Source organism: Anopheles bellator, chromosome 1, assembly GCF_943735745.2.
Source record: "Anopheles bellator chromosome 1, idAnoBellAS_SP24_06.2, whole genome shotgun sequence".
Taxonomy (NCBI): Eukaryota; Metazoa; Arthropoda; class Insecta; order Diptera; family Culicidae; genus Anopheles; species Anopheles bellator.
Window position 1 is genome coordinate 35731805 of NC_071285.1, and position 66035 is coordinate 35797839.

The following is a 66035-nucleotide window of genomic DNA, read 5'->3' on the forward strand; positions in this document are numbered from 1 at the left end:
CTGGCCGATATAATTGAATTTTCCGCCATATTTAGCAGCGAAACCAATTAACTGTGCTACAATTTATTTCCATCCATCCACTTCATTCGTTTCGGTGGCCGGCCGACGCTTATCTTAATCTTCGTTTCCGTGCAGCAAGTGGCCGTATGTGAGCTCCTCCCTTGGATCAATCCATCATAGCCGGGGCAGATGCTACGACGACGGTGCGCACCCATAATGAGCTTTTCCGCTGGTGATTGTGTTTTGTATCATTTTCTTGTTCTGGGGAAACTTACTTGGGGAAAGTTGTGAGTAAGAAGAGTTTCCTTGTTGATGAGTAATCGAATCGAGTGATGAGAAAAAGCAACGAAGCACTACTTCAGCGGTTCCTCCGGGAGGCTGTTTCGGTTAGCTGTGTGTCATTGTCCTCTCACTTCTCTCTAAATATAGCATTATGCTTATAGAGAAATACTATTTATACCAAATCGAGAATGATTCATTCAGTGGTCCCCTTTTGACGCTGGAACCAGGGATTGAATCATGCTCCTAAGCCGTCCATTCACCGTTCTCGCTACGCCACGCTAGAAAACGGATCGTGCGCGCGGGCCAATGTAATAAAATGTGAAAATATTGCTCAAATTTCAATGCGACGTAAAACGGGGCACTCGTTGGCTGCTGGAGAGCATTTTAAGAAAAGGGTTGTTTTAGGGGAGGATTTATCATCGCTCATAGCATAGGCACGAGCCGCAGCAGCAGCCAGTTTTAGTAATTGCTTGAGAAGAGCACTTGAAGCTCTGCTCGAGACGTATGCCCTCTGAGGCACGCTGAGCGAGATGCTACTTACCTCCAGGCGGACGTCACTTTACGTGCGCGCTGCTCTGCCTGATTTGAGACGTGATTAATCGAGAGTGCATTTATAATAATCATTTGCTGTAAATTTAACGCGCCAAGAAACGCGGCCCCTTTGCAGCAGGAGACTGACGCTCGGGTCTTTTTACGCTTTAGTAGCGCTATCGTGTGCGAGCAGCGGTTTAATTTTAAGTGGATAAGTGCTCGATGCTAAGGGAGGGACTGGCGGCAGATGAGATTAGTATAATGTCGAGTGATTTCTTAAAGTCGATGCCGATGGCCTGGGTCTTTCGTAATTGCACCCAACCATCAATGGGTTCATTTTGGGTGAGTTTGATTAGAATTGAGGTCAGGAAGCCTGTTTATTTTGTGGTTTTATTTTCCCTTTCGTATCAACAATCTCTACGAATTTCGGGCTTTTTGGACTATTCGAAAAATAACTTTCGGAGATTTCTTGAGAGGGTTCATTCAAAACAAGTTCCGTAAAATAGAATTGAAGTGCCGTGGTGAAGTTTACCATCAGGTGTCGATTTCTATTTGGCTAGAATCTGATCGGTGCTCGCAAGTAAACCACACCGTAATATATGTTCGCTCTAACGATCGTTGTTTGTTAGTGTGTCGGTCGTAACGATTTAATTTCTGCGACACGAAAAATAACTCTAATTTTATGTGTTTGTCTAGCATATCGAGTCTAGCGCACGCGCCAGGCAAAACAAGACAGTGGAGTTTCTCACTTCGCTGCTGTTTAGAACGCGAAGGAAGCGGTTATTGAGTTGGGTGTTTTCTTTTTCGTTTTGGCCCCCGGCCATCTTCCGCCCATCCGCCCAAGTTCGTTTCGTATTCCGTGCGTGTACGCGATACTTATTCCCAGAATACGCATACATCAAGTCTCGCCTACCTTCGACGGTCGGGATCGACTTTTGCCCAGATTTTGGTTTTTGCGCGTACCGCAATGGCCCGGGGGGCACGCTCCGGAAGATAAATACCGCTTCGAATACGGCGATCGTCGGCGGCAAAGTCTCGAGCAGAGAGAATCCGAACCGAAAGGGTTTTTAGTATTCCGAATAAATTCATGCAACTTCCTTTCCCGGTCGGCGGGTGGCGACGGTCTTCGTCAATCGATTGCTTCTACGGGGCGGATGGCCCCGATCACCAGTAAGCGGGAAGGTGCACATGGTGGTGGACGGGACGGGACATCCGTCTCCGATTCCGGTAAGACGTTCCATGTGTCGGTTAAGATTCCTTGCTCTTTTGGTTCGGGGCCTATTACACATTCTTTGCTGGTGTGTCCCGGGCGTCGGCTGACGGGCGACATATCTGTTCATGGGTTTAAAACATCCTTGCTCTTGAGATTGTGACTGAGGAGATTGCTGTCACCAGCAGACAATAGAATGATGTGGGCACATCGGCAGAGCAGGGAAGACTATTACAATTACGTCTCGGTGCTCGTTTGTGCAATTTGAAACGTAATGGAACTCTCTCCACTCAACTGACGGGCATTGCTTCTAATGAAAATGTACGCAGTGTCTTACACTGTTCTGTCAATATGAAGCATCAATGTTCAAAATAAGGGCAATGCTTGGAAACATTATTCCCTTAAAGGATATTTTAAAATTACTGTTACTGTGAATTGTTTGTCCATGTTTTGCTACGTCATTTAAGCAGAAATCTTCTATTAAATAGGTTATTAGTCTCAACATAAACCTTGCACCTTTTCGCAACATAATTTCGCAATGGAAGTTGGCCGACAGTGCCTCACAATGTATTGAAGTAAAACAAGTAAACAGTATTTCTTTTCTCGGATAACAATCAGCGGGGAGGTCCTTCTTTTGTTTGTCGTGAATATTTCCTGCATTTTTATTGGACTCTCCAGAAGCTAGAAGCTATGCTGGTCGCCTACCGTCAGCATAGTAATTGGAACAAATGGCACTTTGCTGCCCGCGTTCTCTTACTTCATCCCTTACTGGTGCAACTTTGGCATTCTTCTCTACAGATTGCTTTTATGTTGTAGCGAATGGCGCACCGCCGGCCGAAAAGGTGTTACTTTTGCCCGACGGTGCCTCGAGCAGTGGTGCTTTTTTGGGTTGAAATGTAGAGCAATTTTTTTATGCTGTACTTTCGTGATGGGGAACCGATGGCGCATTATTTAACATTTGCTATTTTGTTCCGGTTGTCATTGTTTATTATCGCGCATGGCTTTATGCACCAGTCTAGCGACAATGCTGTCGAGAGCAATGACACTCGTAAGAGGAATATACTCTCTGGATTTATTATTATTAATGTGGTTGAATGTTAAGAAAGAGCCTAGATCTTTTATTAAGAATATTCATAATTCTAACTATTGACTGCTTGTATTGTATCTCATATCTTGGGGCTACATAGTTGCCACAAACGAACTCCCTCGCTTAAGAAACCGCCACTCTGTGGCTTATTATGTTTGTGACATGATTAGCATAATGTTGCTAAATGAGATGAAATGTGCTTCTGGAGAATCATATTTCCCAGATTCCTTTGTAATCACCAAGTTTACGTTTCTGAGGTTTACTTCGCGCCTCAACCCGTCGATCACCGCCGTCCCTGTCACTGTTTGAGTTTTGCGCAATTTACGCCCGCCCTTGGTATATCAGAAGTTTTCCGTCGAAATACTGGCTGTGTATTTTGTAGATGAACGTTGGTATTTCTTGGAACCCTGACGCGAGGCTATGAGTTAGGGAACATCGGTACTATTAGCTATGCTGCTGGGTGCTGTGTTGAGGGTTAGCTCGTTCGTACATTCCAGCGCCATTAATTAACAAAGGAAATTTAATTAAATTTCCATCACACATTTAGACAGCAGACGATGATGCATCTTTTGTCGAGTCTGATTACAATGTGCTGTGCTAAATATGGTGGCAGGGTGTTCGAAAAATCGGCTCTTTTAGTTTATTTTCGTTGTGTATCGTTTGTGAACTTGCATGGGAACATTCATTATCATATGACCAGTCAATCAAAAAACCACACTATAAAGCTGAGCGATATTATACATAATATAATACATCGCCATCAACATAAATGCAACACACACGACATCCATGAAAGCAACGCGGGTTTTCCGTGCATATTGTCGCGGCCACGACCACCACTCGCGAACGAGAAATGCAGTGCGAGGGCCCTTCATTTATGCTAACATGCTCTGGGGGGGCCAAAGGTAAAAGAACTTTGCCAGCTCTAATCTTCTTGGAACACGCGTGAAACACGCCAACTTTGAAGCCACTACGGGTCAACGGTGGTGAGACCGTGTCGGGAATGTGACACCAAAAGCGCGCACCGCCGTCAATCTCCAAGAAGACGGCGGCGGGGCCATTTGTATCAATCGCGACAAAGGGGGTAACAACCACACGCGGGGTGTGTGTTGCGTAAAATTGAACCTCAGCAAAATCCGTCAAGTAGTAAGCCAACTCAACCCACCCGACGAGAGAAGCCGTGTAAGGTGGTGGCCCTTTTCTGCCTACGACGGATAGGTAAACTGACGACGAGAAGTTAGATGTGTCTTGTCAAACGCAGAAGTGACATGACAACATCCGTCGGGGTTTGGGACGTCCAATCATTATTGCAGCGCTATTCAGGCGGATAAATTAGTATTTCTCCGAAAGTAGAATAGCTTGCATGTTTCTATTTTATGCGAATTTAGAATAGACAGTGCCATACGCGACATTGTCACGATTTATGTTTCTTAACTCTTAAATTTATTCGTTATAAGATTCTTGTTCGATTGAAACACACTTTTAAAAATAGTTATATATTTTTTTACACCCAACGAGTTTCAGTGAAAGCTACGCCTCGTTCGGCGTTCATGCTTGGGGATGTCCTTCACACGGGATTGATAATACGAATGTTGGGTATGACCTCCGATGTATTCCCGATACGCACTGTAATAAACAGATAGGTGAGAGCGTAGCCGACACCAGCCGTGCCGTTAAACATTAGCACCCAGTTTGTGGACCGCCATCGAAGTGCACGATGCATTATGTTGCAATTATGCGATTATGTACATGTCACACATACGCCCGGTCACTTCACCCCCGTTTCCCGGGCGCATTCTCGACGGAAGATTTGGAATTCAAATTGCATCATGGTGTTCATCAAGCAACAGACCTCATTGTTGGTGCGTGTTGGACTCACCATCAAAACTGAAGTTGCCGCGCCTGGCGGGAACATTGAATTTTACATGCCCATACATTGAATTTTGTTTAAAATTAAAAATTAATTTTGCGAAAAATTAAGCATCACCTCTTTAAACACCACATGACGCAACGCCTAAGTTGGAGGTGACTTTGTAACAATCTTCTAATTTGAGGCTTAACCTAGTTCCGAAGCATGCTTTACTGCAACGATCTCAAAGTTTCAAGAACTAATTTGCCAACTTTCGCTTGTAGTCCCTGTTGACCATTGACTGATTCTTACAGCTCCTTAACTGACAAGCATCTTACTACTTTGACAAGTCTTCCAATTTTGACATGATATTTTTATCTCATTCCAGGTAAGGAGCACCATCTTACGAACTCCAAAACTTATGAAACGAGTCGACGAGTTTTCACAAGTTTGTTGGCTGTAGTTTGGTTACCGGCACTCGCGCAGAGATGGATCCTGGGCACTGCCGAGACCAGGAAAGTTTCCCGAACCGGCTGAGTCGGATCGAGCTCATAGTGGGGCTTGTTTTTAGCGCACTGCCCCAGCAACGGTTCTCAGTGAGGTCCCGGTTGTGGCAACACGAAATCGTTCCCCGAGAAGCAGGTCGAGAAACGGAAGCAGAAGCAGAACCACCGCGTTCAAGGAGCGTGTGTGTTGTTTGCGTACTACGCAGAGCGAGATATGGGTCGTGATGTGTGTCCGTCTCGGGTAATGGAGATATTGCGAAGGTAGGACGGCGCATGTTGTGACTGCCACAGGAGAGCGCACACTGCTCCGATGGACGCGACTCGGAGGATGAAGTAATATTTAAATTGAAGCCAAATGGAGGCCAAGGGAACTCGAACAGAAGAAAGCAAGCGGAACCGCGGAGATCCGGTCAATCGGGCAAATTCGAACGTGCTCGGGCCGTTTGCGGGCCACAAATCGAAGGCTGAAAAACTGCGTGACACTTAGTTTTGCAACAGAAATGCACGTTCCCCGCCGGAGCGTTTGCGCGCACGGACCGTGTGCCTTTTCTATTTGCGCTACTTTCGTACAAAGATCTGGATGATCTCAAGCGGATCAGGTTGGGCAGCGCACTTCTCTTTCCGGTCCTAGGCTGCAACCGGTTCTCGATACGTCTAGCAGAAACTCCGCTGCTGCAGACCACTGGACTGCCAAGATGCTGCTTTGCCATGCTTTTCCCTTTGAGCAGCCGTCCAGTCTGGCCGGAGCAACGGGAACACCATAAGTAGGTCTCCTCCGACGTTGCCTCGATCTCGTCCGACGATCCGAAGCGGGGACTCCGCAACATTTTCTCCGATCGGTCATTTGTTTATTGATTCTGTGCTTTTCTGTTGTTTCAAATCGATCGTGTTGTTCGATCTTCTGTAGGAATCTGTTTCCAGATGATGATTTACGGTACTGCATTGCGACGGAGATATGGATTTTGATAACTTACAATCAAACAATTTCCACTTTGGGAAAGATTTCGTTTATATTTCCCAATTTTTCAAACAATGGAGTTTTCAGTTTCATCTATCGCCCACAGTCCGTTGCCTTTCCCAGCGAGCAAGGGCCGGAAACCGGTCTTGTTCGGAGATCCGGTTGCATCGTGATGTTGCGAGCTATTTCTGGTGTAATCGACAGCCGGCAACATGGGGTTTTTCCCGAGTAACACATACTCACGCGTAAGATAGCGTTTGACCTGATGAAGCGTCTTCTGAAGGCTGTCGGTCTGGGGAGAGATAAATAACAAACAACAAATCGTCTCACTTGGGCTCTCGACATCGGTGGCCATCGGGGGGGAAACTAGACATCACACAACACAGAGAACGCCGTGAAAACAACGCTTTCACAACGATCCATGTTGCACCGGAAGGGTTCGCAAGACGTTACACTTTGGTATATGAAAATATGGAACGCTGATCGGACACTGATCGATGGTTCCGTCGGTTTGTAGAAAGCAAAACAAACTGTTTCGAAACCGGATTGTTCATTGCAAGATGTTTCTCTTTAGTTCTAGCGATTTCAGCAACACTAAACACAAAACAATATTAAAAACTCTACTCTTAAAGGGCACGCGTTCGGGTCAACCTTCTCCCTTCAATGTAATATAAATGTTCATTCGTTCATTCAAGTAAGTTCGGTAAGAAAAGTACATAGTACCTTTTTTAAAGAGCCTAGAGGTGTTCGTATTTGCTGTTGAACTGTTGGTGGTCGCTACTTTCTAATAGCCGGACGGTGTGCGCAAAACAGAAACCGCATAAATCTTGGTGCGCTCCCTAATGGCTGGCCGTTGACTTATGAGCACGCACCCTTCATGAGCGTGTGGCGTAAGATCCGCGATGTTATTATTTCGTTCGCGCATTCCTGGCCGGCTCGCTGTGGGAGGTTCCGGGTTTTCGCCTTAGCGAACGGTACCGGCGAATGGAAGGTTGCGAGCGGCGGATACCGACACACTTTAACTAAATAACTAAATAACGCAACAACAAATAACGCAACTAAATAACTTAAACTAAACTGTTACTTTAAACGCAACAAAAATCATTCACCGGAAAGCGTGTGCGTGGCCCGATTGAGTCCACCGATCTGTTTTATGCGAATTTTGCGTGCGCAGAGGCGCACCCCCGCGCACACGCGCGCGGAGATTGCCCATCATGGTCCAGTGGTTTCGGGTGTATGGCCGCCCGATGTATCCAATTGATATTGATCCCGTGAAGTCGGGGAACCGAGGCTCGCTCACTAAACAAGGCGGTGAGCTGATGCACGCGATGGGCCGTTGTTTCTGCAGTCCGTTGGCGCCGTATCGTTAGAATAAGTCATCTGCGAGATTCGTGAGCCTCTCCTGCAACCCATCTTGCCCAAGAGCCGGAGGGAATGATCGCCGATAATCTGTTTTGTGATGTAGGCCACTCCGTTGGTTGAGTTTAGACCAATGCGCCAACCCTCTGAATGCTACACGCTGAGGGTAGAGAGTTTTTTTTATCTTTCGATAGCGCCCGCTCATGATGTACAGTGAAAGCCCGGTCAATGATGGTCACGAAGTCTCTGATAATCTGCCGAGTAGAGGCTTGGCTTCTATCGATCCTCTCACCAGCAGCGACTGCACAGCATTCGGCCACGAGTTTGCTGCAAGAGCCGCATGATGAAGAGTGTGTTCTTATCGGATTCCCATCAGAAGTTTAAGCTGCTAAACCGGAGGGGGCAACCGAATCGTGAGGTGACTCCTGGACGCACACTGGCTGGGTAGTCGCGCCGAAGTATCGATAGAAACGCGCCAAGAGCCCACTTCGAAAATTGTTCACTAGGATCGTTCAGCAGGAACTTTAATTATTGCTTTCAAGTTTGCTGCCTCGAAAAGCGCACTAGAAAACGGCCACTATCTTGCACTCCAAAAAGCAAATAACTGTAATCGTGGCGTACACGGCGGGTGGTCGCATGCTGCACCGGGGAGGTCTGGGCAGGAATCCTGAATGTAGCTCGTTGAGGCTGGGCCGGAGGGACTGCTGCGATGCAGATGCAAATCAAACACGTGCATTAAAAGCTGGTTTTCGGCGTGTTCTTGTTGCACTCGGGTGCAGCTGCGCTCCAGCTGTGCGGTTCAATTCATGCATCATGGGTTAAACATGTACCAACCAGCGAAATGCAAGGCCAAATGTTTCTTCATCAGCCAAATATGTATCATGAGCTGGCTTAAGTGAGCAAGAAATTAAATAAAATCATGCGCCCTTAGGTGGACGAGCTCTGTTATACTAGGCTGCTCATTAAATTCGGAGCCTCGATAAGAAAAACACATTTTTATGGTTTGAAATACACTTAATTATTCAGTATGGCCTTCCTGAACATCAATACACTTGTTTCTAGGAGGCTCCCATTTAAAAATTCCATCCCTGAAGTAAAAACTGGACAGGCTTCAAAATACGATTTCGCAGCTGTTATGATGTCATCATTGAATGAAAAACGCTATTCTCGCTTAATTTTTTTTGGGTTTGAAATCAGATGGAAGTCGCTAGGGGCCAAATCTGACGAATACGGCGGATATTCTAACAATTTGAACTCTAATTCAAGGATTTTTGTCATTTTCAAAATGCACTTGTGACACGGTGCAATTTTCTAATGAAAGGGGATGTTTTTCTTCTTTAAAGCTTATCGGATTTAAATCGGTTACAACTATAAACAAAATTTTTTGTTTGCAATTAGTTATGAAAATTTGCAAGTAATCCGCTGAAGAAAATTCCATTCACATCCAAAAATCTGATGTTAACACCTTTTTTGGGCAATTTCTGGAAAATATCGTTTCGGAACTAAAGAAAAATGTTCACACCACTCCTTAGGCTTCGTTTTTTGATTCAGGATCATGGTGATAGACCCAAGTCTCATCCACAGTGATGATTCAATGCACAAAATCCACTTTATTCTTTCGAAAAAGCTCAAAATGTTGCCAAGAAAGTTGAACTCGAATGCGTTTTTGTTCCAGTTTTAGCGAATGCATTATATATGAATGAATATAACTCAATGAGATAGGCCTTATGAGATTAATGAAATGGCTAGGCCTTATACTAAATCTCTGTAAGTGATTCAACGATTTTCCATTATGATATCCTGATTTTGTTTACGATTTCAGGCGTTATGTCTGGTTTTTGACGTTTTTGACATGGATCGTCTTGAAGGCTTGTACGACCACATTTAAACTCAGAAACCCCCCCTTCAACCCCTTATTTAAAGGCGAAGAGTCCTTGTACACTTTCAACATTCGTTTAAAAATCTCCTTTGTTCTTAAACCTTCCAAAAATAAAAACGCAATCGATGGACGATATTTGATTTTTTCCATTGTGAAAAATACTGTGACACGTCGATACTAAGTGGCTTGTAAAAAAAATAAAGTGACCGATTGAAATGTAACTTCTCATACGTTCATTTGAAGAGTTTACCAATATTAGACTAAATTAGACTCGTAGCAGCGCTCTTTGTTGTCGAGGCTCCGAATTTAGTGAGCAGCCTAGTAGTTCTAAACTAAAAGACAAGGCAGATCCACAATTTTCTATTTTATAAAAGAAATCTATACAGATTATATTGCGTATTTGGTGATGTTGGTGATTATGATCTTAACCATAGTGTGGTAAGAAAATCAACATAATGTCCAGCGACTTTTTATAATAAAATCGCATTCAATTCTTTAGCTTTGGTGAACACTTTTCAACAACGCTTGATCCCAAACGTTCTTTTGTGTACTGTGAAAAGGCTCATCACCCGGCGATCAAAAGGATCTCAGCCGCGATTAACGATGGATGGCAGAAATCCATCAATCAGTCAGTCGAACGGCGGCGGCTCAGCATGAGAAGCGAAATGGGCACGCACGCTCCCGCGAACCTGATGCCCGTCTCTCACAGACTCAAAATCATTTGAAAGTGCGCGCCCTGCTGTCTGGCCGTGGACGCGTCGACGAATTGCGTAAAAGATGCTGGCGCATGTCTCCGTTGACGCCGACGACATGACCATCGCACAAACCGGTCACCATCATGGGGCATCATCATCGGGTCACGACGCGAAGCGCGCTTTTAATGTTACTGCACTGCTCCTACGCGGTCGCGCGGTCAGAAGAAACTATGCTTGGGTCGGTCTTTTGCTGGGCGCCAGATCGTCTTTTCTGGCGCCGCGCCCACGGCGAACCTAGTTCGTGAGCGCATAAACCGCGCGACCGCAAAGGATTATGTAATTCATTTGCTTTTCGGTGGAATTTGTTACCTTCGCTTTGCTGCCATCTTCATCCCTTCGGTCTCGGATGATCCGGCTCCGAAATTCCAAATGTCCCGGCCCGCATAATCCAGGCGGGGGGCTACATAGAACGCAACCTCGGAGCAGCAGCGGGTGCTGCTGTAAGTGATTTCGTTTCGTTTTCGGCTTTGTAGCTGAAGAAAGGGCCACCAAAAGTAGGAGAAAATGGTGACGCGATGCGGATGTTGGATTAACGCGGAAATACATCGCCTTGAGACGGTCGCGGTTGTTGAGATTTTGGTTGCGCTATCGCCATTCATTAAGGTGATTAGCCGGGAGACGGGAGATTTCGGGGAACTGGCCGGTTCGGCCGGATCTACAAGAGGGATAAATTTGGGGCCCTCGGGAATGTTGATTGGGAAGCGTAAACGTTCGTCTCGTTGGTGTCAAGTTATTTTTTGTCGCATCGCTTGGGCCGAGGATTAATTTGGATAATTTTCGGTGCGGATTGAGATTTAGGAAAATGCTTTTCCGATCCCGCTTCTGGTTGCCTTAATCCAGTTTGTAAAATCTAGCCGCCGAAAATAAATGTCTTGTACGACGAAAACCATAGAATTATAATCAGCAACGGTAGAACGGTTGGCTTCTTTTTTTGTTCGGTTCACAACGCCGCGAATTCTGGGCCGCTGGGCACAGTTTCCGCTTCGGAAACATGTTCTGGAAAATGCTTTGCATAATTATTCCATTTTGCGTATCGTTCTATTTTTGAACGGGGCTAATTGGAACTTCCGGTCCCGAGAGAGACCGCGAAGAGGCAACCCAAGTAGCTAAGGTCTTAGATACGGTAGCCAGGACGTAGAGTTTAACGAAACGGTGGACAATCTCGAAGCATCTGGATGTGGGATGGGCAAACCGGAATTGCATAAAAATGCGAGCTCGAAACGCGGACCTGAAACCCAATTTTGTTCGACAACACGCAAGAAGGTAGCCGACTTTCTAGTTGCTGGAGGGATGCGTTTCCTGCTGCTGCTGTTCAAATTGGCCAAGGCGAGGGAGCGTGCAGCTGTTTATGCTATTGCGCCAACTAGCCACGCACGCCTGGCGCAACCATAAGAAGGTTGGTCTTGTTTTGTTTGATTTGGCGCCGCACTCGGGCCACTGATAGCTGGCTGGCTGGCTGGCAGGAGGGCGCCTTTTGACCATCTGCTGTGCGGCCATCCTCTCTGTTAGCTAACTGTAAGTCGTGTGTGGGGCCACACTGTGTAAGTACATTAAATGATAATGATAACACACGCCGCCGGTCACCGGCGTGTGCGTGCGTGTACTCAACGTGAAAGTGCAAAGTCTTGCTCATCTGGCTCTCGGAACCACTTCTGGTTTAATGCGCCTTGTTTTATGTAATTGCTCCTCTTCAGATTGCCGAGCGTCCGGGGTTCCCAGGTGCGGCCCAGGATTCTTTCCATATGCTCGCGCTGTCTCTCTTGTGGCTTCATCCATATTTTGCTACTATTTTTGGAATTGCTGTACCGGGCAGCCACCGCAGCAGCGTGCCGGGGCTTCTCGGTCAATCGGAACTATGTTCTGACAATGAAACCACAAGCCAACAACGCGTGCGGTGGCTATAAATAAATAAGATTAATTAGAAAAATGCCTCGTGCACGCAACAGCGGTGCAAAAATATCCGCAGAAGGAGAGAGTTAGCATAAATTGCCTTGAATCGGAGAGTGGTTCTATGAGCTCTCAGCCGAGAGCGCTGCGATACTATCGTCTAAACACCAATCAGTGAACCCATGTCCCATCTATACATTTAAAATTAGCAAACAAATTAGTCATTACCAGCATTAAATTAATATACTTTCTTCCCAAAGTGTCGTACCGAAAACTTCTTTGCCACTTCAAAGGACTTGTTGAGTGGAGGCCCCCTGGAAAGGGCAGAAAGTTCCCCTGAGGGTATGACTCGTTGGCGTACATTTCTCTCTCTCTCGTACGTTTAATGTAGCAATAGAGAGGATTGTCACACGCCATAAAGTCATCAGCGCAGCAATTCACCTTGAACTCTATTATTACTCTCTGGCCACCAACGCGGCGTGCGTGTGGCCGCTTATCACAAATAACATCAGCAGAGCCACCCACCAACACCAGAAGGGGAAAAATGAGTCAGGGTGGATGTTGGGCCGGGCGGTGGCGTAGGGCGCGTCAGTATGTCACGCACGACAAAAGGACTGTGGCAATAGAATCCTCACCACTAACCTTCAGGAGAAAGATAAAGGAATGCTCGCCGTGAGCCGCGCGGCATTTTCCGATCTGATTTATTTATTCATGCGCCACGTGTATGTGCCTATTCCGCAAAACAATAACTGTTGGACCAGTTACGATCACGGAAATTGTAATTTTTTTTACGACTGCACAGCGCGCCACAGCAAACGCTATAATACTCACAATCGGTCACGTTACCGATCCTATCGGTAAGTTTTTATTACGCTGCCATTGTGTCGCCTGAAGGAGGAGCCCTTTGCCCCGATTTTACACACCAAACATATGGTGTGTAACCCTCACCGCGTATTTGCATCATGTGCACAGCGATAATGATGACCCCCGGACAGTCTGGGTGCGGTCTGGGATGGAGCGACCCACTGGTGACATACAGTAATGGAAACTTTTCACCATCCGTGACCTCCGGAACATCCACCGACGAACGGGCGCCGCCGGCGGAAGTGAAAATGAAAAATGGTTACATGTCACCGAAAATGAGATGATCCGATGAGAAAATATGAATTCGTGCCGTGATCCGTCCGATCGATAACATCTCTGCAGTGACATGCTTTTAATGCTGTTTTTGTGCTTTAATGCTGTGCCTTATACTTCTTTACGTCACACACCGGTAACGATCGCGGTCTAGCCCCCGTAAGGCATCTGGCAGGCATCCAAGTTTCGGTAGACGACGACGCCGACGTATGATAAATTATCGTCACGTCGTGCAAATGGACCATTAAAAGGGACATTAGAAATGGAGCGAAAGTGACGAAGGCCCAAAGTCCAATTGTACGGTTGTCGTTCTAAACGGCCACTGGCCATTTTTCTTGCGGCTGTCACCAATTTCCGTCATCTCGGCACATATTCTCGAGTGAATATTTCATAAAAGTCGATTGTAAACGTCAGTTCAGTCACTTTGGAAGCACTAAAAATGAGGTTGAAATTGTTCAAGATAAGCTTTTACTCTGCCGGAACCAGGAGCGAACTTTACCGGTTGAGCTGACAGAACTAATCGAACAAGGTCCCCTGGGAGCGGCAAGCTTCTTCTCCATTGGGTTACGTACGTGTACATCAACAAAATGGAACGTATAAGTTTCGAACGATAAAAAGTTATCGACTCAGATAAGTTGAGAAGCTAAGATAAAAGAAATCAATCCATTGGCCGTCCAATAAGGAAAAAGATTGTTTGGGTCGTTCATTAGTAGTGTGATTTTGGAATGGAATGGAGTTGGAATTCGGGTTTAGATCTTCCCGAGAACCACTTGACTTTATCCTTTTATCCCCTTGCTTGATTACTTATCGATCGCCCTAGTAGATATCGTGCGGAGAATCGATAAGATCGATTATGAATTTTGCAGATGCGGCGTTACTTAAAGGATACAGCTTTTTTTGTACGGTCCATCGAGGAAAATGAAAGAGGTTGTAAGAAAACGCTTCTCTATCCCGGCCGCTGCTAATCCGCTTAAGATATTCAATCACCTATTCATCCGGGTTTCTTAACGAGCAGCGGATATCCGTTTCAATCCCTGGGCCCGTTATCAATCCCCTGTTCAATATCCTGCCGAAACCTCCCGTGACCTGGCCGCGGGTGGTAATTTCCGCCATCTGTTGCACATTTTGTCGTGGTCGCGTGCACGGGCGCCCCCTTTGCCATCTTGGCGACTTGGCGTCCCGCCCAACAACCGGCACGCCCGGCGCAACGAACACTTCACGAAGCGCGATAATTGTTGGCAGCCAGCTACGAATGATGTCAGCGGTTGTGGACTGGCCCCAAGGGGGGTTAGGGACGGCGGGAAGTTGGTGTTTGCTTTGGGGCGGAGGAGGACACCGCGAGACGGAACGTGGAATTGGTACGATGGGGTGTATCGGCGGGTCCTCCGGAGGTTTAGCGCTTCTTCCGGCAAACAAATGACATCGTCTCGCACCGTCGGTGGCGTTTCGTCCTTGGTGCGGCGTCAGTCTTAATGAGGAACCATATTTATGGTTTAGCTGTTATGGCCTTCGACCGCATACACCGCCACCGTCGCCACTCTTTGGAAGTCTCCAGGCGACCGAAGAAACGCCGGAATCGTCGTCGGGTTGTGATGGTGTCATTTGGTCGTTGGCTTTCTCAATTTCTGTGTTTGCATTTCGTTACCTGTTGCCCCAAGCAATATGTGGACTCTCTCCCGCGCTGTCAAGAGTGTCCACATTGGGCTGTGGACACGGGAGAGCGTTGTTCTATTTCTAAACGGAATTTTAATTTCTTTCTGGCCGATAGACAGGCCGTCATCATCATGTAGCTACAAACTCTAACAATCGCCATCGCCCCTTAACCGAGAGTATTTTCAAGAATTTTGAGTGTAATGAGAGATTTGAGATTTAATCAAGTTTATATTCATATTCCATACTTTTATTGGTTCTTTAAAGAATGCTTGCGATGTGGATTGATAGAACGGATTTATACTGGACAGGACCCGGTACAGATATTTTGTAATTGAATCTCGTGAAAATATTTGATTTAATTTTAGCTTTTAATCCAGGGGAAAAAACGTTGGCCCTCTCGCGTCATAATTTAACGCTCGTCGTCCCAAAATCCTAATAATATTCCTCGAGAAACGTTTTTTTACTCAGTTAATTACACAAACATTATATAAATTAGCTCGGTGGTGCAGAAATCGGTGACGTGCTCTCTCAAGAGCTGCAGAAGTGCCATTTCTAAATTTCATTTCAAACGCGCCTTTTTCGCGTGTAAGTGCAACGGAGCTTGAGGACAAATTATGTCGTCTTGGCCGATGCCAACATGTCGATGGTGTGGTGTGTGTACCCACGAGCGATGTGCGTGGAGCGTAATTTAATAATTCAATTGCCTGCTGGAGTGTAAAATATATTCCTTCCGCCGTGGAACGCGCCTCTCTCGGGCCGTGTATAAGAAAGATTGTCGCGTCCCCGTCAGAGGAGCCAACAGATGCCGGCTCGGGGACGAAATATTGCACCAGCACTTGAGTTTGTCTCATTCAATTACGACGAGTAATGGAGCATGTCATTCGCGAGTTTTTCGCTGTCCCGGTCCTGGAGGCAAGCTACCTCTAGGCAGAAGAAAGCAATGCTTTGGCGGACTAGCGCCGTACTTAACCGAAAAAGAGCAAGCCCCACCGCCGGGGGGCCTGTGGTCATTAAAATCAACGTTCGAGCGATGTTGATTCGAGTCGAAATAGAGAAAATTAAATCTTTATATTGCCGGAGTGTATTCGGAAAAGAAAAAGGAATAACGGCTCGTAATGAGAGAGGTGGAAATTAAATGAATCCATCTGCTCTAATTGCTTCTCAAACGTTTGAACCTGAACACGAGCTGTTAAAGAAACTGATGCTGAATCCGTGCTACGCATTTACGCGGGGGACTGATCACGTGCTTGCTTCGGGGTTTATCGATAATTAAAATGCATATGCCGTGTCTGTCTGGGGTCTCCCGCTGGGAAGCAAGCCTCAGAGAGCGTCGTCCTGCATACGGGTAGCAGTATGATTTTTTGGGATCAAATGACAAATGCGTAGCGCACCAGCAGAAGGCCGTATCCCGCGCTGTAGGGGAAATTCTGTCGTTCAAAACCATGTGGCTCACACATTGTTAAGGTACGATGCGCAGACGATGCTAGGGTTGTCTACCTATGGGTCTCTCGATGCTAATGGTAATAAAACTCGGTTGTCCTTCGGATTATGAGCTTAGTTAGTTAGCTAATTCGGATAGCTATATAAGCCACTAAAAACTTCTGTTCGTTATAATGTGAGGTACTATAGGAAACAAATCGCAGATCGATGTATTACGCCGCCAAATTTAGGGCTATGGAACTCAAGGATCAAACAATAACCATTTGTTTTATGGACTTATAAATAATTCTCCACCAATGTTGACGTGGTTTCGTAAGGATAAATAAAGGAAAATGGTCGATATAAATAATTTGCCGTTTGGAAAAGACTAATGCCATAGTTGACCGACGGGAAGGCTAATAAAATGCTAACGATGGTGAGAAAAATTCCAACCACAGCATCGTCGGCCACAAAGAAACGCAAATTGTGTGACTCCAAGGCGGGGCCCTACCCCGCTTTGCCACTAACTTCTCGGGAAGACGAGTTTTCCTTTAGGCCATTTGGTGTTTTCTGTGATTTTAACGAACATTTTCACGAGCGTTGGCTTTATCGCAGTATCGCTTTATTGCGTACTGCGCGCTTTCTTTTCGCGGTCGGTGGCTTCCGATGACTTCCCCGGGACGCAAAGCCACCAAAACGTCGCCAAATTGTAGCATTACGCGCTTCCCAAGATTGCTCGTCGATGGCGCACGATCTGGTTGATGGTTGCCTGTTTTACATCATTGTGGTTTGACTTTTTATTCCCGGCACCGAGCAGAACGCTGCAAGCTCGCCACAAGAATCCCCCCCAGGCGTGTTTCGTGTGTGCAAACCTCGGTTAGTCACACCAGCAACGACTGGAACATTACGACACTGGCCGCGCCCGCGGTATCTTCGCGGATCGCACGAACTGATCCCATTTCTATTGCGATTTGTTTTGTCGTTGGATTTTGTGCTCCAAACGCGCTCTGGCCGCTTGTGGACGTGACTTCATTTTTAAAGGGGGCGTTTTGATTGTCTCAACGGCGCTCTTCGGGTTGCCGTTGGCCAGAGGCCTGTGATGGAGTTGTGTGTTGGTGGTATTGGCACTGCGTCGTTAATGCAACATACGCCGGGTGTGGGCAAAATTGCGAGGACGTGAAATTAATCGACAAACATCGCCATCCATTTAAATGCAATAATTACTATTATTCTATTTAATGTTAAAAATAATGCCAAGTTGCACAACATTAACTACGATAGTATTCACGTAAATCGACAGTAATAATTCAACAGACTCGAGTCCTGGAATGTCCCGGGCATTGCGTTTGCCATCGGTTCAATCGCAGATGCTACTTCGGCCTTTTCAACAAGTGGGGCTTTTTTGGTTTCTTTTTGCGAAAAAAGTGTGACAAAACTCAGCGTGTGTCAATTTTAGGCTAATGGTAAAACATTAGATAAAAAAGAGGCAGAAAATTACAAATTCGTGCCAAAAACTTTCTACTTTCTGTTTCTAAATTTCACTCAAACGAACCCCGAAATGCTCGACACGATCGTGTACAAATATCTAATGCCTTTTCTTCTCCATTTATTTTCCCATTACAGGCCGCACATCCCTTCACGACCAAGGCCGCATTGCAGCCCGCCGTCGTCAACCCTGTCTCTCGCATAGTTGGACGAGCAAAAAGTTCCCGTCGGGTTCCCGCGCGCGCCCTTGCAACCAGCACTTCTCTCTACACACTATGATTGCGCTGGTCGGACGACCGGAGCGAACCGCAACAACGTCCAAGAATCGTTGCAATTTGTCTTTGGCAGCAGATTTGCATACTTGTAGCCCAAACTTTCCCTAGAACGTCGGCGAACACGTTGCGAAAACCCCCGCAAGCGGTACGCGCTGGAGGAGAGATGCAAACACAATAGCGCAAAGTTTACCGTAGAACGAAGTTTTTTCGCTGGTCCTTCAGATCCTTGTACGAAACAGCAGAAAAAAGCCAAAAATCTGCCATGACAGGGTCTCAAAATGGTGCCGGTTGTTGAATAAAAAGCAAAGCCGTAGAAACACTGAACACATCAAGTCCAGGAGAGTTTAATGAAAAAAGTTGCCAACCGTCGCCATTACGCACATGCTGACAGAGCGAGGGTGGATCATCGTGCGGGGTGGACACATCAGTCTTTTGATCGTAAATCACGGACCAACCGAATCGCTGAACGATGTGATGCCTATTAATCACCGTCCCTAGGAGAGCGCTGTGATTCGGGTTGAACTAAGACGTGAAGCGGAACCAGCTAGTTGAGGCGCCCGAAGAGAGGACAGATATCAATCAAGGGCACTTCGGAGGGACACCGTTTCGTGTATGCTTTCGTCTCATCTTATCATCGCACCGGAAGGCTTTTAGCTTCCCAATGAAGAGTTTCGCAACGTTCATCACTTCGCACTACTCACGGCTGTCATCATCGTTTTTAACCCGCGTGCCGCAATCGCCTTCGACAGCACCATCGTCCTCAGCGTCATTCTTCTGCTCATCTTCATCGATTCCGGGTAGCCGTAGAACGTGAGAGTCTGGATGCTGCTCCGTGAGAATGTGCTGGCGCGAGTAGCCTGTTTGAATCGTAACCTCATCCGTTTCGAAACGCACAACCCTAAACTGTAAAAGCCGCAAAGCTAAACCAACCCAGAATTTGCTACCCGGGAACTCCTCCGGGGGCCGCACCGACTAGGCGCTTGGGCAACATAAAGGAGCCACGAGAAGCATCAACATCGTCCAGAAGCGAGGGCGCAGTCTGTGTTGTGGTGTTGTTGAGTGCCCGCGCGCCTTAAGATGGGCAATAAATGTTGCAGCAAGCGACAGGATCAGGAACTAGCGCTCACCTATCCCGGCGGCTACAAGAAGGGCGAGAACAGCTTCAACTCGAACCTTTCCGGACCGAAGCACACTAATGGCGGTTCGATTGACTCACGTTACACACCAGACCCGAACCGGGGTCAGCTGATAAAGCACCCGAAGGGAGGCGTGGACATCATAAGACCCCGAACGACACCGCGTAAGTATCCGCCGCCGATCGTTGAAAAAACTTGCCAACCTTACAAAGTAAACTTTCTGGTAAATTGATTCCTAGAATCAATGTCAGCGGTAATCTTATCAAAATCCCACATCGTTTACTGGACGGTCGCGCAGCATATTCTTTGTTCGCTACCGGCTTGTAATTTCCTGAACCGATATTTTGTATCAGTTCAGTCAGAGAGTGACAGCACCACTAGTTGGGATCGAAGCTGTCTCAACAGCTTCTTATCTCCTATTTCAGCAATCAAAGCAATGCTTCTTGTCGTGTAGAACCGTTCTCAGAAAACACTTAGGGCCCAGATTAACAGCCGACTTTGCCCTTATCGCGGTTCGGACGTGTTGAGCTAGATAACGGAGCAGCATCATCAATCGATTCAACTCAACTAGAGGTCGACTAGAGCGAAATATTGAACATTGTAGAAGTAGCCCTAGTCTGTGGGTAACGAACACTAGAAAACAACATTTTTTTACGGTTCGCACAGACTACCGCGTCTTTCGGCTTTATCACTATTCGATCATTATCATTCGGTTTTTAACTCATTTTCTTCACGACACAGTCTTGCCTGGTCACAATACGCGTCGGATAGTGGTGGCACTATACAACTACAATGCTCGCGAGGAAACGGATGTCAGTTTCGTCAAGGGCGACCGGATGGAGGTGATGGACGACACCGAGTCCGACTGGTGGCGCGTAGTGCACCTGAAAACTCGCCAGGAAGGTCTCATCCCGTGGAACTTTGTCGCCGAAGATCGGAGCGTCAACAGCGAGGAGTAAGTTGTCGGGGCCACCCATGAACGCGCGGCATGCGAATCCTTTAATGTTGTAACTTTCTATCACTCGACCGTTCTAGTTGGTTCTTCGAAAATGTTTCCCGAAAGGAAGCAGACAAGTTGCTGCTGGCGAACGAAAACCCTCGTGGCACATTCCTGGTGCGCCCGTCCGAGCACAATCCGAACGGGTTCTCGCTGTCGGTCAAGGATTGGGAGGAAATCCGAGGCTATCACGTGAAGCATTATAAGATCAAACCGCTGGACAACGGTGGCTACTATATCGCAACAAACCAAACTTTCCCCTCGTTACCTGCGCTCGTGATGGCATATTCAAGTGAGTCTGCAGTTGAAGGCTTCTCTGTGCAGTGCTGTAAAGGTTGTATGATTTCTGTAACATTCTGACGAGATAATTTGTGTCCTTTTGTAGAGAATGCACTCGGCCTTTGCCACGTACTCTCGAGTCCCTGCCCGAAACCCCAGCCTCAGGTGTGGGATCTTGGGCCCGAGTTGCGCGACAAATGGGAAATTAATCGCAGCGAGATCCAGCTCATTCGCAAGCTTGGCCACGGTAACTTCGGCGAAGTGTACTACGGCAAGTGGCGCAACAACATTGAGGTGGCAGTGAAGACGCTACGCGAAGGTACGATGTCGACGCAAGCGTTCCTGCAGGAGGCGGCCATCATGAAGAAGTTCCGCCACAGCCGGCTGGTAGCACTGTACGCCGTGTGTTCGAAAGAGGAACCGATCTATATCGTACAGGAGTACATGTCAAAAGGAAGCCTGCTCGATTTCCTGCGCACGGGTGACGGCCAGTTCCTGCAGTTTGAGGATCTAATCTACATAGCGGCACAGGTTGCGTCCGGTATGGAGTATCTCGAGCTAAAGCAGCTCATCCACCGCGATCTAGCCGCTCGCAATGTGCTGATAGGGGAGAATAACGTGGCGAAGATCTGTGATTTCGGTTTGGCGCGGGTGATAGCCGACGATGAGTACTGCCCCAAGCAAGGCTCTCGCTTCCCGGTGAAGTGGACGGCCCCGGAAGCGATCGTGTACGGCAAGTTTTCGATCAAGTCAGACGTCTGGTCGTACGGTATTTTGCTCATGGAGCTGTTCACCTACGGCCAGGTGCCGTACCCCGGCATGCACAGCCGAGAGGTGATCGAGCAGATCGAGCGGGGGTACCGTATGCCAAAGCCGACCAACCACCACCTGCCGGATGACATCTACAGTCTGATGCTGAAATGTTGGGACGCGATACCGGACAAACGGCCAACGTTCGAGTTTCTGAATCACTACTTCCAGAACTTTACCATCACCTCGGAGGTCCCGTACCGAGAGGTGCAGGACTAAGCGCTCTAGACAGACCCCTGACAGGTCCGGGCGCGCCATGGTCTGCTCCTCCGGTAGAGGGGGCACAGGGTTAGATACGTAAGAGTCCTTTTCCCTCGCATTATAGATGGGAGACGTGGCGGAAAGGCACGCAAAGGTTACACCGGAAAACCTTGATCGTTTTCTCTCTACCTTCTTCCCTTTCTTGCTTCCTGTGTCGCGCCCGTCCAAGCACAACGGTTATTTGAGTTTTATTTTTTGCTCAATCCGTTCCACTTCAAAGGTCACTATTTGCTACTAACCGTGGAAACACCTGAGTATGAACCAATAGTTAGATGGCAAAGCAAGTGGATCTTCTCCTGTTGCCAATAGGTCGTGTGCGAGCTTCAGGTCAGGATAAGGTAAAAATTGACAGGCCACTCTTAGTGATCTTTTATGGTGTGTTTTAGAAACGCACACGCGTTAGCTCAAGACGATTGCGGATGTTATGGCTTATTGTCCCTAAAACGCCGAACGAAGTACATCATTCGAACATGCAGTCACATGTACGTGTTTGGGGGATGGATTTTGTTCCCGTGGGCAATTAATTTTAATCACCCTTAAGCGTGCAGGATCTAGGAAGAAACATAGGAATTTGGTGTCGCGCTTGCGGAGAAATGGGTATGAACAGAGAAGACACGGACTGACCTTTGTCAAATCCATCGTATTCATTAAGCATCAACCCGAGAGACTCCTCGTATATCCAACATAGTAACCGCGACGACAAACACAAAAAAAGTATAAGCGAAAAGGAAAGACAAGCTAAGAGAAAAGTATGTCGAACCGTCTACAGGAACTTTCGGTGCACCGATTAGTTCCTTTTGCTGGAGGATCGATTTTACATCCCAAGCAAATGCTAAGAAAATGATTGGCACAAAGGAAAGACGGAATGAAAAACCAAAGTTCAAATGTTATTCATCTAATTCTAATTCGTGTAGGTTTTTGACATTTAGTTTTAACGAATACGAATACGGTTTTGGGCAGAGATCGACAAAATTTAAGCCCCACTCTTTTGAAATCCTATTCTATGTAGCCACCGTCGCCAGGACAACGAGGAAGGCGCGTAACGCGCTCGTATCATTAGCAACCCACGAAGCCAATATCAGCGTTAAATTACTAGCAAAAGAGCGTTTACAGACAATGACTAAAGAACTCAAAACATGAAAATAACAAAATGGATAATCATCACACGGTGTTCGCGCCAAACTTTTGTTTGTCGTTCTATGGTTTTACTTTTCTATGGGAAGCGAAATGTTGCAGCACAAAATCAAGTAAAATCCAATCGTAATGGACATCACGCTGACAGTGATATTTTGATTTAAATAAAATAAAAGAGAAGAAGAAAAGAACTCACCACCATCATACAGATCTTGCACAATCCCGCAAAATTCTGCTGCAAAGGCAAAACCAACGTAGAAGGACGCGCTTCTGGACGCTGGAGCCAAATGTGTCTTCAAACTGCCATAGATATGCATTACACTATCCAATTTATTTGCAATTCTTAGTGCATTAGCTCTGTTTCGGGTGTTCATAATAGATATGCATTCTCTGATGGCTAGTAGTGTGATGCAAGAATATCATTTTTGACGCACTGCTCTTTTTCCTCTTCTCGTCATAAAAGGGCAAAAAATAGACACAAAAGTGTCACAAAAAGAGGGACAAGAACAGTTTGTGGGGCATCAATTCAAAGAAAACAATAAAATCAACGGTGAAAATAGCAAAACCAAACAAACAAACAAAAAAACAAACGAATATAACAACCCGATACTATAACAAACATGATGTGCATTTGGACCGGTTTCGGCTATCAGTGAAGATGCGTTTTGCGGTGATTTTCGAAATGCGGTTCTTCTGATACAATTTTACCAAGAATGGCAGTGGCAACTAGGATGGACACGAAAGGAGGTAAACTCACAGTGACACTCACTACTACACACGCATACATTCATTGACAAGTAGACAAATTTGTGGAACGCGTAAAATAAACGTAAGCATAAGCTCTAAATTAAATTAGCTATTTCAGCATAAGTTAATGGGATGAATGGAAAATACCTAGTGACAGGAGGACAGGAAGAAGAGTCTGGGGAAGCTAAACTATGTGAAGTGCAGTAGTAAAAAGAGAAGAAAATAAAGCAACGCATAAACGCAAATCATACCACGAAACAATACAAAAACAGTACACATTTTACGACTACATTATATTTATACCCCGATACCCCAACGCGGAAAGTGGATCGAATGGGAGCATTTACTGGCCGCCACTAGGATGTTTGGTCTCTTGTTTACACTACCCGCGTAGGTTGCCACTACTCCGGGAGTCATTTATAAAACAAAGAGAATAAACAGCCACCAACTTTCTTCTTTCACTCCGCCCAAATGAGAGAAGCCGATTTCATCTGCAGTTTGAAAGTTTTTGCGATATTTTAGGATGCCTCATGACAGGAAACGATGAAATTTTACAGCGGTACCTATTGTGTATATTCCCTGCGGGCACACTACCCGTTCTGAGGGCGTGTGTTTTTGACCCATGTTAGCTAAACGTACGCACCATGTCGCCTAACCCCGGACCGGACGTAACCAATCCTGAGACGCCGAAGTACGTCAACTTTTAAAACGAAACCAGGCGTAGAGGTTAGGGTTGCAGTTTTATATTAGGAAAAGCATGGCGAACGGCAAGCAGTACCGGTCCAACAGCAAAAGAACTTTGCAGGGTGCGTGATTTCTCTTCACGTAAAACAGGATAAAAAAATGAAACGAACAATTGTTGTTATATCTCTTTTAACTAATATAGTTATAGCCACTTCAGAAAACAAACAACATAACTTATCCGACCAACGGTGGCGGAGGACAACACACCAAAACGAAGGTATTTCATAATGAAAACGTTTCCAATCAATAAAACCAGCCAATTCCGCACGCGAAACCGGTATATTGTGGAGTTCTTCACGTGAATGTATAGGGAAAAGATGCAGAACCTACAAAACACAGAAAGTTTTTCCATTGCCTACCCAACCTAATCAATACTTTGTACTTCATTCATCAAACCACAAGCATGCGAAACTAATGAACCGAGATAATACCAAAAGTAAAGTAACTAATAAAAGAAAATCTGAACAAAACTACTATTACTACCAATACTACGATTAGAGGGAAACGATCGAGGTTCTAGGGGCGGATGCGAGAGTTCCTTGTTTTTTAAGCCACTGCAGCATTTAGTTATCCGATCAGACGTAACGTGGATATAAAACCCAACTGAATATAAACTGATGCCGCTAGAACAGCTGACGCAAACGAACCCAGTCGAAAGCTGCGTTACGGAACATATGCTAAGCAATTTTATACAAAACACCTGATTGATACTAAATCCATCGTTCGGAACCATTTTGAACAGCTAAACGATACCTACAACCGCGTGACGGACATGTGAATGGCTGCAAAACATAATGCCGGTGACGAATTCTCCTACACGACTTCTCATGCAGCAATTTAAGCTCGATGCGAAGATTTTATTTTAAAGAAAACACACTCTCATACTTCTGGTGCAGGAAACACGTGGCCAGGTTTACGATCTTGAAGAAAGCGTGCTGGTTAGCATGAGCCCGTCTATTGCCGAGAAATTGTAATTTGCGTGACCATTCGACGCCAGTAACGTGTAGTAGCTGTTAGCAGTAGTAACATTAGTAACAAACTTTCGCGTGCGTATATTTAAAGGTTTGTTCCACATCGCACAAGCCGAGACAAAGCTTAACTAACGGATACGGATATTTGTGCGCTGGTCATTGGGTTAAGGATATTGTGCACATACACACATCGAAGCAAAAGCCATTTCTTCATCGTCGTGAATGTGGCACTGGTCCCTGTGAGACGAGTTATCCTTGTAAGAATGTTTCCATCCCAATCCGAACGTCAGCGGTCGATGATCATTTAGAGATGAAGAAATTCAAAATCAATGTTTTAGTGGTGTGTTGTACGATATGCTAAGTACTTTCAAGAGAAACCCGAAATAAGCATTGGGTGAGACGGTGAAGGAAACATGGACGACGGAGGAGTCACTTTTAATCCGGAAGTCTCCGCCCGGAAGTCTTGGTAGAGACACGGGTACTAACTAACTGCTTAGCGCGTAAGGCCGGTCAATGGCAGGAGCTCTAATATGTGGGTGCGCGTGAGAAAAAGAGTGAGAGAAGGCAGACCAGAAGCTAAGCACAAGTGTGTGTCCACTGATCGACGCTAGAAAGGCAATAAAAGACGCATGGATCGACGGAACGATGAAAAACCGACAGTAAAGTGAAAAATCGATTAAGGCTTTGTCTATTTTATTATTTTGCCTTCAACTTCAAGCTACTCCGAAACCTTTGGTCACCGATTTTAAATTGTGAAAGTATTGCTTATTTTATTCCTTCTTTTACCCTTACGCACAGCGTGCCACTAAACGTGTCCTTGTTCACTACTTAAAGCATCTTTTTCGTTGAATTACTTTTTATGCGCAACTGCTTCGTAACGAAGCGAATAATCACACTTCCAACAGCGACTTTCTACTTTCGCTGCGGACCGGGAATCGGAGCACTCGCCGGTAGAGTGTGCTGGCCATCCGTCCCAGATCGGTAAACGTAAGCTTACTGCGTTTGCTGTACACATTCAGATAGATGCCGAACACGACTATCAGTCCGGACCATAGGTATCTGCAAGAAAGACGAATAGAATGCATGATTTGGCGTAATGGCCCAGTTCCTTAGTCTTTTCTTACTGCATCGTGAATGGTTTGCTGAAGAAGACAAATGATAACGCTATTGTGACTGCTTTCCGAGCAGTGGTGACTGTAGCAGCCAGTGGCGCTCCACACGTCCGTACTAACGTTAGTACGATCTGTATTCCCAGATAGCCGGTAAGACTGAACAGGAATCCGTATCCGTACGTCTCCATAGGGTGCTGGGCACAGAATACGACGCCCTTGTAGAGATGGCCCGATAGCAGCATGATAACTGCTAGGTACACGAATCCTATGCCGTACGAGAAGATGACCACCTCGTTGTTAGGAGCGCGGTATTCTCGCATTGCCTTCTCTTGAACGTTGCCGATAGCCGCGTCGCAAAGCAGGGCCATCGATATGAGAAATACGCCGAAAGTGTCGAAATCGGGTTGCATCTGAGAGTCGGCCAGCGTGAAAAGGATCAGCCCGAGGCACATGGCGAACGCGGCGAAGAAGTCCATCGGCCCGTGACGCTTGCCCTGTATCAACACGCTGCCGATCAGTACCGGAATCAGTTTGCAGCACTTGAAGATGACTTGCGTTGGATAATTAAGATAGCCAACACTCGAGTTGGATAGACCCATCGTTCCGAGCGTCAGAAAAGCCAGCAACGCATACGTTCGCATCGGAATGCACCGTTGAGCGGTCGTCCGTTCAATCGATCTTTCTATGTAACCGAAGGCGGTGTAATATGCGAACTGAATAAGCGTCAGGAACCACCCGTACGGGCGGAATCCATCCAGCGTGAATATCAGTTCCTGCATGTAGCCGTACACGAGGTACAAAGCGAATACACCAGCGCAGCATAGTAGAAACTGGGTTGTGCGATTGTAGTGTGTAAGATCGAAGAATAAAATCTTGATCTGCCGCTCCGGAGATTCATCTCCACCAGTGGTGCGTGATTTCTGATTCGAATCTTTGTCGCCGACATAAATCACTTCACTTTTTCCAGCCGCCATCGTGGCTAGAGGAATGTGTTTACGTACGCACTATTGAGTAAAGCTATCAACTAAACCCATCGTTAAAGAACGTTATGAGGAACCAACGGTGGGAATGGATTTTTTCTAAGAAATACTCATGATAAAATAATAATCTTCAAACACAGCGCTCGTTCGCCGCAAACTTTGACTGGCGGCCGATGTAAACAAATCCAAATCGACCGCAGCGCAACGGATGTCAAAAACTTAACTAATCGGTCAACTGAACGAACCGACTGGAAGTTTGAATAAATGTAGGCTCTTCAAAGCTCGGTTTTGAGTTAAATAGAAATAGTGTTTTATTTAGCTTTACTTAAATATGTTTCGAGAAATTAGTTGCGCAGAAAAATAAAAGAAAAAATAGTAAAATACGGTCTTGTTAATTGCATAGAATTTTTCGTTGAGTGTTGATCGCGAGAGCGCAACTGTCAAGCCGAACGAATGTCAAATGCACCAACAGTTTTGTTAGCTTTTCAGGCCTAGGAGAGAAGGGAGAGGGCAAACGAAATGCAAACGTTCTCCTTTTTCACGCCCAGCAAGCGTTAGTCGCCCGCGAAACGGATCGATCCGCGTGTGAAATAAACGCGAGAAGTGAACTCCGACCCGTGGCCCCTTCGTTCCACTGGCTAGCTGCTGGCTGGTGGAAAAACAACGTCGACAACTCACATGTGAAGAAGTAGGCTGTGCCAAAAGCGTCAGCATTTTGCAGGTGAAAGCGGAAAGTCACCAATTTCGGTCGTGTGTGACGCATTGTTTCGCAAGTGGCCCGGATTGGGGATTGGGGGTCCGCTTAGCAAGTTAGTGGGGAGCGTTCAGTGTGTGATTGTTGGAAATCAATCGGCGATATCCAGGTGTGCGTGGCCTGGTGCAGCGTTGAGGAGTGTGTTCGGATTGCTGCAAGAGCAACTTCTGGTCCGGATCTTCGTCGCGGCCGGTGAACGTACAATGGTCAACGTTAACAGGGGCTCGACGGCGCACGCTAACGACACGGTGAACGGTGGCACTTCGGTGGGATCCAACGGTCAGGACTTTCCACCCGTGCACTATCTGCACGAGCTGCCCCAGGCGGACGAGGAGCGGCTGGAGAAAATCTTCAACAAGCTCGATCGTGACGGCAATGGCCGGATCGATATTCACGATCTTTCCTCGGCTCTGAAGGAGTTCGGGCTTTCGCATCAGTACGCGGAGGTAAGCAAAGCAGGCCCACTGGCGACCACACACCACAGAACCTACTCATGCTCTTTTGCTTGCTTCGGGAGAGGAAATTAATCGACCAGCCTTCCACCAAGGGCAAAAGGAGAATGGCAACGGCAGTGAAAAGCCACTACGACGACGTATGCGCACTTTAGTCTGCGGGTTTTCCCTTTTCGTTCACCACGTGGCGTGGCCAGCGGCTGTGTGTACGCCACCGGAGAGAAAAGCTTTTCTCTGTCTCGGTCAACGACGACGAGCCCCCCAGGCGGCGCCCTATGAGAGGTTTGGAAAAGCCATTGTCGACGAGTCCGACGTCGACAGACTGTCTGCGACCCGAAAAGCGATTTTCATGCTCAAGTACGAGCATCGTTTTTGGTGCTCCAATGTTTGGAAGTAATGCTGAGACATTTTTGGCATGATAACTTATCATCCAGAGTTTGTTAGTGTTATTTATCTTTACATTTTCAATTATAATTCTCTGGCTTTGGCCTGTGGAAATCCGGTTAGTCTGAGTTTGTTTTGCGAATGGACACAAAAATATTTGTTTTAATTTCTGCTGCCTGAATTTTCCTTCCTTCCTTTTTAAGTAAGGGTTTGTGGAGTAACTCTCTAGTTTTGATGGCACAAACTCTTATCAGTTCGGAACACGTGAGGTGAAAGACACATTTCCAAAACACGCGTAAAATCGTCCCGCCTGTCCGGCAGATAACCGGTGTTAGTCTGCGTCTTAAGTAGGTTTTCTTTTTCGTTTAATGCGATTTGCAATGACGTCGGACGTTGCTTGCTCTCATTTGGTTTCACTACCACGGGGTTTCCAAAAGACTAAAGTCTTATCGCTTCCGGCTTGCGCGAATCCTGAGTCACGCCGCTGATAGTAAGGTTCGGCTCTGTTACTGGTTTCGCCGGGATTTTCGTGAATTGTATGTAAACAGCGCCCAGCTGATCAACGCACACCTGAGACGGTGGCACGTGGGGACCGGATCTTGACGATTTACGAACATTTGCCGATCACTGGCGAAACGGGATTTGGCACGCGAACGGTTGGCAAAGTAGTCGGCACGACATCATTGCGCCACTGTCCACGACGATCCGGTTTGAGCCGCTTTGACTACTTCTACACATCACCTATCCAAGCATCCATTCCCGCGGTCCGCGGCGCGACACGGATCATTACGAGTTGTCTGTTTCTTTGCTTTCCAATTGCACCGTCAACGATCAACGACCAGTGTGGATGATGTGGCGCGCGTGGGGCGCAAGATGATAAACTTTATTTTTAACCTTCCCCGGTGAGCTGCTGCTGCTGTTGCGGAATCGACATTGACCGAATGAAATCGCTGTGTGCCCCTTTTGGGGGTCGACAAATCCAATCCGGTCGCAAGCCGGCAAAGCGTCCACGGAAATCCCGTTGTTTATTCGTAAACGAGATCTTGCCTAATAATTTCTCTTTCATTTCGTCCTCAATTAACATTCACATTTGTTTCGCAAGAAAGGTTTGGTATTTGGGAAAACAATATATTCTTAATTTATTTTTTAGCTGCGAACGGGGATGCTGTTGCTAACAACATGCTAACGTTTATCTACAAAACTATTACTTAAAATTAGCTGATGGAAAATGACAAATGATTTCATAAACCATAACTCATACATCATCTTAATATTTGTTATAAATTACCATTCACAAACCTAACTTGTTTTTCCTCTTATAATTGATTTAGTTTTTCTCATCAGTACAATTCTACGTTTAAAAGAAACAAATCTAAATAGTTTTAATTACTTGGCCTAAAATTCTGATATTTTGTGTTAGCTCGTATTAGACTGTGTAGAAGGCACCCTTGCATTGCACACGGTATCGCGTACAACTTATCGGAGCATTATGTACGGAAACCGTTTGTAAAACAGGTTAAAGCTGAATCCCTGTTACGCTATTCTGAAAACCATGTTTGTTTTATTCATTGTCGCATTTTTGGGTTAAAAATCATCTCTCCAATAGTTTTGCAATAAAAATCATTTTGTGAACATTGGACGGACAATATTGCGTGCAGGGCTTGCGCGCAAGTTGTCGCTTGAATTTAAATTTCTTGTATCCGTTACAATCCCAGTTGGCTTTGGTTGTTCTGATGTTGACGTAGTCCTTAATGTTATCTTTCATTTTCTTTTCTTTACCTTTTATCACAACGCACACACATAACGCATCATCATCGCTATATGTTGCCCCGCCACAATGCTTTGCTAAAACCCAAACTGGCCATTAACACATGCCCACGTGCATCATGAATCCAACAACGAACCCTATGATCCTAAATCGACAGGAGTACGGCCATTCGTTGTTTTTTCAGCGCTTCCTGAAGCAGTCCGATCAGACGCAGAGCGGCGATGTCGGGCTGGCCGAGTTCATACATTACGTGCGGGAGCACGAAAAAAATCTACGCTTACAGTTTACCCACCTGGACAAGAACCGGGACGGAATGGTCGACCTGGAGGAGCTGATAACGGCCTTCAAGGAGCTCGGCATCGACATGGATCGGCACGAGGCGGCCAAGCTACTTAAACGGTAAGGCTCTCATGAAGGGCTCGCGCTGAACAAACCCATTTCTTAACACATGTTTCGGCGTTCTTTAAATTTGCAGAATGGATAAGGACGGTAGTTTGAACATCAGCTTTGACGAATGGAGAGATTTTCTGCTGCTGGCTCCGTCGTCCGACATCCACGAACTGGTGAAATATTGGCGACATTCGACTGTAAGTATTGCTCCATCCCTACACCGGGGTTAATCCATGTTCTCTCAACGCGCGTGCGGTCCGTAAAAGGATAATCTAAGCTCTGTACTGTGTGGTAGTAACTGGGAGTTGAAACATAAACTTCCGGTTTTTGATATTCTACTTTTCCAATTCTCCTCTACACTTCTTCTGGTGTTGCGGTTCGCACGTTTAAAATACGAAACGGAAACCTCAACCGTCAACAACCATAATCGAAAATTGAAAACCGAACTCGAAATTGTCCTCTGTGCAAACGAAACGGAACGGCAATGTGTTAAAAAGAACCTCAGGCACAACGAAGCCTACCTGATGACTGTTGGTCGCCTTGCCAGGAGCAACGATCAGCATCCCGCGCTGATCGGTCTGATCGATGTTGAGCAGGCGATCGAGCATGTGACGGACTTGCTTTTAAGCCCACCAACGAACATGCCCTGCAGCGTCGCGTCCACCAACGGCAGCGCGTCCTCGCATCTGCTGGTGGATGGTAAGGTACAGTGTTCTCCAATGCCTTCCTTTGTCCTCTCGGATTCCTGACGGATCACCGTGTGGTCTGGATCAGAGTAGTACGGCGCGCTGTACATTCTATGCTACACAAATGCTTAGTTTTCGGTTCAGGTCCAGGACCGCTGCTCTCCTGGTTCTCTGCTGAATGGCACACAAGTATTTGCGTCGCTTATGCGAGACGTCGGCGAAGACAGAAGCATCTGCTGTCTGCGGTGTTTTTCAAAATTAATCTTTGTGAAATTTTGGCCCCACGATTCGCTGACGGTTCGCATATGATGTGCTTAGGTCGCGCTTGCCGTAAAATATGCTTGCGATGCACTGAGCGTGTATTCTATTCGCTAATGCTCGCTCTTCGAACGCAGCTTTTGTCCTTTTTGGTGCATCGTTTTGTTTTAACAATCATAATTCTTGTCGTGATCCTATGAGGTCACGAGCATGTTCTTCTTACGCCTTCTTTTTGCATACTGCCCGGCTGCGCTCGATTATTGATGTTTGGTAGCGCTTGTTACGCGTATTTATGTGATCGCCAGATTGATCGGTATGCACACTTTACGGCTCCAATACTGCACTTCGTTCGGAATGTGTTTATCAGTCGTCGATTTTCTCATATTGCTCACCACTGTGCACAACTTCACACACAAACACACTCGTCATAGCCATCGGATCACTCATTCAACCGATAATTACCATGGTCATGTCATAGCGAAAGGGAAGATTCTGTATTTTTGTTTAGTGAGGCTGCCATTGAAGGTGGTACTATGTTAAATGCATGCCGATAGCATGTCACCCAGATGAAGGAATAATAATTTGTGAAACGTACTTTCATTCTGCGGTAGTATAATAGCTGTAGACATGTATTGTCCATAATTAGTGATAGTAGTATGATTATTATGACCATAATATTATAGAGCTCGAAAGCAAAGTAATCAAAATCACGAAAATGTTTTGACGACCCTGTTAGATGCCTTTGTCCTGGTCCAAGCGCTTAAGCTCATTACACCCGTAGTAATAGTGAAGTGCTTGCAAGCTTACGCAGTGTAGCAGATCGATTGCGTCACCGTTTGTCGCATCAGCGTAATTTGATCGGCGTGTTCCCAAGTGCGCCATTTCTAATTAGCTGTTCGTTCAAAGTCCGGTCAAAGTTGATAAATGCCGTCAATCTGGTTCGGTACGGTTTCGCCGGGGGAACCAAACAATCTACTTCCTTCGTGACCCTTAACCTCGGCCCCTCGATCGGCGCAACAGTCGACGAGTGTCGTCGGAGAGCGTGTTCAGCACCACACACTGCTCAAGACGCTTGCAGGCCGTTTAACCCACGAGAGCACAAAATCGGCTCTTTGTTCTTATCTGGGGCAACTGGCGGCACTGTGTGACGACTAAAGATCGAAGGTGGTAGTGTGTTCAAAAGTCGCTCGTTGCTGCACTCGTGACCTCGTGCAACGGCCCCATGTGACGCACGTACCGTGTGTTTCGAAAATTCACGCTGATTGGTTTAAATTGTAACGTTTTCCAACTGTAGGTCGCATCAGAGGGATCCGTTCAGATCCTGTTTGTCCCATAATTTAATTGCAAATATTTACGTGCCTCTGAATGTTTTTGTCGGCAAGTTTGTGGATGGAAATTGAACTAGTTTTTTCCTTGCATGTAATGTACACAGATAGGAGAAGAAATCAGTTTCAAGGTAACGACACGTAGTTTAGCAACATGCCGACATGCGCCACTTATGTTCTGACAACATTGTCGAACCTTTCGGTAATCTGTCGGCACGAGCTGCTCCTCAGTTGGTACCCTTTGACTACTCGCCCCCCTCGGGGTACGTATCTGTAAAGTGCGGCCTGAAAACTAACTGACACATAAGTTGAAACCAAGACGAGCCTCCGTCGCGTCGCTTGACGATGGGCTCCACCGGCCAGGCTATGCTCGATGTTTGAGTAAGTAAACTTCTTCACCGTGTTTAACATGTCACGGTGTGCATGTGTGTGTGGCCGCACAGGAGGTGGTCGTAGGAATGTGCCCCCGCCAACGATGACGTTTGTCCGTTCAATGATCTCCCCGCCCGGTTTTGTTTGTCGCCGACGGATTGGGCGCGAGAAAGGGTTTCAAGTTCGCCTCTGTTTCCAAGGTCCGATTAGTAGAGACAACGATGATGTTTGTGTTTCTTCATTCAACACACGTCAATCCTCAAAACAACGGGGGGATTGTGTAGCAATCTCTCAAGATCTGAACAGACGTCGGCAGATAGGTGCGGTTCCGATACCGATAAAAAAAGACCGGGCCAGGTGTCATGTAAAGGATTTAAAAAAGTCAGCAAGCGCGTGACGCTACACATGGAAGGTTTTTTTCCTTTTGGTATATTTTTGCACATTTTTTCATTCACGCTCCGTTTCCGGAAGTAGTGGAGCTTCTCAAGGATGTTCAGGGGGGGCGTTCAGTTACCTCAGTCCTTAAGAGAACGTTGTGCGAAACATGCGAAAACAGCTGGTTTAGCGATTCGCAAGACAATCTCTCGAGCGTCTAGTTCCTGGTGCGCTGGTGCTCTTTGTGGTGATTTCGCGCGTCCCACGATCGGGAAGCGACGCACATATTTCCTGTACCGGTTCCTCGAATATAATGTTTTGCTGCAGAAGTGGTTTTTGTTGTGGGGACGGATCTGTTTACTCTTCTTCCAAGAAGTCACGCGCTCGTTGATTATATGTAGTTTATTTTATTATATCCTATAGTGTTCCCAGAATTCCGACCGTTCGGAACCCGTCGCTTCCTTCGCCCGATTCTCCTTGACCCTGCCCTGAACGGCAATGGCAGTGAGAAAAAATCGAAATTTTCTGCGACTGAGTCGAGCCACGATTTTCTCATGCGTGGAAGTTATTTTTAAACATTTTGCTATTAACAGCGTTTTCGATATTTTTCTACAGAGTAAGACACTTTGACCGTTGAAACTGCCACGAAAGGTGATTTGGCTGCGCCATTTTACGTTACAATGTCATATGCGCTTCTCACTAGCATAATTGGTGCCAATGATTGAATACACGATTATCCACGAGGCCCTACTTTTTCTTAAACTGCACAAAAATGGTCTTCAGCTCGTCGTTGTGTCGTCGACTTCAGGCTTGGGTTGTGAATCTGTGTTACGGCGGTGGCCCTAGGCAATTGGTGCCGCATGTCTCACAGAAAACCAAACTCTTAAAACAATGAGTTCCAATCTGTTATTTATAGACCTCGTTTGGGGACGGTTTGGTTGTCAAAGGATGATTAAGTCTGTGTCGTAATAGATGCAAAATGCTTTACGATGGTAGTTTATTTTCAACGCTGTTAATTTAATAATATTATTACAATTTCAGAGTCTACCTTAGAAATTTAAATTTGTAATTGACAATAATTGAACGTGTTTTTGTGGTTCACGATAATTTTTCGAGGAGTAAGCATTAATTAATTAAACCAAGCTAATGCCAAATGGAGACGCATGGTGAATGATGTTATCTCTTACCTGAGAGACACCATCGCCCGATAATGAATATAACTGTAAATAATGCATCTTTGGTTCAAATTCTTCTAATTATTCGTGCGAAAGGTAACATTTCATTCATCTTGTTTCGGCCAACGCTTGAAAATAGTCTTCAAATGGACGCGAAGCCCTGGTTCGGGTTTGTTCCGAACATTCGCAGGCAAATTTGTGTCGGGTAACGTGGTGCGAGTCTGTGCTATATTTAAAAGCAGATGTTTCGGGTTTTTTGTCTCCCGAAGAAATGCCAGTGCACGGGATGGACGAGAAGAGGGTTTCACGACGTTGTATAATCAGCTAAAAGCAAAGCAAAATACCCTAGCGAAAACGAAGTATCGTGGAAAGGATTTCTATTGCGGATTACTCTGTCCTGGAAGCAACTGTCGTATTTTCAAGACCAAATATTGACGATTTGAACAAAAAAGGAGCGGGTTCGGGATTGCTTACGACTTACGACTGATCAGGGACAGACCTTCAGGTCCAGCTGTTTACTGGGCCTGCAACTTAATGAGCTTCGGAGAGCAGAAGCCCCATAGGAGCTGTTTTGTAAATAGTGCTTCCGATCAACGGTCGTCGTCGGTCGGTGTCCAGCACGGCGCAGCGCCGTGTTCAAAGTTCGGATGGAAAAGTACTACCTAATCAAAGGAGATGAATCTTACTTGTGGCCACATGCGGAGACATATGTTTGTCTCAATTGCTTTCGCGTGCCCGTGCTCTTAACAGCCGCTCCAGTGAGCAGTGCAACATCGTCGTGATCCGGTTCGGAGCAGTTTTCGCTGATCTCATGGTTCGCGGGCCAATAATTTCTCTGATGAATGTGAATTGCCAATTTGAGGTTCCAAGTCGCCGGTTTTATCCTGATAAAAGGGGCACACAACCACTCCGGTTGATCAGCCCCCCAGACGACCACACCTCCACCCAACGGGCGATTGTTGGCGAGAGGCGCGTGATCGAATTATCGATCGCAAAATGGGGCGCAATAGCGCATTTTTTGTTACACTTCCCAGGGACGTGTCCGAAAATTTTAGGCTTTTAGCAAGCGCCCCATAAATTCCGTGCAAAACGTTCCGGATCGGACCAGCTGTAAATTAGCGTGGCACTGCGAGAGTGACACTTTTTCGCCATGGTATGTTTCATTTCGGTTGGCACCCTTCCAGTTTCTGATCTGTGATCGCGGAAACATTTGGTGTGTTCTTCTTTTTTTGTATGTATAATTGTCATTCGGAGGACATTTTACAAACATAGCGTGGCTCGTCGGTGTTTTCGCCGTTTGCTTAAATTGTTTTAATTTGAAGTTCAGTCAAATCAACTGGCTTTTCACAATTCTCGCTGAACTCAAACGGAGCACACGTCGAGGTTGAGAAACCATGGCCAATCTACATTTCGTGACCCTCAAAATCTGTGCCAGAAGCAATCAAAATAATCTAATTAAAAACTATCATCCGGGCCACCCGAAAGAAGGAACCATTTTCCTCGCACGGACGGAATGTCGCTTCTCCGATGCTTATCTCGCGTGAGGGAGGGCTTTTAACAATCTCCCAATCAGATCGTCTGCATTCGTGATGACGCCAAAGAACCCCTTTTACGTAAGTTCCGTACGCGGAGTTCGTTTGCTGGGTTGTAAAGCGTGATAAATTGGGACCATTAAAGGAAAATTCATTGTCACCTATAGGCTGTTGAGTGGTCTACTAGATAAGATAGCCAAGAAGTAGCCAACACTTATCTGGTCATTTTACCGCCCGGGGTCCCTAATCTTCCGCGCTGGGTTTATACGCCATGCGCCGACGGTTACGCCGATCGCAAGCCCCCTCGCACGTTGCTGGGAGTATGCGAGGGCCAGAGCCCGGATGTCGGGCCCAAAATCAGCCTTGAACATCGTTTCACGGGGCGTGATCCAATTAGAGGGCCGTAGTCGCGACGCGTCATCGTTTACGCGCCGCGAGCTTATCAGGCATCGGCCATGTGACCGCCAATGTGTGCCAATAATGTTCGAAGCGTTGTTTTTTCGCTTCTGCCGAGATGCGTCTTACAACCACTGTTTGTTTGTGGCCGTGTCTGGTTTGTAGAACGGTGTTTGTGTTTTGATTGCATTCCCCCGTGACGTATTACGACGACCGGAACGTCTGCTTATCAATGATTTACACTATCGTCGTTGTACTGATTCCGGTTTGTGGTCGGTCACTTCGGAATTGTATTGTGGCTAGACGGGAAATAGTTTCAAGCCTCGGTGTCGGGTGTGAACTGCGCGTCGGCCATGATCGGTGCGTCATGCAGACTTACTTACTCTGTTTATCTTAAAAAACTCGGGCACGCAAACCCCTATCTCGCTGCTCTGCGTGTGACGTCAGGCAGCGGTATGTGTGAGATAAACAAATCCCCTTTTTGGCATCCGGACTTGCACTGGGCGTGACGTTATTTGGGACAAGCGCTCTTCCGAACCGCCGCGAACTGCCTCGATTCGGTTCGAATGCTTGCAGCAGCGAGTTCAGCGTTCACGGTTCTGGTTTCTTGTGACAATTGCAAGCTTTCGAAATGGCCAAAGTTCGCCCGGTTCTTAGCACCACATGCTTTGTTTGAAACGAAGGACATTTGGGGTGAGCGTTTGGCAAAGGAGGTATGCTAATATGGGCACGAGTTAAACGCCACTTGGCACCTCTAGGTGAATGGTCGATTCCTTTCATCACTTGTCTGTCATATTGTTCGTGACCCTTGGCCAGCTGACTGTACTGAAAGACATCGATCTGGAAATTTCTGCCCCAACTAATGCGGAATATTAAACATCATACAAAGCATGCTTAGTTTTCGCAATACGTCAAAAAAGTATTGCTTCTTCAAGGTCATCAAAAGTAACTCTCCTAAAAGTAACTTCAGTAACTGCCTCACTCGGAATAGTCGTAGCAATAATTCCCGTCCACCTGTGGCTTTTAATTTGAATTATGGTGAGGGTCAGTTCAGCAAAAGATGGTTTTGTCTAGTTGACTAAATAATTTCCTCCTCTTTTCTAACGCAATTGAAACCGTTCGCAACACTTATCGCAACGGGCCCGGCTTCGGGTGGTTTCACGTGTTTTTACGTAATGACCACGATCATGCCCTCATACAACCTTCCCGATGAGACCTTCCTGGCCCGCTCTGCCCGCCGTCGGCATCGGACTCTCTCGCTCCGTCGTTTAGCATACGTCACCGCGTTGTCTATCGTAACGGTCGCTTACTGGTCATCGTCAAGCGCGGTCCGCGGTTAGTGAGAATCTTGCCACCGCCACGCTTAGACGTGCTTTTCGCTGCATCGGTGTAGCGGAGTAAGCGACAAGGCTTGCCACAAACCCTTTTATCCCTCCCGAGGTACCGGGTTCCGGGTACCGGGCGTACGATAAAAGAGGCCCTTTCGCCCCGAAAAAGAGCACCCAACAGTTCGATTGTGTCGACGGGGGTGAGAAACAAAATTTGACGTGGTGCTGCTTTCGGAGAAAGGTGGAAAAGAGAGAGTGTTAAACAATTACAAGCCAACCAGTGGGAAGCGATTGGAATTAAAGTGCAAAGTCAACCGCCATACACGGCGCGAATTCGCTCCCTAACGCACGCTGATTAGCTTACGGTGTGTTCGTGTGTTCGCCTGTAGCCGTCTACGCCGACCGCGGGAAGTGAACGCAGGTCACCGAGCAGGCGACGAAAAGATACCGCTGTTGCTAGGCGCGCATCGAAACAGCTGTTTTCCGTTCGCCGAACCGCGCCGCCGTGTCGCGTGTGCGAGAGAGCCAGCATCGGTGAGCAACCCGAACCCGCACTGAGCGAGCACACTTCGTTCAACGCCTTTATCGCGAGTACACGTGCTTTGGTGCGAATCGATACTTCCCACACAAAAAAGCCTACAAACGCGCCGAGAGAGAGAGTGAAATTTGTGGACCGGTGATAGAGGATTCTAGAAACGTCTTGTGATATTTATGCATCAGAACTAGTACTTTAAAGGCTGCGATAAACGAGCGCGCAGCGCCTTCTGTGATCCTCCGGAAGAAAGTCTCCGTTTTATTGTGATAGAGTGTAACTTTACTGGAAGGTCAAACAAACCGAAACAAAATGGCCCTCGAACAGACCGCGATACCAGCAGTCGGCGGCGATGTGCTGGAGGATTTTGTCCACATCTTCAAGGAGCTATTGTCACGGGTAATTATTCACTCTCGATGGAACTACACGTGTTCTCAACATTCACCCTTTTCAACAAAAAATGGTTTCCCGCTAAACAATTGAAGTGAAAGCTAAATTCCACCCGAACAAACGAAAACAAAATTAAAGGGCCATCTTTTGGCGGGAAGCATTCCAACGCGTCGTTCCTGGAAGCCGCATTAATCACGCACGGCGTTTTGGGCGGCGCGAGAAGGGAAAACACGCTGCCGCTTGACTCATCGGCTGCTGCGCCCTAATGTTTGGGGTGCATTTAAAGTCTGGCTTGTGGCGGCATTTAAACGTCTGTATGTGTGTGCGTCCGGTCCGCTAGGGGCTTTCCGTTTGCGCGCGGAACTCGTTCCTTGCCCTTAGAGCGTGCGTCAAAAAAAAAACCGGACCCGAACAATGCCCGACGCACGGCGCGCGTTGCTGTTGCTAAGGCGGTTTTATCTCGATCCCGCGCGCCGCTGCGCTGGAAAGGTCGTTAGTGATCTGCGCCGTCAAAAGTGGTGAATTTCGGTTGATGCTTGAGAATTGGGCGCGCTTCTCACTCACCACCATGCTCACCACTAGAGAAGGAATTTGAAAAGGCAAAATTTGCCACTTAGATAAAGTTATTTGAATAATCGTCAATAATTATCGTTTTGTACCGAAGGCCGATAGTCTGGCCAATCGTTACCAAGTACCATAAGCAATGCAAATGGATGCCAACAAAATGGTATCACGTCGAATAGGACACTCTCGTGGGTGTAATTAGAACTCAATTATCCATATAACGATAAACGCTTGACAGCGTATCGATTAAAGAAAGTATGCTGGTCGAGCATTTGTCGTTCACGCTGTGTACGGCGTGATGTATAACTTTCAGGCGCCGCTGATCTGGTAATCTGATTTTGTCTTTCGAACAGAAGCCCTACAGATGCGATCATTATTATGTTTTATCACTATCATTCGCCGGGTGAAGGTCACCGATTGGTCTACTCCGAAGTGTTCCATTTTTAGCCAGTTGTAGCCTGATATGAAAGTACGGTTAAAGCCTGGGTTGTTGTGTCGCTTACCGGCATACCGTCGAAGGAAAATTCCTCTGCCAGGCGGCGGATATGTACAGCTGTGGAAAGCACTTCCCACCGGTCGCTGCACACTACTTCCGACATGCGCATTAGTGGAGCAGCCAATGGTACACCAGTTTTATGACTTTTGCGAAATGCAAAAAATTTGCCCCCGTTGAGGTTTGTGCAACATTTGCTTCCACCGTTCCGTCTACTCCCTATGGTCTGCTGCCAATTGACATGCCTAGAGACCGGTCTATGGCCGCCGTCACGTGCCGATCGACTGAACAGCTGGTCGATTAAATGCCGTGGAATGTGCATGCCGTGTGGAAATGGCACTGATGGGGTTGGACCCATCGTTGGCACTCACGCGAACTGTTTCCGTGAGTTGGGTTGATCTCCGGCAACTATTTTCCTCTCTTCGTAAAACTCGGCATCGCGAGCGGCGAAGAGATTATGTTGGCGGAGCGTGAAAATCGCTCTTGGAGCTTTTCCTCCGTACCTCACGAAGGCTCACCTTTTCGATGAGCGAAGGTGGGTTTTTCTCCGAGCGAACAGCATTCTTTTCCTATGGCACGGGCTGGCCACGAAGGGAAGCGGTGCCGAGAGGTGCCGTTTGGCACCTAACCCAAGCCAGAACCGAGGAAACCTGATGTGGTTACGAGTGCCAGTTGATGGCTGACGGTTGTCGGAAAAGTTAGTGTTTGTCGCTTACGGTGCTGCAGGCGAATTCGCCACCACCGTTGCGCTCGGTTTCTCTCCCAAAGTGCTGTGTGTCCGGAAGCGTACAACTCCTGCAAACACTGGCCTGGCTCCTGCTGCTGCTGCTGCTGCCATGAGCCCGTTGGCAATGTTTCGCGTTTTCGGCTGAACGCGGCGGAAGATTCGCCGTAGGACCACGACCAAGGACAACGACGACGGGGCCTAGTTCTTCCTGCCGCGGGTGCGTGAACGCTTCCCGATTGCATGGGACTTTTTATCGATCCTCGCGCATGACCATGGACACGCTGGATAGTGATTTCTATGTCGAGCTAGTGACGAAGGTAAACGCCATTGCGGCTGGTTAACACACCGACAGCGCCTGCATGCTCTGCAACATTTCGGTTACTTTTAAACTCACAAACACGGCAGATTCGATTGGCGTCGTATTGCCCGCGGTCGTGTTTTGCGCACAGAGAAAGCAGAGTGCGACTTTGAGGGAGGAGGCCGGTACCCCCCGAGTGAAACTATTAATAGGGGAGCGAAACCGAAAAGGGCACCGGGAAGGTGTTAGAGGCTGTCGGTTGAGTGCAACTGTCACGCTAAACCACCGCTAAATTCGCTCAAATATTCGCTCCTCTCTCACTTACGTAAGTGGCCGAGTGCTGAGTCCTTTCATTGTTTTCCGGTGAACCTGCCGGCCACCGTGTGGTTAGTATCTGACATAAGAGACTGAGGGATGCGCCAAACTCTAGGACCTGTTGTCATCCTGTTTGATGTTTGAACGGAACACCCAATCGTATGACCCGTGAAAATACAGATCGCGTCAGATGTGTCAGAAGGGGGGCACGTCTTTCAACACCGTATTGATAACGAGTCCTGCATGGGAATTACTTTCGGCAGCCGGCGTCGCTTGTTGCCAAGCTTCGAGCAGTGTGCTGATAACCGATTGGAATGTGCCAACAGTTGGTGATAAGACGTTTGGATGGCTCCAAAATGGTGCCATGCTAGATGGAGTGGAAGAGCACGTGAATCACACATCCTGTTTGCATTTTCCATTTTTTTCCAAGGACCCCTAACTAGAAAGGTGGGACGGGGCGTGCTCTTGGGTGATGTGTTCAGACCCATTTCCGTTCGTCCGAATTGTCGATAGCAAAACGCTGAAAATTAAATGGCGTGTAAAGAGGACGCTTGACAACGTTGTCAATAAAGTAATTAAGTTGTCGTGTTCGTGTTGATCGTGGGCGACGATGCGAGCGATGACAAGGCGATGAAGTAGCAAAACACGATTATCCTGTACAGTTACTTAAGGAACATCACGAAGGGAGACCACCAAAACGAAGGGTCGTGTGAGGTAAATGTTTCCCTTTGCAACGTCTCGTTCCTGTTCCTGACTTGGAATAGTGATTGAAAGTATACGAAGATGCTAAAAGTTTCCCGTTCGCATGCACTGTAAATTCCAAAATCATGGAATGAACCAGGGAATAACCGAAAAACACCGTTAGCAAACCCGGACACATTGCGACGAGTGCTTATCAGTGACGTTTAGTTCACTCAGACATTGCTTTAACCTCACACTTCACGCAGGGCAAGGATGACCGTGGTGGACCGACCAAAACCAGATTATTCCAGTGGTCGGTCTCGAGGCTCTCTTCCCTGCGAGGGCTTTAACCTACAGTGCGGATGGACTTTCATGGGGACTTTTACCCGAAATTCTACGGTTATTCGATGTTTCTAATCTGGAGCCGTGTTGGACTTGAAACCATCAGCTCTGAGTCGGGTCGGTATCTGTGTCGTGTAGGTAAAATTGTCCGATTGTTGCTAGTTAACCTGTTTGTACCATTTGCTGCGTTCGCTTTGCAAACAATGACGAAATGGAGCATCCTGAATACGTCAGCCAGTGGCTGCCAGTAACCAATCTAACAAACAATCGCGATTAGTGGTACATTCGCTGGCAGGATGCTCAGTCATGCCGAGAGGAACTGATACCCCTGGGCGGGGGAGATAACAAACGCAAGAAGGGAATTTGTGGGGTTCGTTTTATTTACTTGACCCAACGTGGAGCGAAGCGTGATCACTCTCCTACATGCTCCACTGAATACTGGATTAATACTGGCAGCGTCACGCGGGAATCAGCTGATCCGATCCGGTGGTAAGCCGATCGGGATAAAGTTTTCTTCACGTTAGAACCGATCACCTTCAGTGGTAGTTATTGAAAGATTAGTCCCATTAGTTGGTACTGGTTGTGTAGTTTCGTAACGTTGGTTAAATCGATAGATGTCGTATAGGGTGTTGATTCCTCATCAATTGTTCTACCGTCACCTTGTAGACTGTTTCGGCCAAGATCAATCGTTCGCAGCACTCTTCCACTACCCGTGGCTCACTTTCATTGTTCCATAAGTCGTATAGGATTATCTTATTGTTCACGTTCGTTTTGCTAGTGTAGCCACATTCGACACACGCCGTACACACGCGGTACAAATCATTCGTCACCGTAACTGCCAAATTAGTTACCATAAGCCATCCACCATTTCGGGCCACGGATTAATGTTTCGTTTTTGCGGTTGCTGGGCGGTTCCATTACAGTACTTGGATATCGGTGAGGATCTAAACGTACCTGATGACTTCACGCAGAGCGAAATGCAAACCGGGATGTGGTGGAGGCACCTGGCGGCGGGTGGAATCGCCGGAGCAGTATCTCGAACCTGCACAGCGCCACTGGATCGGCTGAAGGTGTTCCTACAGGTACGTGTGTGTCATACGCATGGTGTGTGCTCCAGCAAATGACATTCCTTAATTCGTTCTTTTCTACCCTTGCAGGTGCAATCATCCAAACAGCGAATCTCAGACTGTCTTCAGTACATGCTGAAGGAGGGTGGCGTGCGGAGCCTGTGGCGTGGAAATCTGATCAACGTGCTAAAGATCGCGCCGGAAAGTGCGATCAAGTTCGCGGCGTACGAGCAGGTGAAGCGCTTGATCCGTGGCAAGGACAAACGTCAGATGACGATCTACGAGCGGTTCGTGGCGGGTGCCTGTGCCGGAGGCGTTAGCCAGACGGTCATCTACCCGATGGAAGTATTAAAAACCCGACTAGCGCTGCGAAAGACCGGCGAGTACAGTAGCATCGTTGATGCGGCCACAAAGATCTACCGGCGGGAAGGGCTGCGTTCCTTCTACCGCGGCTACATTCCAAACATGCTCGGCATCATCCCGTACGCCGGCATCGATCTGGCGGTGTACGAGACGCTGAAGAAGAAGTACCTTAGCCACCACGAGACGGAGCAGCCCAGCTTCTGGCTGTTGCTGGCTTGTGGTAGTGCGTCCAGCACACTCGGTCAAGTTTGCTCTTACCCCCTGGCATTGGTCCGAACGAGATTGCAAGCTCAAGGTAAGCAACGATACCAACGCTTCGCAAGCCCCCACACGTGAGGGCAACATTCAAACAGACTTACGTTACAACTTTTGCTTTCATTTCTCTTCGCAACAGCGGTCACAATTGGTCCGAACGCGGATGGCAGTGTCACGGTGGAACCGAACATGACCAATGTATTTAAGCGAATAATACAAACGGAAGGTCCCTTGGGTCTCTACCGTGGCATCACGCCGAACTTCATCAAAGTATTACCGGCCGTCTCGATCAGCTACGTCGTGTACGAGTATTCGAGCCGTGCCCTCGGTGTTAATATGACGTGATCTGTGTCACAGTTGCAAAGCATTGCACCGCGCACTCCTCGCACCGTGCCGCTGCAACCTCTTCGCTTCGTGTCCCGCCCGGCACCGCGTCGTTCTGCGATGTTTCGGCTTCTCGGTACACGGCGCCGCTCAGCCGTTCGGCTCCATCATTCTCATCAAACCCTCTGGCGTGGTTCCAGCGAATGGACCGTCCATGGAAAGCTGAGTGACTAAGGCTTATCCCTGCACATTCGCCTCAACGTTCCGGTCAGATGTTTAGCTGTGTTCCATCAAATCCTAACACCACTCGAAGACGACGAAACGGTCGCACTATCTTGGGTGACACAGATAGTTGTTTAGCTGCAAGGGCCTGGGACGGATCTGCCTGAGGCCCAGGAGCCTTCTCTGAGCCGTTGTGGCGCTCTCTCGCAGGGTGATTGTGATAAAGTAATGTCCGCCAGGCGCGCAAACGACCGACCAGCAAGTAAACAACGTAAGGAACTCGAATTTTGTTGCAAAAGCTCAAGGGAAGCAATCCGAAGGAGCTTAATGAGACGAAAAGTTGACAAGAGATGCTAGTTGCAGATGCAGATCATATTAAATTATTTTACCTATTAGTAGCAATTTTTAAAAAATTGTATTATTCAATTTTCAAAGCAACTGTGCATTGTCGAAACAACCGGCAGAGGTTAGAGCCCGATGTAGGCCATTTAGACATTTTCGTTTGTCTACCGAAGAACGGGAGAGGCTTTCGTTCCTTAGGCTTGGCGGATCGCGTTCGCAACAACGATTCGATCTGCTCGGAGGTGATGGTGATAGCGATTCCGGGCGCTTGAAAGGGTGCAGCCCTTTTCTGTATAGCTAGGTTAGGACATAAAGCAATCAGTGTCCCTCTCCTTGGTTCTATCTCTCTACCTGTGCGTCACACTGTGTCAAAACGTGAAATGATATACTCTAACCGAGCCACCAGAGAGATAAAGAACGAATCGTAGTGGTCAAGCCAAGTCCAAGCCCGTGCTACGGTACGTGCAAGATGTGTGAGAAGAAAATGTTGGCAAACAAAAGCCCTAACACAAAATGGCATAAACGGTGAACCATTTAAACGCGCCGCGTACACACAACAGCTAGCAAAGACTTCTACAATGTTAGATTATTTATTAAAATAGACAAAATGAAAGTGAAAAGCGGACGATGCACTGAAATGAAAATGAATGATTACAATAACAATCACATAATCAATTGTGGAATTCTTTAGTTTTTGTTTTCTTTTCTCCATTTTATGATATCATTACTTACACTACAAATTTCACTCATCATTCGATTGTTTTTGGCTCCATTCGGAGTGTTCCCTGCTTTGGGAGATGCGAAATTTATCCCCCTGAAACTGTTTGCTAAACGCGATTATTTTATCTTACGCTGTTTGTCCTTATCCGCTTGATTATAACGTTTTTTTTGTTGCACGTGTTTCGACACTATTTTCGAGTCCCGTTTTTCTGTTTCGATTATATTTTGCCATTAAACGTGAGATGTGGCCAACGTGAGTACACTGGGCAGATGGAAAGGAATATGCTGAACCTAATGTAATTGAACCAACGAGATACGAGGCTAGAAAATACTGAAGGCAAGTGACGTATGGTATCTCTTTTGACCGCTAACAAGTTATATATCTCCTGTGATCATGGATGTTAATCTTAAACATATTGAAAGTAAAATAAAGCCTTCACACAACTAACAAATGACAGTTACGACGCGTAGAAGGTGCAGCTAACGCAGTTACGCTGCAACTATTGCGTCTTGGAAAGGGCTCCGGAAGGCCCGGAATATGTGGCAAAGACGAATAAAATAAAGAAATTCAAGATTGGAGAGTGTACGAAGCTCCTTCTCACAAAACTGCACCATCTTTTTTCTGGTTCATGAAACTAAACGCAACAATACCGATACTGAATACTGAAGAAACACATACTGAAGCCATGGAACCGCCGGAAGGATAAGATTAGATAGGATAAGTTGATACGCGCAGGAGAAGAACGAACGGAGGATGAGCTCACGAGGAAGAAAAAAACGAAAGCACGTGTGCGTGTAGCGACAAATGTAACGAAATTTACAGCATTTTAGGTGTTTGTTACCAATGAAGTGATATATTAATGATTTTCTCTCAATTTTATAGAACAAATCATGTACTTATACTGTAAATGAAAACAGAAAGACCGGCCAAGGCATGAAACGTCTTCTGGCATCGGTCCCAGTGCAGTCCGATTTCATACCCTTCTTCGTAACCACGCTTCCCTTCTTCTATCGTCGTTACAACAGAAAACACTATCGAATAGTTACAGATGCATAGTTAACATCGCGCGACGAGTTTCAATATTGCTAGCTCTCTGTTGATGAATTGCACACTAAGGCTGAAAGTTGAACAAAGACATTTTCTCTTCTTGCTCCTTACTACACGGAATGAACGTTATTTTGATCAACAGATATTTACGCAATCTCGCAATTAACGGCCACTGCGGAAACTCCAAACATGCTACGCAAACCGAAATGTAATAGCCAAATGAATTAAAATAAATCAGCAGATGACAATTTCAATAAACACGTAAAATCAATTGTTTTGTTCACTTCTCAGTCATTTTCGGTATCCAAAATGCTCATTCAACCGATTTTTTGTACTCGCGATGCTGAAATATTTCTGAATGGAAATATTTCACACGTGAAATTCGTTTGGAATTTGCGTTTATATTTTCGGTTATAGTTAAAAAATTGCACATTGTTGCGGTAACAAGTTACATGCTTTAATAATGCTTCAGCTTTGTTTTGAAATCAACATTCTTCAACGCCAATTTTATCCGGTCGTGGTTGATTCGGAAGCCTCCGTGGTAGTTGCAGCTTCCGTTGTCGTAGCCTCAGTTGTTGTGGCAGCCTCCGTAGTTGTGGCAGCCTCGGTTGTTGTAGATTCCGTTGTCGTAGATGCAGCAGTCGTTGTGGTAGCATCTCCAGTAGTTGTAGTAGCCTCAGCTGTCGAGGACTCGGACGCGGAAGTGGATGTAGTAGGTGCAACGGTTGTCGTTGTGCGACGTCCGAATGGTGGACGTGGCCACCACCAGGGCTTGCCTTGACCGCCGAACGGTGGTCGAGGATGCCATGGATGTACAGGCGGGCCCCCGGGAACGTTCCACCAGCGGCCCGGTCCTGGCCGATGGCGTCCGAAGACGTGCAAGGCGATATTCTCTAGGTTGCCGGTACCGGCCGTTTCAATATCGGCGGAATCACCTGATGCGTCGTTGTCGTTTTCGGACGAGTTACTGCCACTAGAGTCACTACTCTGCTGCGGTGGTCCTGGTGGAGGCCTAGGCCGACGACCCACGATGTTTGGGAACTGAGGATTGCCAGCTACTGCAGCTACGGCAATAGCAAATGCTGCAAAGAATAGTAGTGAAGCTTTCATTGTGCCGATTTTGTTCGAAGCTCGACCCAGGAACAATTGTGTTGTACTCCGAAAATGCTCTTCTTATAAACCCAGTTCGGAAACGGAACTGTGCAACTGTGCAAATATTTTGAACGATTTTTATAAAACCCATCATGCATTTACATGAACTATCGAACTTCGTGATGCGATAGTTCAATTTGTATAATGCAGCCGTAATTTGCGTAAAGCCGAACACAATCGAAAGAAAATTGATTTTGTGGGTAAGTAAACACTGGAGATAATTAAGAGCACCATTATTACTCCAAACAATAACTGAATTAGACGTCATTGGGCTACAAATTAGCATTGCATTGGGTATTCGAAACAAAATCCAACGGTGTGCAAATATTGAATCAATATGGCCGCATCTTTAATTTCGCATAGTAAGGTTAGTAAGTTTCCTGTTCTCGCATAACGCCTTCATGCGCTTGCTATAAAATGGCTTCGTTTGACCAATAAAGTCTGTAACACTTCGAATCCGGCGGACATGATTTAGGTCTATCTCGGAGTTGGTTTAACTTAGAAAACATGTGAAGTAATCAAAATGAAGGTATTTTATTGCACTTTAAGAGAAAAATATGGGAAAATTATTCCGTCGGTTGTCTGATGAAATCTCGAACTTTCTTCGGAATTCGCGCCATCATTTTCCGCACACACACTTGGTCCACCTCAGCGGCTAGTTTATTCCAGTTTCTGGCCATTTGTGCACCATTCCGCATCACCTTACCACTCTTCTTCATTTTCCTTTTCATTGTTGCCCAGTAGTTTTCGATTGGGCGGAATTGTGGACAATTTGGTGGGTTGCTCCCTTTTGGGATGAAATCCACCTTGTTGTCACGGTACCACTGAATCACCTGTTGGCTGTAATGACAGCTTGCCAAATCCGGCCAAAACTTAACAGGACCTTTGTGTGACTTAATGAACGGTAGAACTCGCTTTTCGAGGCAGTCTTTCTTGTATACGGTAGAGTTCATCGTCTTGTTCGTGATGAAAACCTTGGTTTTCCGTCCACAGCTGCAAATTCCTTGCCAGATCATAAGTTTCCGTGCAAATTTATCAGCGAAAACAAACTTGAATTTAGCAGGGACATCACCCCGTGCTGTGGCGAGATAAAATTTCGTACCGGGTAACTGGCCAAAATCCATCTTCACGTATGTTTCGTCGTCCATAAGCAAGCATCCTTTTTACCTCGTCAGAACCTTCTCGTACAACTTTCTAGAGCGTGTTTTAATGACTAGGTTTTGCTTAAGTGTCCTGTTTGGATGCTTACATGTAAGGAAAAAACAGTAGCTTTTTCGTAGACAGTAGCTCTGGACATTACTTTTGCTGCGATCACATTTTTTTACAAAATCCCGAACCGAAAGTCCAGGATTTGCCTTGATTGATCTCAAAACCTTCCAGTTCAGCTGCTGGTCGTATTTTCCACTACGATGTCTACTCTGAATCTATTAGTCTACGGTATTGGGTTCCCAAAAACGGCAAAGCACAGCATATCCAGTTGATTTTGGGAGTTTTTGTGTTTTCGAGATTTTTAAACCAGACCACGTGGCGTTCTCGACGTAAGTGTGCAGAATTTTTTTTCTCTTTTCGAGTTCCATTAAGCATAACTTTCTAACAACTCCACGTATCAAGATAAAACTTTCAGCATTGAAAGTTGAATGTTTACTGAAGACATAGCTGTCAAAACATTTCAAATCCGACCACTAGGGGCGCTGTTCTACAATTGACAATTCAACCGGATTCGAAGTGTTACAGGCTTTAACAGCCAGTATCAAAAAGTGTTGCAGCTTTGAACTATATCAAACACTATCGGAAACAATAACGCTTTTGACCGACCGATCGACTCGCCTTTGAAAGGATGAATTTTATTCTGCTGTTCGCATCTATCCTGTGCATTGCATTCGTTTGGGGTAAACCAGCTGACCAAGGATGTGTCTGCGAATGCAGTAATGGCTACGGTAGTGGAGAAATCTCCGTGAATGGCACAAGCAGGCACTTCAATCGCACTCACCCGTTGACCAGCAGCGAGCAAAAACTTGTGGATGATATACTTGCCACCATTCCAACATTTCCACCGGGCTTTCCATTTGCTGGATAAAACCACGAAATGAGATGAAACACGAAATAAAATCAGCTTAAGTCGCATTAAGTCATGTGTGATTCATGTCTTCAGTTTTAACGAAAGAAACTAAATTTCAACGAATGAAACTGATGAAACGATTAAGGTTTGTGGTCATTGTTATTATTTTGCTCACACTAATTTAAGAAAGTGAGTGAAGTGGTTGTTTTAGAAATAACTTCATATAAGTTTTTCTTTAACGGTCACGTACATTATTCCTTTATTTTTTCCAAAATCAGAATATATTATTTCCGCATATTTCAAAAATATTTTTTGTGAGAGAGTTATTCGTTTGTTATTTAATTATCCATTCTTTGGCAGATTTTGTCTAAAAACCGTTAAAATATCAATAATAACAAATCAGTTCATAAATAATTACAAAAATGTGGCAGGAAATAAAACGCCTTATCAAAATGCACTTAACTTTCACATTTTTAACTATTACACAATTACCTTGGAAACTGTAAAAATGTAAGAAAACTTTGCGTTTTACAATTAACAGTGTCATCGTGTGTTATTCAAATAAATAACAAGTATCCATTCTTTTACAAACAATTTGAGTTCAGAATGTACATTTTCCATTGATGTTCACAACATATGTATAAATAATGGCTTACACTAATTTAAGCAAACGAATTCGTGACGGGCAAAGAACGGAGTGTACTCATGTTGAAGATCGCTGCACTCCGAAAACCAAAAACGTGATCGTTTGAAAATATTGATTCAGTTGGTTGTTTCTCAAGTAATGGATTCTAATATATTCAAATGTTCTTCCCATACGAAACATGCAGCGAAATATATGGCGAATATTGCCCAACTCAATATAAAAAGAAGCCTTTCAACCGTTGTGGTCAGTTGAGTTTCACAATCGCTAACGCAACTATCACGCAGCTCAGAATGAATTACTTTTTGTTGCTCACAACCGTTCTCTGCATTGCCATCGCGTTGGCCCTGCCTACTCCCCAGGAGGTCATTGCCAATGTGGTCATCACCTACCAAAATGGAACAAGACGAGAGTTTAACTACACCTCCCAGGCGAACGGCACCCGCCAGCTGCCGGACATTTTCGGCATCTTGTCCAACTTTACGCAGCCGTTCAACTTTACACCTCCAAAGCCACCAACCATTCCCCGGATCTTTCCGTTTCCGCAGATTCCGGGCCTCAACTTTACCCTTCCACAGTTTGGCCAAGGCTTGAGCAATCCGTTCAACATTTTCTCCGGATAGTGTATTGTGGATCATCTGCGGCAGTCAAGTGAACTTGATCGTGAAAGTGTCAACCTACTTCCCGAAGTAAATGAGCCAATAAATATAAATGTTATGTAATCACTAACTAGTGGTGTGAAATGAAATGTTAAGCGATCTTTAACATTCACTCTAAATTGTAAAAAAAACCCTTTAATTAAATTTGAACTCTAAAAGCTTTCGAACTGATATCTTTATATCCACGGTGCTCCGACGACTCCACGGTGGCCGGAAATCGGGACGATGGCGATCTATTTATCCGGTGGCGGTACTCCCGGAAGTATCCCCGTCAAATCAGTAGCTGAGTTAAGGAGGGTTTGCTTCCGGTCGTCATGCTTCCGGTGGAGCCATCATTCGAGGTCTGAGTCGAGACCGAGGTCTGAGACGTCTATTCTACCATTCACGTTGCCATGAACCTCGTATGGACACTTCACTTCACAGTTCTAAGATTAATTTACATTTGGTGTTGTGTTTCTCTCTGTAATTGTTGTTGTTGCTTTTAATTGGGAAACTATGCAAAAAACATTCAACCGTTCTTGATAAGATGTAATGAGTGTAATCATTCAACGATTGTTGTAATCATTTTCTTACATCCCGAAGCAATGTTGGATATCTTCAAACTACGAACAATCATTTTTACCAACGACCAAAATAAAATGCTTAAACTACTGACGCACGTTCCATTTCTCTTGTCGCTCCTCGTGATCGTCATCAAACACTGACCCAATTGCCACTTTCTTGAATGGCGAATTTAAACTCATGTTTATTTAATTTTGTTGCCTTTACACAGCTGACTGGTCTGACTGGGTTCTTATAAAAAGATATCGTTCATCAGCAGTTCGGTTCATAGCGAGATACCCCTTCCGGGTGACGTTGGTATAATTGTTTATAAACAGTATTTGCAATAAGATCGAACTGGACTCTTCCACGCAGAGGCTGTTGAAGATTTCAAGGCTGTTATCAGTGAACAAAAAGAGGCAGGAAGTTTGACAAAATTTTTCTAGTAGTATATACATAGAACCTAGTACAAAAATACATAAACATAACGAAAGCCCATCATTCTCTTTAATGTTTTATCATTACCGATCGTAAATCGCAAATCGGAACTCACGAAGTTCTTCCACTAGCAGAGCTCATGGTCAAACGACACTTGACAATTTAGGCTCTAGCTCGCCAGCCAACAACCAACGAATCACCGGGCGAGCGTTTAGAGCACGTAAATGGTGCCCATTTTGATTGATGCTTAATGAAACAATAGTGGTAATCATCATCATCAGCCATTGATGGTCATCAGAATGATATCTTCCCGAAGTGGGCTGCAGCCACGATTGCCCCCACCGGGATTCACCACAAACAAACAGGAACACTGTTGATCGCGCGAATTCCGTTACATTGATTGGAAGCACCCGTCCGGAATCTGGACTGGTTTTGTTCTGGATTTGAGTGGAAAAAGGAGAAGCGAGCGACTCGCCTTAAATTAAGACCTTGCCCAACCCAGGTGCACCTAGAACCGCACCGCGGCTAGAAGTGGCAATTTATTTATTATACAATTACTATTCCACAACCATTCCGTTATGTTGACCAGATAGGCGATAATTTAATTTGTAGCAATAATGGTAGCAACGGTAGATAACTTCGTAACTTCCACTTCGGGATGGGCATTGCGTAAGAGCCACTTTCTCCCCGACTGTGGGTTGTTTTACATTTTCACTTGTCCACCCGGCACGAAACATCGAAACAATTGCCTTATCAGCTGGCAGACGTTGCTGCCCCATATTTGGGTCATTTCGCAAAACTACGAACCTTGGGGGGCTTGGGCGTGTGGGGCACACATATTTAATGCACAAATCATTCACCATGCCAGCGATCGCGTACGGGTGATTAGAGTGGGTTCGTCAGCGAGCATAACCCAGTACGTTGACGTATTAGCATTTCGCCTCATTGATGTGGCACGTGGTCTAGCAGTTCAAATCATCGCAGGGGCGCGTTTTGGGGCGCGTTGCATAACCAAAAGTATGTTGCAATGCTCGATGCAAATCGTGTGCTGTGGAGGCGCCACTGGTAAAAATTAAACGTTCCCCCTTACCAAAACGAATACTCGGGCTTCGATGGTTTTTGGTGACACCCGGGTAAGTGTCCGATTGATTGATGAGGAATCTTATGCTACGTTACGTGCGCTGTTCCCGTTAGCGTCCGCAACCTTATTTCACATCCTGCCGTATTTGTATTCTTATAACGTTGTGGGACATATTTCACCGCGGTGCACGTGCTGACTCTTCGACCTTCTTTGGGCATTTCCTCATTTCGGTACCAAAACTTTGCCGTAACGTGATCGATAGCTGATCGGCGGTAGGTGATGTACACTGTATGCGAAAATTTCGTCGTTTCGAGGGTGATTTTAATTAATAACAAGTCCTTAGAAAAGATCATTCCAATATTAATTTCGGTAGCTCTTTAAGATAATTGAATTTGTGCAAAGTCAATTCGAATGTCCATAAATGTTGAATCTACGAAACTAATAAAGCAAACTCGAAACCCGGTTAATGGCTAGTTGCCACACTCATTTCATAGACTTATTCCATGAAAAATCTTGACTATTTCAAAGCAAAATTGTTTGCTTCAATTTTATGTTCTTGTCCCTTATTCGTCGTCCCTTTGGGAAGTCGATCCATTTCCTTCTCCGCCAACATACCCCCGAGCAACGAACGGTGATATCCGCCTTAAACACACTACAGTTATAGTGTGATAACCCGTAGAAGGGCGATAAAAAAAGAGAATGAATGTTTATGCAAAACCCCACACACACATACACACGCCATTAACAGCCGTTAAAGTGTGTAAGATCGTTTGTGGGTCGATTTGTAAATCTCCGCCCGGTGGCGCTCTCGAGGCTCATTTTCTTTTGTGGTTCCTCGTGCGTCTGAAGCCCTCTCCCTCCCTTGGGCCACTTGTGCACAAAAACGGTCCGATCCCTTCGATCGGATCGGTTCTATAACTGGAGTTTCTGGAGGTGCAAAAGACGATGGAGCGAAGCGAAGCGCGAGATGCTAGACCGCAAGTGGCCTGCGAGGTTCCGCAATAAGTCTCGAGCCCGTTTTTTTGTCTGCTCTGGTACTGGCCACCCTACGGCACGGATGGTGCATGTCGAACTGAGCTGAGTAATGGCCACGTTCGTTGTAATTTACATCCCGGGCGTCTTTAATTAATCCTCGCCACCGGGTGGAACCTAGGAAACGACTGGCAGGGGCCAAGCGAAACGACTCGGCAATCAAACGACTAAATTGTGCGTGGCCGCAGCACAAGGCACTGCTCCCGTCCCTATGCTCCTGGGGCTACCGGACTTTTTTGTCGAGTTTTGATTTTAACATAACCTGCCGACTGCCAACGGTTTGTTGCACTTTGCACAATTTGTACGCCCGTTTGTCGGCCCTCGGGGTCGGCCATTTTCACCGACGAACAAAAAGAAAAAATGGATGGGAATGATTCAGGAGATATTTTAATGAGCAAGAATTCGAGTGAAGAATGGCATCGGTGCAGCAGGGAGCAACATAACGGACCATGGTCCGACGGAAACGCATCACGGGCGCATCGTTGGCAATTATTGACCGTCGACCGATAAGGAAATGTTTCATCAACGGAGCATTCGATTATGCTGCACGCAAATGAACTGTGCGAATTAAGAAGTCTTGTTTGCGCGGTGGATGACGCTTCTGGGACGTTAAGGTAACTGATAGTGCTCGTTAACCGAGATATTATGCAAAGCGGAAAACGTCGGAACGAGTCAAAAATAAGATCAATAACACGATCGAAACGTCGTGGGGAGTTAAGGCATAAAAAGAAACTAAACTTGACGCAAATCCGATGACGGCCCAGAGACGATTCTTGGCTTTTTAAGGTCCCAGCCCACGGTCGGTGGAAAGGCGCCAGTCGAGAGATTACGAACCGGACGAATCTGTGGGTCGCTAAGTGGGTCACTTCGGGAGGGTCGTTGTCATTTGACGCTTTCGGGAAGATGATCTGGTGGTCTGGGGACCGAAAACCGAAAAAAAATCGAAACAACAACTATCCCAAAAATGGGAAGCATCCTCTTCGGTCACCGGGAATGACCCGTTTCCGCTCGGAAGACATTTACTGCCGCGACGTCTTGAAGATCCCGCCACGAACCGGCCGGCTGTTCGGAAGTGGTCCCCTCTTCGGGTGGACCGCGGCGCATCGTTTGGCTGGGCGCTTGTTTTCCAATTCCAATCTGGATTGGTGATGGGCCGGCCTCGGCCAGCTCGATAATTTACACCACCGTGTCCCGAAGGAAGGAGGTCAAGCCTCCCACTTAAGGAAGCCACCCAGAAACAAAGAAACAAATTGCGGAACGGCCGCAAGATTATCGGCAACATAAGTGGACCCGTAACGAGCCTCGCGAGCCGGTGTTGAGAGCGGCGAATAAAATATGATCTCCACTCGCTCTCTCTCTCTCTATCTCTCTCTGCACCGATACTCGAGTCCCGGCAGTGGACAAAGGGATTTTCTTTCCCAGTCTGCTACACCCGGAAGGGAGGTGTTTCGCGTGATCACAATGCGATTATCTGAATGTAAGCATCATTATGCTCTCCGGGGACCGGCAGTCGGCATTGCAGTGAATCGACGTAATCAGCTGTCCCCTTTTCGAGGGGGGGGGGGGGCTCAGGGCAGCGAAGTTACATACGTGATCCGTGACCTCGTGAACCGCTGAACTGCACGGTCATCATGATCGTGAGCGATCAGATCAACTTCGGGTTGATAAGAACGCTCAGCACAGTAGGTGGTAGATTGGTTTTGGTTGTGGTGGCATCGTCTCAAGAATGTCAGAGGTCCCCCCTGAAGGTCCAGAGCTCCAATACGCGATGGATAGGGAAGATCGGAATCAGCCAAATCAGGTGCGTGTTGCCAAAATTATCTTCCATCCCATTCCTGGGTCGGCGTACCGGTTATCGAATTTTGGGCACACACAGGAAACCAGCTTCCAGGCTCGTCACGATCCACACACACGCGCATAATGGCGGCCTCATTCCGATTGGTAACTTTCTTCCCTGACCTTATCGTCTGATGCCGCGATCCGGTTTGCGGTGCGAAATGCGGCCCAATCCACCTATATCGGGTGATCGCAACGGATCATTAGTCGAGTAGTTCGATTGGAACCGGCCGTCCTCCTTGGAGCTATGCAATAGTGAGGCCAGAAAATATCGGGAGTTTATATTTATTCTTCAAAATCTATGCCATCACCTTTAAAACAATCAACACTCAGCGCAATACTGTAAAAGGTGTTCATGGAGCGGTCTGTTGAGTATAGCGAATAGTTTGCGTCGAAATGATCATGAATTGATCACCAAAATATGATCTTGTAATATAGAACTTTCTCGTGATGCATTAAGTCTCTCTGGTCTTTTTGGCGCACCGGATGACGTCATCGACGCCGAATTTGGAAGGAATTCATGATGCACCCCACCACGATACTCGAAGAAAACTGTTTCCCGTTTGTTGTTGACCACAGCAGTACCGTATTTTGCCGTGTATAACGCGCACCCATATTTAAGAGAAAAAAATTGGAAAAAAAGTTTTTTATTATACATTTTTCAGATATGTGATATCCAACAAATATCAAATGATAATAATGTATTATTCTAAATGTTCTTTAAATATTCTAAAGTAGACTAAAGATAAAATGCGTATACATTGCAAAAGATATACTAGTATTTTATATTTCGTAATAATCTTCAAACTCAGATTCACTGCTGTCTGACAAATTGATATTCTCTAATTGCTCTTCAATGTACTCCTCATTGTCACTCTCTGAAGAGTTCTCATAAATTGCGATATCTTCAGATTCATCCATAGCATTGCTGAGGCCACATTTTTTAAATGATTTCACAACAACTTGTTTTAACTTCCAGCCATGACTTAATGACGATATTGTATGGATAATTATATTCCTAACAAATGTTTCATTTCGTAATTTATTCAATAATACCATAAAATATGTAAAATATGTAGAGGAGACAAAATTTTTACTACCCCTGTATAACGCGTACCCAGATTTTGGAGCTAAAAAGTTGAGAAAAAGGTGCGCGTTATACACGGAAAAAGACGGTAATACTTAAAACTCTGGGTTCAAATCGTAATGCCTCACCTTGAAGAATAATGTTGATGGAATGTCGAATTACGGTTTTGTTTATTTTAATTATTGAATTATGTTCAGTTGGATTTTGGTACGAGCAACACTAACGATTTGAGGCATTGATCATCCACCATTAACTCACTACATTTTTTAAAATTTCAACTTTTTATGTTACATCCGCTAAAGTCAATGAATTAGTAAAAATTCATAGGCAATAACGCATTGTCAAAATAAGGGTAAATAATCACGAATGATTTGCATCTACTTAATGGCTCAATTCCACAGTTCCGCATCAGTTTGCAATACTTTTCCCGAATCCGAATCGATTCCGTCTCCAGATCAAGTGTACGAGATGATTAATTCAGATCGACCTCAAACTCTCTGACCTACTCCCAGAGCGGCTCACTGTCTAGGGCTTAGGACTGCCTTTTTTGGGGGCTCGAGTGGATAACTGGACCGATTCAGGTTGATAATTCGATTTCGGATGTTGGCTCCCTGGCACGTTCCAAAGCAGTGGATACGCCAACGCCGTCTGACGCCAACCGTCACTATAGAACCGGTTCTGAATGCGCCGGGCGGACAAGCGTGTCGCCTCGCGCCGGATCGGATTAAATGGTTCGGATTAAGGCGTGCCACTCTCGAACTGATTAACTTTGACCAGCGATTAAGAACGCCATCATCTCGCTGATCACCGCGAACACCGCCCCGTCCCATGTTGACAGACGCTCACACCGGCTTCCCCCCTGGGGGCTAAGCGATCGATTTGTGGGGCAGTGGGATTTTTTTTTCGGCGCTCATTGTTGTGGGCGCTTTTTCGATTTCCTTCCAATTTTTGTGTGTTCTTTCGGTTGGTTCCGGGCGAACTTTCCGGTGCGAAAATTGGATCCGGCGCAGACGCACGACCCAATGTACCGCAATCGATATCGGAATCGCACGCGCTGTCGCGGGAGAGGAGAAGAAGCAGAAGTAGGCAAGCATGCCAAGATGTCAGATCGGAGCATAATGGAAGCATAAATTGCTTTCCTTCCCTCTCTATTCGCTAGACGGTGGTTGCGTAACATGGCCGGATGTTTGCGTCGTGCGCGGTGGGTCAAGTGCAAGGGTGATCGCCATGATGATCTCCTGAGTCATCGGAAGAACAGCACGACTTCGAGGTGCAGCCACCGAAATTTGCAAAACAATGGCCCAACATACGGAAACGATGGACGATTCGATTTGCGACACCAAAGTGGGCCACCAAAGTCGGCACCTTTGAACCGATTGTGTTCTGATGCTGCTCTGGAGGGCTTTTACATTACAACCACACACAGGAAATACGAGCCAACCGATAGCGCGGCGAGTGGCCGCCTTTGGGGCGGAAATTGTAAACATGCGCCCACCACTCACCACCACGGGGGGACCAGAAGCAGTGCGTTTTGGGGTCAGATATTCATTGCCAACGATGCCCACGATGACGATGGGTGACGATGCTCTCGGTGAAGAGCTTTCGAATCACTCGAACGCCGTTGGCTTCGTTTGTTATGCTTTGTGTTTCCGCTTTTCGGCGCGGCCCGATAGTGGGTCACCGGTGGGTCGGGGCCACAGGGTGACTCATCTGCCGGCCGACAACGGGGGGACAACGCCGTACCGGGGGCTTTGGATGGCAAAGCGAGAATCGATAATGGCCCCCAGACCGGAGACGGACCGGAGTGAGATCAAATGTTGTGCCCGAAAATTAACGGTAGCTCGCCGCGACGATCGTTCCCGGTCACACCTCCGTGTAAATTGTTTGTCTTGCCTCTCGGCGAAAAGGTCCAATGATTAGTGGGAGGACCTCGGGGCATCGTTTTTTAGGGCTGACGATTTCCTAAGGCCAAACAAAACCACTCCTAGGGGCCCTGTGGGAATCCCACAATTTATTGGGGGTTGCACTTCCATGGGATGAACGTGGGGGGGCTGTCCGCTGCCACCGGACCGCTCCAGGGGCCGTCTCCGATTGTGGGAATAAAAGTGTTACGAACACTTTACGATCGGCTATCGGCCACTCGGGGGGGAAGGTGTTTTATGGATGCATTTTAACGCATTAACCCAGAAACGAAAGTTCCTGTTCCTGCGTGTGGTAGAACCCGATGGGCACGATTACTGATCGGTCACACTCTGAATGGTGGGCCCTTTCGGGATAGCCCCCATTTCTCCTTGGCAGACCACATGTTTAATGCATTGCAATTTAAATTCATTATCAAACAGCTCGCTCGCGTTCGTGGCCGGACTTGTGATGAACTATTGCACACGGAAATGGTGTAATAAAAAGGGTAAAAACAAGCAGCGGCACACGAGTGGCCGCCCTGAGCGTTGAAAGAAGCTTCAAGCTCACAGTCTCTCAAATGATAGTAACTACAACAACGAGGATCCGTGCTGAACTATGGGCGTACATTAAGCGATTTTAAAGTTAAAGGATTTCAGTTATGTTTTCTTAAAATAGATAATATACCATGAGTAATCCTATCAAAGTCAAAAGAGTGATAAAACTTGCTCTTTTAAGCCAACTTTTACTGACTACTATAAAGCGATCGTTTGCATGGTTTTCAAACGATAATGTGCTTTTATAATAAAGCCAATACATTCTTCTTTGATATAAAAAAGCAAATGTTCTAATTTTGTTTAGTTTTGCCGGAAATTCAGAACAATACGAAGCAAATGCAGTTTATCAAATTCGCTAGTACAGCAAACACCTTCTCCGCATTGGTCTGGATAAACTAGGCATTAAAATTGAAATTTACTTTGTTTTAATGTTTTCAGCAAGCTTCACTTGCTAGTTTTTGCTTGATCGCTATACAAATGGCCATACAAAACCATACGAAAAACGCATTACCTTGAATTGACAAGAAAAATGGCGCGAAAAGAATGTAATTATGAGGCATAATTTTTTGGAAGGATTGGAACGTTAACTTGTTAGTCAGCATGCAATATTGATATGAGTTTGGATGGAAAAATAAATTGTTTTTTTTTTTGTATTTTCTTAACCCACTAGAGGTTAGATTTTCATTAGAAATTCAATATTTGCCGATGACTATTCATTGAAAAATAATAGAAATGATTTATATTCGAGCAGTTCTCATGCCGACGGCATAATTTTGGGCGTTCAAATACCTTAAAATATCGAATAATGGCTAATTTAGTATTACTGATTAGAGATAATATGTTGAATTTATCAAACCTCATGTATCCGTTCTTCCTGAAATCAACAATGTCCGCTTGCGCTACGAATTCCCCATAGTGCGCTGATCGGTTGACTGGAAGCGCTGCGATTATTGCAATCGCGTTTCCGTGCGCTTCTCACGTTTCAAAATGGCGCGGCAAAAGAGCGATCAAAGTCTCCGGGACAGGAAAATATTAAACCCGGCGTGGATCAACGCGGTGCACTGGCCGTTGCACCAGGTTGCGATTCTATTTTACGATCGCGATCGAGGTTGCCGTTGGCCACAAGAAGCGGTTTGATATTGTCGGAGTGTTTAATGATGATCCCTTTTTTTCCTCCTAATAATGCACATACATACCGCAAACGGTCCCCCCCCTGTTGGTGCCTACGACCGTAGAGTTGCCCTCGGCTGTGGTCTGCCCGTGCAACATGCGAACGGCCTGTTAACGCCTCATTAACTAATCTACCGGGTGTTCAGTGTACCGGCTTATTCCGCTAGAACATAGTATAAATTGTATTTTCTACTGCTCGCATCTAAATCAGACCACCGGAGGGGCGCTGTTCTTGGCAACGGGTTCTAATCCCGAGCTTACACTGGCGCGCCGCCGATGAATAGATACGCGATTTGCAGGATACACCGAAAGAAATTAACGAAATAGCTGTGCTCAAGTGTGGCTGAAGAGATATTGTTGTATAGAATAATGATGCTAAATGAGCGTTTCAAGCGTTATTTTTAGACTGCCAACTTTTCCCACCAAATGGTTCTCGGGATGCAAATTATGCAAATAACTCGTCGCGTTCGTCGCTTTCGCGGCCGTTTAAGTTCTTCGATTTTCGGCGCTCCCGAACGCGCGGCGCAAAGAACACGATAATTGATTGGTAAACTACGCCTAGTGGCTTTCTCGCACCTCAACCCAAGCTCAGCTGTGAGCGTGTGTGGCCGTCGCACGGTAGTGCCGTGCGTTAGATGTTGACCCATAAAGAGGCAAAATATGGCACCATGTTTGGAGACTGGTGTTCGAAAGGTGCCGAATATGGGTCCATATCATGTGGGATCATGTAGGAAGATGAGCAGCTACAACAGAGTGTCCCGACCCGAGGAAAGATCTTGGGGTTTAGCGCAGCCTTGAGGCGAAATTTATTGTTGCTTCACCGGCTGAGTCAACATCAAGAATCGAGGGAGCTCTCCAAAAACTCCGATAAGCATTCGCGAGGTGCTGAGCTGCAAATTGATTTTAGGCCCCTATTCGTTGGCACGCAAATGGAGGAAATTGCGCAATTTGGCGTGCAAAAAGTGATCTTACTTTCTGCGTGGAAGAAAAGGCCGTCCCTTTATCGACTAAAAGTAGTTCCCATACGGTTTCCTAGTCCCAGCGGAAACATCGAACCGGTATTAGCAAATATCGTGCGCTTATAACGGTGAAGATGGTGCCTTGCCTTCGTTCTGCGGCCGGGTGATAAGTTAGTCCAACCGCACACGAGCGGCGCGCGCCAAGCCTTTTGAGGAGCTTCAGATTTTTTGTTGGAAAATTAAAATCAATTTTCGGTCCATTATCCGGCCGAGGTTTCAGTAGCCCCACTGGCTAGCCGCCCAAAAACCGTGCGCGGGACCCGTAAGTGAAACGGAGCTATGGTTTCTTTCTTGTGAGTTTGGTCTTGCGTGGCGTCGGTTTTTGTTTCCAGAGCAGGAATGTTGTTCCCGCGTCCGGACCTGGACGGGACTTCTCGGGACGTGTGTGAAGGTGGAAATTTAATCGAACAGTTTTAGCGCACACACGGCACGGTAACTGTATTTGCTTTCGGGGGCTTGCAATTTCGGGGGTAATCAATGAAATTGACGGCAGCCGATGGACGTCACGGCCGAGTGCCTGGCGCAGCATGGAGGGCAAAAAAAACGCGATTTTCCATTTTGTTGTATTAATTGCAAAAAAAAACCCACATCAAGCGAATCGATGGTGTAAAAAGCGTAAAATAATAAAATGTTGAAACAATCATCCTGCGTAGAGCTCCAGTTCTTCTGCGCCGATGGGTGGGTTCGATAACGACGATCCTCGAGGCGGCATCCGGTGGCAGCGAGGCGTCACATAACCGCCGGCGGGGCTTGCCGATGTCGTGCAGGCGCACTTAAAGTTCAGTTATGTTTGTTTATGTTACGGTCCCGCGGACGACGACTGAACCACCTGCAGAATCGGTTGCAGTGATTTGTATCGTTTCCTTTCGCTGCAGTTCGTGTCCGAGCCCGTGGCCCCGGGATGCGCGTGTGGCGTCGGCAACATCTCCGGCAACATCATCATCATCCGCACCACCATCATCATCTTCTGGTTTCGTGCGGAGTGTGGCGAATAGAACGATAAAAAACGATTTATGGCGGCAATTAATCGGTCAATTTTCAAACGGCCACAACTAGAACAATGGGCTAGGGAAGTGGTCTTGATTTTCCTCGTGGTTTTTTGCTCTTGCTGTTGCCCCCCCAAAGCCTCGCTGCTTCGCTTCTTTCTTTGTTTTCCCGCCCCGACCGCGGATGTCTTCGGGAGAAAAGTTCGTCCGAGAGAAAGAAGGAAAAAAAAGGTTCCACGCGTTCCAGCGTGCCATAAGTGCCCTCGGTGGGATTTTTATGTGGGCTAAAAGAGCGGCCGGCGGCCACTCGGTGGTGCGTGGTATCGAGGTTTTTGGTTTGAGCGCCGTGATGCAAAATTAGCGGCATGTAGGAAGGTGTAATTGCTCCAATTTCTGCCTCCGGCCTCCGGTAAGGCTCTGAACTGCCCTGACCTGGTGGACCAGACGGGGCTACAGTCCCAGCGAGATAAAAAAGCGGATGAACTGTACATATGCGCATTTCGTAGCCGTAACATTTCAAGAGAATCAGACATACAATAAGAGAGTACTAAAAGTATCAATGAGATAAACGATTGGCAATAGTTTGACTTCTGAGTAGCTCCCTAACGATAAATGATTAAATAGCTGACAAAGTGTTTGCTCAAGAAAAATCAACCGATCAACGGCCGTTCGGCCGGTGATCGGATCAACCGAAGACACACGATTTGCATTTTGCCCGATTTCTCAGTATTTCTCGCCATTTCCGACCATGAAAGGACCGCAATGGAGGACCGCTATCCATTATCGGATGCGATCAAATCGGTACCGAGTGTCGGTGGAATTTATCACATTCTTTGGCGGTGAGGTGAACCATTTTCGAATAGAGCGCGACCGTACCGTAACCGGAATTTTTGCTATTTTGAGTTAATTTATTCGAAACACTGTCTCTGCCGGCGGGCTCAACTTTGAGGAGGGTTCGAGAGAAAGATTTTATTTCTCCAAGCCCATTAGGAATAGATTATAGGGAACAGTTTCTACCATCTTTGGCCGTTAAGATAGGCTATCGGTTTGATTGACAGCATCAAACGCGCATCACGTGACCGACTTTAAATCCCCAACTAGCCGGCAGCCTCCGCTGAAGTCCGCTAACGCGAAACGTTCTCGGGCAGAGAAGTCTTTCTTTTACGCGGCCACAATTTGCCGTACTAGTGAGAAAGAACTCCGTGGCGTAGACGGAGAGTACAGTTTAGTGATGGTTAATTGCGGGAAAATAACTCACAGCTGGTGGTTAAAGGGCGTTCTAAATGTGTTTGTGAATGGAGCTGGAAGGAAGGAAGTCGAACCGCCTAATGTTTCGTAAATGGTGGTGTGGTCTTTAGCGGGTGGTTTGAGTATTATGCTGCAGGCTTTATGCACGGGCCGCCAGTGCGGAGAGCAGTGCATCGAGATCCGATCCACATTAATTAGGAACCGTTGGATGAACCGTGAATCTCGCTGAGGCACATTGTTCCACTAGACGCTGGGTTTTGTAGCTAAATTACTTCTCCATTAGCTACAAATCACAACATTGTCTCGCCAGGGAATATTCTCATGGGAGTTCTTTTTACGTCATTCAAATTTTATTTGGACACTTTTGAAATTATTATTGGAAGGTTGGTTGCAAAATATTGTCATATTATTGATTAGCCTAATGTTTATTGGCCACATGTTGAGAATAATGATTGTGTAAGGTCATGTGTCAAGTGGCAGTGGATTCACAGAATTGCGAAAAGACTGTGAAGTAAAGAGGGAAATATATGGAGACATCCATAACGGCTTCTACACAGATACGGCGGCCTCTGCGTACTAGGGACTGTGAAGCTGAGAGAATGAACAAAAAGAAAGACCCAAAAATAATCTCAGGGTACCGTTCAGTTTTACACGTTTTTTATCGACAGACCCCCAAATCAAAAATTCCTAGATACAGCCAATAAACGGATCCTCCAGTTGGGATTCCCGATTGAGAGTTCGGTTTTGAAAATCGCAAAAAACCATAACATATTCGCTAGGCCGCTGGTCGTCGCTACCCTTTTTCTGTCAAACAAACTGATCATACCGGCTGACGATAAAAACAGGTTACATTTAGCATAAAAAATTTGAAAAAAAAAAATCACAACAAAGTGTGTCCGCCGCCGGTGGGGCTGGGAGGCTAGACGATGTACACGCGCCAGATAATCTAGCCGTAAAATTCACCTCAGACGACAGCGGAACCGCAAGCGAATTGAAATCGTTTTTTTGACCATTTTGCTTACTTGCTTCGCGTTTAAATTAGAATCAATCGCCATACGGCGAACGAACTTTCTTCGCGCGATTATGTCACACCGTCGAGCCAGGCGTTGCGCTACATCGAGCGCAACCATCCAACGCTACATCGAACAACATCTCGCGGTACCGAAAAGTAGGGTTCGTCGCTTGTTTCGACCGCGTGCAAGTCTTTCGATCGGCGCGTTTGGTGCGTGAAAAGGCCAACCGAAATTGGGGATAGAGAAAAGTAAAGAAAAACCAAACGTCGGCGACGGCTATTTAGGTGGAACGGAA

At 46.3% G+C, this 66035-nt stretch overlaps 5 protein-coding genes across 9 annotated transcripts; 3 read left to right on the plus strand and 2 right to left on the minus strand.

Annotated features, from left to right (window-relative positions):
• The first annotated feature begins 18407 nt into the window (after window positions 1–18407).
• LOC131205602 (tyrosine-protein kinase Src64B) lies at window positions 18408–25989 on the plus strand. The gene is made up of 4 exons (XM_058197769.1): window positions 18408–19572; window positions 20150–20363; window positions 20444–20697; window positions 20791–25989. The coding sequence occupies exons 1-4, from the start codon at window positions 19350–19352 to the stop codon at window positions 21711–21713; spliced, it is 1614 nt and encodes a 537-aa protein (XP_058053752.1). The 5' UTR covers window positions 18408–19349; the 3' UTR covers window positions 21714–25989.
• Window positions 25990–26059: 70 nt separating this feature from the next.
• Window positions 26060–27601, minus strand: LOC131216090 (adenosine 3'-phospho 5'-phosphosulfate transporter 2). The gene is made up of 2 exons (XM_058210495.1): window positions 26476–27601; window positions 26060–26410 (listed from the first exon to the last, which is right to left on the minus strand). Exons 1-2 carry the CDS (start codon window positions 27435–27437, stop codon window positions 26242–26244), a joined length of 1131 nt encoding a protein of 376 aa, XP_058066478.1. The 5' UTR covers window positions 27438–27601; the 3' UTR covers window positions 26060–26241.
• A 711-nt stretch (window positions 27602–28312) lies between these two features.
• On the plus strand, window positions 28313–47523 carry LOC131205843 (mitochondrial adenyl nucleotide antiporter SLC25A25). Of its 5 annotated transcripts, XM_058198111.1 has the most exons (7): window positions 28313–28643; window positions 30959–31200; window positions 31277–31388; window positions 31689–31895; window positions 43904–44062; window positions 44138–44705; window positions 44805–47523. In XM_058198111.1, the coding sequence occupies exons 1-7, from the start codon at window positions 28401–28403 to the stop codon at window positions 45008–45010; spliced, it is 1737 nt and encodes a 578-aa protein (XP_058054094.1). In that variant the 5' UTR covers window positions 28313–28400; the 3' UTR covers window positions 45011–47523. The 5 variants fall into 5 exon arrangements, with proteins under 5 accessions (XP_058054094.1, XP_058054095.1, XP_058054096.1 ...); XM_058198112.1 differs by lacking the exon at window positions 31689–31895 and having other exon boundaries at window positions 28314–28643; XM_058198113.1 differs by lacking the exon at window positions 31689–31895 and having other exon boundaries at window positions 28314–28643; window positions 30986–31200.
• Window positions 47524–47699: 176 nt separating this feature from the next.
• Window positions 47700–48456, minus strand: LOC131216322 (spore coat protein SP96-like). The gene has a single exon (XM_058210774.1). It carries the CDS (start codon window positions 48429–48431, stop codon window positions 47829–47831), a length of 603 nt encoding a protein of 200 aa, XP_058066757.1. The 5' UTR covers window positions 48432–48456; the 3' UTR covers window positions 47700–47828.
• Window positions 48457–51438: 2982 nt separating this feature from the next.
• Window positions 51439–51904, plus strand: LOC131216817 (uncharacterized). The gene has a single exon (XM_058211397.1). It carries the CDS (start codon window positions 51469–51471, stop codon window positions 51796–51798), a length of 330 nt encoding a protein of 109 aa, XP_058067380.1. The 5' UTR covers window positions 51439–51468; the 3' UTR covers window positions 51799–51904.
• Window positions 51905–66035: the final 14131 nt, after the last annotated feature.

Coding starts and splice junctions, on each gene's coding strand:
- LOC131205843 (XM_058198111.1), top strand. CDS start 28,401: ATGGTCAACGTTAACAGGGGCTCGACGGCGCACGCTAACGACACGGTG. Junction 31,201..31,276: donor GCGGCCAAGCTACTTAAACG/GTAAGGCTCTCA, acceptor TTAAATTTGCAG/AATGGATAAGGACGGTAGTT. Junction 44,063..44,137: donor GGCTGAAGGTGTTCCTACAG/GTACGTGTGTGT, acceptor CTACCCTTGCAG/GTGCAATCATCCAAACAGCG.
- LOC131216322 (XM_058210774.1), bottom strand. CDS start 48,431: ATGAAAGCTTCACTACTATTCTTTGCAGCATTTGCTATTGCCGTAGCT.
- LOC131216090 (XM_058210495.1), bottom strand. CDS start 27,437: ATGGCGGCTGGAAAAAGTGAAGTGATTTATGTCGGCGACAAAGATTCG. Junction 26,411..26,475: donor AGCAAACCATTCACGATGCA/GTAAGAAAAGAC, acceptor TCTTTCTTGCAG/ATACCTATGGTCCGGACTGA.
- LOC131205602 (XM_058197769.1), top strand. CDS start 19,350: ATGGGCAATAAATGTTGCAGCAAGCGACAGGATCAGGAACTAGCGCTC. Junction 19,573..20,149: donor AAGACCCCGAACGACACCGC/GTAAGTATCCGC, acceptor TTCACGACACAG/TCTTGCCTGGTCACAATACG. Junction 20,698..20,790: donor GCTCGTGATGGCATATTCAA/GTGAGTCTGCAG, acceptor GTCCTTTTGTAG/AGAATGCACTCGGCCTTTGC.
- LOC131216817 (XM_058211397.1), top strand. CDS start 51,469: ATGAATTACTTTTTGTTGCTCACAACCGTTCTCTGCATTGCCATCGCG.